Source organism: Rattus norvegicus, chromosome Y (assembly GCF_036323735.1).
Source record: "Rattus norvegicus strain BN/NHsdMcwi chromosome Y, GRCr8, whole genome shotgun sequence".
NCBI classification, from domain to species: domain Eukaryota; kingdom Metazoa; phylum Chordata; class Mammalia; order Rodentia; family Muridae; genus Rattus; species Rattus norvegicus.
In genome coordinates, this window is record NC_086040.1 from 47,879,323 (window position 1) to 47,951,411 (window position 72,089).

Here is a 72,089-nt window from a genome sequence, read left to right on the forward strand (position 1 = left end):
GCCACCTCTCCAGTCACACACAATCATTATTTATACAACCCCCCAAACACAGCACCACTTGATGTGTGTAAACATGCATACTAGAGGTGAGGTGTGATTTATTTGTGTGAATGTTCAGTCAGTGTGATACAAACACTCTTGTATTCATAAATTTTGGCATAGCTGTTTTCACTTGGAGGTTCTCTTCATTCTCAGCTTTGGTGTTTAGATACATCTTCAAGAAAGGAACCCGCCTGAGAGCCTACCCCGCCTACTCCCCATTTGCAGCTATGCCTGCCTTTCTTCACTAAGTTAAAGACCAACTCAGACTCTACTCTTTCATTTTGTTCAGTGTAGTAGACTCTCCAAAACCATAAAATGGAATCCCAGATGCAGACGGAATAAGTTTTGCTGTTTGTTTCTTTCTTTGCTTTCAGTTGCTTTTTCCCACTTCCACTGGTTTGAACTTGTGTCCCATTCAGTGGCAGGTCTTAATTCAGCCAGCATTTTGAGAAGGGCTGTGGGTGGAGTGTGATAAAAGGAAAATTACTGGAGAGAACTCACTGGGATTTTGACGATTAATACAAAGTGTTTATTGACTTGATTTTTCAGTTACACAAACCCCTGTACAGCACTGACTCCAAATAAAACTTACAATAAGTAACTTACAAATAAATCTGACAATTTGCTCGAAGGAAAAAAAAAGCCTTAAAGACAAAATTGATCCATCGAAACAAGCCTAAGTTGTAATGATTGGCCCTCTACAAAGAGAAACATTAAACTTATTTAAAAAAAAAAGATGAATTTGATGTTTTGTTTAACAATTAAATATACTTACACAATAAGTTTTAGTCATTTACTCTCTGTATTTCCCTTCCCAATTCCCCTCCCTCATCCCCGTCCCTCATTCTCCCATCCCATTCTTCAGTTCCCCCTTGCTTCCTCCCTAATCATCCTCCGTCATCCCCTCGGTCAACCCCTTCTCTCACGCCATTCCCTCTCTAATTGGCACCGATATTCTGAATAAGTCCCCCCTCCTATTTCATGTCTCCTTTCTGCGTGTAATCCGTAAGTTTAATTAATACATGAGTACAGAGGTAATCTACAGAACAACTTATCTATGGGTACAGGAGTGAAGAAGGTAGTGAATCAGAAATTTCTGGTTTCTTTGGAGACTCTACTGTGTCATGGATGTTGTTCTGGAAACTGTCTTAGGAGAGGATGTTTTGCTGAGAACAAACACATGGTATTCCAGGTAGCTACCTGGGAAAAGAGCATGTGATGTATAGAAAGGGTACGAGTATAACCCTGGACAACAATGGGCAACACCACGGCATTGGCTTGCCTTGACACACTTCGCTGATGCTCAATGGACTTTGATGACACTGGAATTCATTGACCATGCTGTGGCATTGGTTCTCCTTTCCTTCTTCACTGACGACTGTTTGTCATGACTTTGAAGAGAAAATAGCTCCAGAGAACTGCTTGTGGTGACATTGCGGTGGCTTCTTGCTGCCTCCTCAAAACCAGGCCAATTGGAAGAGCTCAGGAATTTCTTTTGGGTTGAACTCTCCTTGGTGATTCGTGAATGGTGTTTGCAAGTAGATCGACCTACCTCAGCTGACTCATGTCAACTTAACTGATATCCTGATGATGAAGATTGAAATCCCCCCAGAGAACTATTTCTAAGCAGGTCCACATCGTCCTTTGTTTGCCCTATTGTCCTTTCCTTTCCACTACCTCTGGTGGGTGGTGGGCTAGAGGAAGGTTAAAGGGTTTAAAAACTCTTACTAAAGTAGGTCTTGAAAAATCTAAGCATGCGGATAGAACCCTCCTCCAAAAAATGTTGATTGCCAAGGGAGGGGAGGGTCTTCATGGCCTCTCCCATCTGTAACGAAGTGTTGAGGGTCCAGTCTTGTGCCCGTGACCATAGCCACCATCAGTTTAAGAGTTCAATGACTAGGTCCAATCTAAAAGATATCCTTTTGCTGTCCACTTCCCCATCTTCTGGTTCTTATATTCCTTCCACCCACCCTTTCATGATGTTCTCTGAGCTGTGGAGGAGACGACTTAGCTGTCCTATTTCCACCTGAACAGTCCAACACCACTGATTCCCAGCACTTTGTCCAGCTGTACGTCTCTGCTCATGGTAGTTAGAGGCTTCTTGTCTGATGAGAGCTGAGTGCAACGCTGATCTGTAGATACAAATATGGATGTTTGGAAGGAAGTTCGACAATGTATTTAGCATTAGGTTCTATCATAGGGCCTACATCACCCTAACCATAGGTTCTTGACCAGTTTACAGAACCTTGTCTGTATTCTCTCGTGTGGAATATGACTTGTATCCAATTGGAAATCCACAGGTTACTCCCATGACTCGATGCCACTAACATATTAGGGGCACATCTTGCCTGACATTTTAGCTTGAATGGTTCACCCCCGAGTAAGTTTGTAAATGATTTTCTCCCCTGGAAGCCTACATAGCACTTTCTTGAACCATGAAGGCTTGCCATTATAGAAGATGCTTCCACCTCAACTTGAGATTGACCCTTCTGTGACCTGTGACCCAAATGATTCAGTGTCCTCAGCAATAGGGTCTTACTATCAAGTTCTGGAGGTCTACAAAGATCAATTGCAACAACCTGTAAAGTGAGGGCTTTTGGGATCTCGCTGGTCAGCAACTTTCAGGAAGACATCCCACATCTGGCACTGGGATTTTTGCTTAATTTTGGTTTTCTGTTGCTCTGATGAATACACTCACCAAAGCCAGCTTGGGAAGGGAAATCTTTATTTCATCTTATCTGTTCCAGCCCATCATCAAGGAAAACCAAGACAGGATTGTGAAACAGGAACTACAGAGACTGCCCACTGGCTTGCTTCTAAGCTCACATTCAACTACCTTTACAGAGTCCAGACCCACCCGCATAGGGCGGTGCTGCCCACAGTAGACCAGGCCCTCCAACATCAGTGAACAATCAAGGAAATGCCACCTGGACATAGTCAAGGCCAATCTGATGGAGGAGGCTCCTCGATGGAAATTCTTTCCTCCAAGACTAGCCGTCACAAGAAATCAATGAAAATAAAAAAAGAAATCAATAGCTTCAGGGGAAGCATGGCTTATCCATGGAGGCTGCCTCCATTTGGACTCAACAGTTGATCTTGTAGATATATTCTGTAACATATTTTATAACCCCTCTCACCAAACCCTGTTCTAACCTAATCACCTAAGGGGAGATGGAGTGGATAGTAAGTTTAAAAAAATAATTGGAGCAGAAAGAAATGGTTCTTGGAAATAAAGCAAAAAAGGAAGCATTTCTACATCCTAGATGCTTTCCTCTCATCATCTGTGCAAAGATAATGAAAACCGTTACATTCCAGGTACAATAATTTCCAATGCTACAAATCATATAAGTAATACTGCGTATCATTCATAAAACACATTGGCACTAATCGTTTTGATGTGTTTTTCTAACTCACTCCTAATGTAGATCTGAAGAACTGTAATTGTTCGCCTGCTCGTTTATACATGAGGGAAGTGAGGTTTAAATTTCGAGCCAATTTCCCAATACTCTAAGCTAATAAATGTCAGAGTAAGACAGCCGCACTTTCTCTGGCTTCATGGCATGGCCTCGTGAGAAATGCAAGTCAGGGTACCTTGGCAGGGAATTCCAAGGATCAGTACATGGTAGCTGAAAGTTGTCTTGGATGCAAGACTGGGAGTGAGGCTCAAGTCATCCGAGCCCCAGCTCAGGATTCCTGAAACAGAACACCAGAATATGTTAGAGAGCGAGGAGACTAAACTAAACATCTGGGAGTCCTCAGCAGATTGTACAGATCCAGGGCTGACGGTTCATAAGTATGTTGGTCTTTGTGGGGGTGGAAAGGAACACTTATTTAGATCCCCACCTCCTATTATGTGCTACTACAGTGGAGGCAATGCCTTAAGTCCAAGGTTTTTGTTTTGTTCCTGTGTGTGTGTGTATGTGTGTGTGTGTGCGTGTGTGTGTGTGTGTGTGTGTGTGTGTGTGTGTGTGTACATACATACATGTGCAGTGTATAATGTAGGGAATATTCCATTTTCTCTTCTACCTTATTCATATAAGCAGCATTTCTCAGTCAAACACAGAGTTCACCAATATGACTAGTCTTGACAGCTTTCTTGTCCTGGGGATCTGCCCTTTCTCTACCTCCCTGGACTGGGATTCTATGTGGGCCACAAAGCCTACCCATCATTTACCTGAGACCTGTGAGCCATCTCCTCAACTGCTAAGGTTCAAGTCCCGGTGTTGGACCCATCTCCTTTACTTTTGTTTTCTTATTCTTTTTTTTTTTTTTTCCGTCTCGGTCATAATATCAGAACCAGGTTAAGGTATGACTGTCTCACTCAAACAATCACTCAAATCCCTCCACACAAATGTGTTCTAATAAGGAGGAGGACCCTGCTGACACTCTGTTCTGTAAAGTCTGACCTTAACAGATGAGTTAAAGGATGGGATTATCCTAGTGGGTGATTGTGGATGCTGTTGTTGAGGTTGAGGGAGGATGGCAAATGAGGGGCCACAGCTGAGTCACTAATAATAACAGATACAAAGCTGAGTGTGGTAGTGCATACCTATATTCTCAATACTCGCGAAGATCACAAGTTCAAATCCAGCCTGGGCTACATAGTAAGTCCAAAGACAGCCTGGGCTATATCGTAAATCAAGGCCAGCCAGGGCCACAGAGTAAGTCCATGGTCAGCCTGGGCTACATAGTAAGTCCAAGGCCAACCTGGGCTACATGGAAAGTCCAAGGTCAGCTTGGCCTACTTACATGACTTTTCTCCAAACAACAACAGTTTTTTTTTTTTTTCCTTTTTGGTTTCTATCTCTCCTATTTCCTCTACACTGATACCAGTGCTGTGGGCTGGGGGTGTGGGGGAGAAGTTTCATCATGTTTGATGGTCCAGGATCTCCCAAGCAGCACAGCAAACCAAACAGTGCAGCAAACAAGTCTGTTTCGATAGCTGAAGAAAAATATGACACATGGGAAGTGCTGTCTGAGGAAATGGCTCTAAGATGGGACAACGCCTCGGGAGACTGGGCTTGGATCTTGTGCTAGTTTCCTCGTGATAAAAACAATGATGTTCTCAACCAGAGTCTGTGTTGGGAATACAATGCTGTGCTTCCATTTCAACACTGCACAATCTCCATATGGCAACCCTGGATATCTTGTCTGATATTAAACAGATTATAGGAGAGGTAAAGTGAGTATAAACACTGTCATTAAAAAGTGTTTAAACGATGAATATTTTTTTTTTAAATTTTTGTCTGCGGTACCAGGTTCAGTGTTCTGCATAAACTCTAAAACACGACAATTTCTTTCTTTTTTTTTTTAAATTGCCAAACAGAATGGATCTTATATTTTTCTACCTAGGTCTAATCGAGACGTAAAAATAAAATTCTTTGCTTTAAAAAAAAACTAATTGTCTTTCATTGGCTTTTTTTTTTGTTAATTTCTTATTTTTAGTGTTTTGTGCTTTGGGGTTCATTTTAACAATTATTTTTTCATTGAATTAATTATTTTCTTATTTTCTAGTGTAGATAAAAATTTAGGTTTTTGGTTTTGTTTCTAATCTAAGAATTAGTGTTGTAAATAAAGTTTCCTCTTAGCACTGTCATAGTTATATCTCACACATTTTGGTAGTATGTTTCCTATCTTCTTTTTTTTCTTACTGTTACATAGTGTCATTATTTCTTGACATATGTATTACTTGTGAATGTGTGATTTAATGTGTCTGGACTGCGAGACTCCCGTTGTCTCTCATTGAAGACGTCTATTTTAGTTTTGTTGTATTAGCAGAACACATCCCGAGGGGCTGGAGATGCAGCTCAGTGGGCAGAGTGCTCACTTGGCTCTCACACAGCTCTGGGCTCCACCTACAGAACCATATCAGCCTGGTGTGGTGGTCCATGCCCAGAGTCCCATTACCAGGACGAGAACCAGGAGTTCAAAATCATCCTCGGGTGCATAGTGTGTTTGAGGCCAGCCTGGGCTACATGAAACCTGTATACACAAATATTTCCCACAGGACATCCTTTCTTAGGCATTTGCCACCCTTTGTTCTGTGGTTTCTGAGTGTCTGAAAAGTCCAGGGTACTTGAAGGAAAAGAACATCCTGGTGCTACTAGGGACTGTCAGTCAGAGATATTGGCTGGTGACGCCATCTCATCCCAGCTGGTTTTCCGCCTGCTTCTGTTGCTGATGGGCTGATGCGTGTCCACAGCTTTACTCATGATCGTCCTGCTTCCTTGTAGCTGTACCCATTCTTGCTTCCTGCTGAGGCTGTGATGCAGTTAGTGACACAAAGAATTGGGATCTCCTTCCATCCCACTGATTCTCTCAACAATAAGTTCTTTCTCTGTAGAAATAGTTTCTCTGTTGCCTACATTATCAGAAATAAATATAACATTATTTTCTGTTATATTTTGACACTGCATTTCATTATGTAGTTAGGGCTGGCCTGAAACTCACTGTATAAATCAGGTAGGCATTGAACTCACAGAGATCAGCTTGCTTCTGAGTGCTGGGATTAAAGGGGCATACCTGGCTCCTTCTTTTTTTAATTTTTTTTAAGTTTATCTCTATGGGGTTTGTGTGTGTGTGTGTGTGTGTGTGTGTGTGTGTGTGTGTTTGTGTGTGTGTGTGTATGTGTGTGTTTACCAAAGAGTCCATCAGATCCTCTGAACCCTGATCCTCTGCAAGAACAACTAGAGTTCCTAAGCAGTGAGCAACCTCCCCAACCCCTTCTGCCTGTTCTAAACTCCACTTCATTGTTCATCTTGCCCAGACATGCCTTTAATTCCTACTCTTAATGTTTGTTTTAATTCAGTGAGTTCCTATTTGATTTTCTCTTGTTTCTTCTATTTCCTCACCAAGATTATGTGTATACTTTTGTTTTGGAAGTTTCTCTTTGACAACGCTTGAATCCTGGCTTTAAAATCCTTACTGACAATTGTGACAATGGTTTTCTCTTGGTGCCACCAACAAGGAACTGGTTTTTCTCCTCTGCTTTTCATTTAGGGGGATGGTCATGTTATGTAGTGATTTCCATTTTGACATCATTTGTCTAAGATGTCAGCAGTCCTGACACTGTGGGTGCAGTGGCTGTTTATCCTTCATAAACTTTTGGTGGTGTTTTGGTTTTTCTGGATTTGCCTGATTGAATAAAATGGATTATACCTCTAGTACATACTGACAGGCATATTTTAGAGGTGTCTGGAAGAGAGGTTCTCAATCTTCCTAACGTAACCTTTTAATGCAGCTCCACCAATTGTAAATTTATTTCATTGCTTCTTCATAACTATAATTTTGCTATCGTTATGAATTGTAATGTCTGATATACAGGATATATGACATGTGACTCCTGTGCAAGGGCCATTTGTGCTTCCAAAGTGTCTCAAATCAAGGGTTAAGAACCACTGATCTTGACTTAGTGGGATGCCCTTACTGACATTGATGGCTTGCCCAGTGTTGCCGGGGTGAACTCTCCATCTCTTCAAGGCAAAGGATCTTCCAAGAACAGGCTTTTTCCTGGGTCCATCTGTAATAGTGGACACACTCTTGATGGTTACTTATGTATCAACTGACTGCAGGCAGTTTTCTTTTACATCCTCATAGATAAGGATTCTAAAAAAGTTTCTGCTAGCCAAAAGCAGTGGCTTAAGATATCCCTAGTTATCTTTCCCCTTCCCTAATGGCTCCTTGTCCCAACAAGGCCAACAGTAGATGTCTGACTCCCTTCCAAGCTACACCTTTCCAACCTACACTCTTCCTCTGTGCTGTTTCTTTAACAAAGAGCACACACACTAACCCTGAACCCATCTTGTCTTCAGTCAGCACTAACAACCTAGTCCTCTCTGCCAGCTTCGCTTTCCCATATGACCCAACTGCTCACAATTCTGAGACATGTTCTCGATTTTATGGACACACAGAATGGCACCGATTGGCTAGTCTGTAATGACGCTGATTCTGTTTGACTCTGATACAGAAGCCAGCAAATACAAGATGAAGAGACCATCAACAGAGGAAGGAGTTCTTATGGAGTGTTGTCACTGCAGAAGAGATCAAATGGGCTAAAAATAAAAGAGAGGGAGCCAAACTCCCTTTCATAATTCAACGTTTTTCCACAGTAGCATCTTTAATGGATCTTTATTTGTAGGTTGCAACCCTCTTGACCAGGTAATCAGTTGCATCCCTCTTAATCAGTTATTCACAACTACATTCCCACTGGGGATTAATCTTCAGAACATTACTTTTGGGTGAACACATTCACACCAGAGATGAGGGTGAATATTTGGATATCTTTAGTGGGTGTCGGGATTATTCTTCCCACGTCGTGTACCCTTAAGATCTCTAACTACCTCCTTCCCCATAGTATCCTCACTGAAAGACGTGAATTCCGGGTGACTAATGCGGTACAGACACCAAAGCTCATTGCCATAACCTGTCATCAGTATCAAGCTCGAAACAGCAAGAGCCACCTGTGGGAAGGAAAAGATGAATAAACTTTACAGTATCTCTAAACTATAAACCCCAATTTAATCAAAACATTGTTTTAGACTCAGTTTTCTTATATTGATGTGTTTTAAATGTACAAGTCAGTGGGCTTGCTTCTGACTCCTTGTACAGGTTTGTACTGTACATTAGCCATCTTCATCCTCACAACTACACCTCTATTTCCACCTACACACACACACACACACACACACACACACACACACACACACACTGCTGCTCCCCTTCCCCTTCCTAAATGCCCCCTTTCACTTAATATCCCTTATTAAATTCTAAATTTTGCAGTCGTCTTTTTGAGTCTGGCTTATTTCACTTAACATATTGTATTGTACAATTCCATCCGTTTATCTGAGAACAAAACCCTTTGCTCTTACACATAGATGAAAATCACATCAATGTTTATCACATTTTTAAACCATTCTTCCAGTGATCAATAGCTAAGGTTATTCCAATGGCTTGTCTATTGAACACATTGTGGCAATCAGAATGGAAGTGCAGGGTACTGGTTAGTTTTTATTGTCAGTTTGACTCAACCTTGGAAGAAGGAGCCTCAGCTGAAGAATTGACTCTATCAAATTTGCCTTTGGCCACTTCTGTATGGAATTTTTTTTGATGGTTGAGGTGGAAGGGTGTAGCCCACTTTGCGTAGTGTCATCCCCTATGAAGGTGGCCCTGGGTTGTATGAGAAGGAAAGAAAGCTGAGTAGGTCATGGATAGCAATCCAGTACTCAGCATTTCTATGTTTTCTCTGCTTCATTTCCTGCCTCTAGAGTCCTGCCTGAAATCCTGCCCCAAGTTCACTCAGTAAAGACTAGTATCTAGAAGCCTAGAGTGAGACAAACACTTTCCTCCTCAAGTTGATGGCTATGATGAGGTTATTCTTCTTGTTGCCTACTTGTTCTTCATTTTTTGAAATGTGTCTCTGTTTATTGTTCTTAGAAAGATGATATTAAATGTTTTCTCATGGGCCCTCTGTCTCTCTCTGTGTCTTTCTGTCTCTGTCTCTCTCTCTGTATTTGTGTGTTTGTGTTTGTATATGTGTATGTTTGTGTGTGTTTGTGAGTGCATGTGTGTGTATGTATGTGTGTGTTTGTGTGTTTGTGTATGTATGAGTGTCTGTGTGTATGTCCATGTGTGTGTGTTTGTGTATGTGTATCTATGTATGTGTGTTTGTGTGTTTGGGTATGTATGAGTGTTTCTGTGTATGTGTGTGTGTGTGTGTGTGTGTATGTGTGTGTGTGTGTGTGTGTGTGTGTGTGTGTGCTTTCCAGGCTTGAAAAAAATCCCCAAGGCTGTAAATCTCAGCAGGTGCCTAGAGAAGGAAGATGAAGGGGAGAAAAGGGGGAAAAATCATGTCATGTGAGTTAACCCCACATTGAGGTCAGCCACATAGTGGACAACAGTCACATAATGGCAGAGGAGTCATGAGAGCAGACAGAGAGGAAAACTCAAAGTGTGAAGGAAAATGTGCTTAAAACTATGATAGAAGGGAGAAAAAGAAGACGGTGCACTTAGAAAAGTGGACAGATTTTAAAAAGCTGCCATATGTTGTTAAGCTCTAAGTACATTTAAAAAAATTATAATGTTAATGAGGAAGGGAATTACTGGGGAGAGGGAAGGGAGGGTCAGAGTGTGGTGGGAACAGGGGAGGGTTCTGAAAAGAATCCTTTTGAAGATCTGAAGTACTATGTGACACAAACAATTAAAGTGCCCTGTAATTTACAGGTAAATTCCACACTTACCTGCATCCAGTATTCTGTCTAGCCATATTTAAAAATAAAATTACCTCATCTATTTCATCCTGTTTTGCTGTATTTGATCTAATAAATTCCTTGTAACAAGAAGTGCTGGTAAATTTTAAAGACATTTAAAATATGACTGGTCGATATCGGGTTTGTCATAAGTTTATCCCGACTTTGGAAGCTGGTCCAGGTCTAATTTTTCCTTGCTCTTTGCAAAGAATCTATAATTCATGATTGCCATTGACTTCAATACAAGGTATTTAATCCTGGCAAATTCCAGCTTTGTGTGAATAAAAATGTCCGTCCTCTAATTGTGGGTTTTGATAAAGCTAATTTTGGTGTGCTATCCAGTGGTCTGCCTCGGAGAGAGAGGCTGCCAATATTTCTGATACGGAGAATGACTTAAAGATAACCAAAGGAAAGATAGGAGCTGGGAAAATAACCAACAAGGATGTTGGTGACTCGGAAACCAAAGACTTTTTCAGAAAAATAAATGCATGAAAAGAGCTACTTGGGCAGACTGTGACTCAAGTCATCAGAATATCTGGGTGGGGACTTTATTTTGGGTCTCCAGGAGGCTACAGGAGAAGCTAAAACCTAGATGCTGGAAGTTTCTAAGTAAGCGTAACTAGGGAAGGAACTGGCCTGAGAGGGCTTCTATGACGTAAGCAGAGCCTGGATGATGTCACAGAGCACTGGGCGGAGGTTGCGCTTCTCTTCCATTTGGGGGCGCTAGACTCCCCTGAAGGTGGGTTCACTATCTTCCCAGCGGGGTGTGAAAGCCAGTTCAGCTCCTGAACCCCACAATTGTTCAACAGCCTTTTGGTGCATGACCGGTTTCCGAAGACAGAATCTGCATGACGAGGACATTTTCTCTCGGTAAATACGTTTATGAAGATAACGGGGACCCTTGTAGCCCAGAAAGCTAAAAGTTTTCCCTCGTACAGCGAGTAACCGTATGTTCTGATGTCTTCCACATTTGAGAGCTTGGCGGATGGTCTAGGCTAGTCAGTCTAAGAGTTTATTATCCTTTGCTAACAATATCTAATTCATAATCCTACTAAAATGCCAAAGCTCCTCTCTGTGCCTGTGCATTTTAGGAGATAATATTTATTTTTGATGTTGTTGTTGTTGTTGTTGTTTTTGTTTTTTCTCTCGGAGCTGAGGACCGGACCCAGGGCCTTGTGCTTGCTAGGCAACTGCTCTACCACTGAGTTAAATCCCAACCCCAGGAGATATTATTTCTAAATGGCTGTTGTTGCCTACACAAAAGACTCTTGTTGTGGTCGAAGATGCAACAGCGTCGCGGAACAAACCTGGGGCTGGGTCAGGATGCACAGTACAGAAAGCCAGTGGACTGGTGTGCTGTGTCTCTGGGCAGACACTTGTGGATGTTGCCACATAGTTCATAGTTAGAGGGTAGAAGAGGGGTGTGGCCACCCTCCTGGCTCCTTGCTATCCTTTCTCTGTTCTGCTTGCTTAAAGTAGGGACAGGGATACTTAATCCCACACTGACCTAGACATTCAAGGAGAGGTTCCTCAGCAGAGACAAAGTGCCTCGGGCTGAAGAAATGTGTCTGAATATGTTATTCTGAGCTGTAGAGAACCATTTGTTCATTTCCCTTTGAACTTTAGATTTTGATTTTTGAGACAGGGTTTTTCTGTGGGTAGCCAAACTAACTCTGTAGACCAGGCTGGCCTTGATATCATAGAGGTCGGCCTCCCTCTGCCTCTTGGATGCTGGAATTAAAGGTGTGCTCCACCATTGTTCAGCCCTCCTATGAACTTCTGATTACGACAGATTTAGATTCAGATGCTCAAACCTGTTTACCATCCCCTTCCTCACCTGCTCCAAAGTTCTCTTAGACAAGAGCCTTGGTCCAGAGCCCTCCCCCCCCACCGCCATTGTTCTTGCAGGCACTCGTATGACAGAGGGAACAGCATTGTGTCTGGTGTAAGCAGGTGAGCTCTTCAAACCCAGGCCACGGGCAAGTATGAAGCCTGAACACAGAACGATAGCCACAAGACAGTGGACCAGGAGTGCCGTGGCCTACCACACTAGGTCTACAGCCAAGAAGAAGATGATGTCTCTGAGGAGGATGAGCACACCATCCTTCCAGAAGCGGAGGAGGAGGAGGCCTTCTCTCCAGGCCCTGGGGAACATTGTGGGCTGCAGAATTTCTCACGGATGGAAGGAAGGTGAAGAGCCCGTCACCCAATGGAAGGCCATCGTTCTAGATCATCTGCCAACAAATCCCTCCCTCTATCTGGTCAAGTATGATGGAATTGAATGTGTCTACGGACTGGCACTTCACAGCGATGAGAGGATTTTAAAGCTTAAGGTCTTGCCTCACAATGTAGTGTTTCCTCAAGTGAAAGACGCCCATCTCGCGAGTGCCATGGTTGGCCGAGCTGTGGAGCATAAATTTGAGGGCAAACATGGCTCTAAGGACAACTGGAGGGGGGTGGTCCTAGCCCAGGTGCCGATCATGAAGAACTGGTTTTACATCACCTACGAGAAAGATCCAGTCCTATACATCTACCAGCTCCTGGATGATTACACAGAAGGTAACCTCCGTATCATTCCAGAGACTCCTCCAGCAGAGGTGAAGTCAGACATTGACAGCAACATCTTAACAGGTCAATGTGTGCAGTTCACCAGAAGCGACATGTCCAAAAAGATTGCCAAAGTCATTTACCAAATTCTACCCAAGCCTTCCTTGTACTACATCAAGTGTGATGGCAACGTCCACATTTATGTCTATAATCTGGTGGAAAAGATCCGTTAAGGTGAAATTCACAAAGTGAGGGGGACATAGATGGGGAATTTATAGGATTGGGGGAAAATGTTTGTTTTTCTGTGTTTCAGATACACAAGGGTCTTTGACAACCCCAGTAACTTTTCCAGTCGAATTTGTTTTTGCTCTAAAAATTAAAATGTGCGATGTGACGTGTTGTGTTTGAACACTTTGGTATAGGAGACGGGCTGTGGTGGATGGAACATCGAGAGGAAGCCGGAAAGGTCAAGGCTGTGAACAGTAAGTCTGATGTCACATAGACTAAAACAAACAGGACTGAGCTGATCTGGTCTTTAGGGAGAGAAAAGAACTGGAGATGAGGCTTAGAGGAGCAGGGATGGCACGGGGGAAAAAAGATAGATGTTTAGGAAGCCGTGGAGAGGGGCCAGACATAGATAGACTCTCTGAGGTGATGTTTGAGGGAGAAACAGACTGTTGGGGAAAGAGTCGCAGGGAACAGGGAGGTGGTCTTGGAACTCAAGGGGAAACCCAATAAACTGATCCAAGCAGACTCAGAATCAGAGAAGGTCGGGGATTGTTTGACTAAGGAAACCAAATGAAACCTGTTTCTCATCTGTAGATGTATTATTTTTAATTATGTGGGTGGGGGCAGGGCATGAACACAGGAGACCACAGAGAAAAGAATAGTTAGGTCCCCTGGAGCTGGAATTAAAGGTGGGTGGGAGCCATTGGACATGAGCTCAAAGAACAAATCCAGGTCCTCTTTCAAAGCAGACGAGCTCTTTATCTATTGGTCATCTCTCCAGGCCCCTAAAATCATCTTTTTAAATAAATCCCACCTTCACATGCAGAGAAGAGACCAGGATGAGGGGAAGAAAGAATAAATTGATGGGGATGTGGAAGAAAGACTAAAGAACACATGAGGGAGTAGAGCACACTGAGGGACGCAGGAATTCCAAGATGGAGTTCTCAAAAAGTGAAGCAGGAGACCAGGAAGAAAAGAAAGGGTATAGAATGAGTTGAACTTCGGCTGCATCCATATTTGTCTCTTTGTTTCCTTAAAGAACAGCCAACCATCACTACAGAAGGTGGATGTGAGGTGGAGGCTGCCCCGGAGGACATTTTGACGAGGATAACTCAAGAGTAGTGAATGCCAAATTAAGTTTATATCTATCGATTCCTGAAAGTATCATAAAGCCCATTATTTTGTATTATCAGTAAAAGTAATTTAAAAGGGAAGATGAGGAGGCTGTGAGCTTCGGTCAGGTGATACGTGGATCGAGTGTTTACCTTCCCTGAGCACTGTTTTTTCTCTGTTGCATCCTGTAATATTTTTTGAGGTCTCTGCTCAATGCCCCTAGATGACCACAAAGTGCTCCTGCACTGGCTTGTCTTGCCTGGCTCTCCTTCACCTGGATGGCTTCCTACACACCTGTGGGCCCTGTTATGTTATCTAGCCCCTGGAAGTTCCCATCTTTTACTCACATGTGAGGTTATCCTCAGAAAACTCTTGATGGTGCCTCCAATGCAGAGGTGCTGAGTTCTTCCCTATGCCATTTGCCGTGACTTTAAAATGCTTTGCGGTTCCTGACCATGTAGCTCTCTCCTCCTGAGAAGCCCCTGTGCAGTCCATGGGGTGTCCTTGAGCCACATCTACACTCCAAGGGTTACTTTGGAGACAACCTTATCTTGGACACATTCATTGCTGTTTCTTCTCTCAAGAATAAGTTTCTCACTGCAGCACTTGGAAATTCTATCGTTCATTAATTCTGCTATTTGGTGGTTTTTATACTGGCTGGTTGTCTGACGGTTTCATTGCTGTGAAAAGACACCATGACCAAGGCAACTTATAAGGGACAACATTTTTTTTTGGGATCCTTTTTTTTCGGAGCTGGGGAATGAACTCAGGGCCTTGCGTTTCCTAGGCCAGCGCTCTACCACTGAGCTAAATCTCCAACCCCAAGGGACAACATTTAATTGGTGCAGGCTTTCAGGTTCAGAAGTTCAGTCTATTTTCATCAAGGCAGGAATCATGGCAGACATGGTGTTGGAGAAGAAGCATATCATCCCCATAGTGCTTCCCTCAACAAGGCCACACCTACTCTTACAAGGCCACAACTCCTACTTGTGAAAGAGTGAGGACAAAACAGCTCCCTTTGGTGACCATCTCTCCTAAGGAAGTTCCCCATCAGGGCCAGAGGTTTTTCACTGCTGCTTCAGGGCCTGATCATGGCTGTGATGGCTGTCTGTGGTGCTGACCTTTTCCTCATAAAGTTCTTTCTAAAGAGTAATTTGTCTCCTCTTCCTCCCCATGGAACCCACCATGTCATTGACATCACAGATGTCAGCGTATCTTTTTAAAGAGAACACAACTCAATCCATGTCTACCCTCTGGCATCCAAAACGCTTGTCATTTTCATAGCCAAGTACTTCAGAGTGCAGACTCACTCGTGAATCAAAAATCTCATCTAAATCAGTTCCTGGTGAGACTCGTGAATGATTCCCCGTGGGGCACATCTCTGCACCGTTTATGAGTCTACAGAATCAAGAAAGCAAGATGCATGCTGCAGCCAGCATGAACTAGTTAACTATAACCTCTGATCAACTCAGCATAACTTGAAGAGAGAGAAAGACAGACAGACAGACACACACGTGAGGGGGGGGCTTAGCAAATGTCTTATTGTATTATTGTGTTGGTCTGTGGGCAGGCCTATGAGGAACTGCCTTGATTGTTGACTGACTTAGGAGGGCCAAGCCCACCGTGGGCAGCACCATTCCCTAGGCAGGTCGTTCTGAGATGTATAAGAAAGCTAGTTGAGCTGGAGCAAGCCAACAAGCAGAGTCGCTTGGTGGCATCAGCCTCAAGACCTTGTTGTGGTTCCTACTCTGACTCCCCTCCATGACCTGAAAGTTGAAGTCAAAACATTTTTCTCCCCTACACTACTTTCCATCCAAGCGTTTTATCAGAGCCACAGAAAGGAAACTGGAACAGACTCCATGGGAGAGCAGGGAGGACTGAGGCCTGACAGATTCCCAGGAGCCTGTGCTTGCAGCTTCTAGCTCTTCTATCACTGTAAGCCATAGTGATCTGGGCAGGCTCAAGAGAAGGAAGGACAGTCGGCATTACCGAGGAGATGACACAGTCACTTCTGTCCTTATTCCACGGACAAGAATGAGTGCTAATGACCCAGCGGGTATAACGTTTAGCAGTGGGAACAGAAAGAGAGGAGGAACTTAACGCTTCCCACAGGGCCAACAAGAGGACCAGAGGCAGAGGTGAAGCTGGACTCTGTAGTACATTTCCTGTGTGGGCTCCCTTCCCCCACCCAGTAACCAAACAGAAGGTTCTAAGTCAAGAAAGAAAGAAGACAGCCACAAGACGAAAGAAACACAAGTATCTCAATAATGCCCCTGCCTCAGCAGCACTGACCAGAGGTTTGTGAGTCTGTGGACATGTCTGTGAGGAACTGCTTTGATTGTTCACTAATTAGGAGGGTCAAGCCTATTGTGGGCGGAACCATTCCCTAGGCAGGTGGGTTCTGAGATGTATAAAAAGACCCAGTCTTGGAGCTTGTCTGCTGCTCACGAGGTGTTTTGTTTCGTTTATTGTTTTCTAACTGACAGAGAGGGCTACAGTATTGCCTACAGTGAAGCAGTGAGCCTGCTGCACAAAACTCAGCATCTTGCTGGAAAAGAACTCAAGGAAAATTCCAGATCTCTTGAAACAGATAGTGGCCACCTTCCCTCTTTCTCCAATTTCTAGTCATTAACAAATTTTTAAGTTCCTGTTATCCCACCTTAACCACAGCACACGCTGATCTTCATAAGGCTGATGGCACTCAAGCAGTGCAAGCCACCAGACAGAGGACAGAAGTAACAAACCCAAACATCCACTGCAGTTCCCAACTCAAATGCTTACAGAAGCCGTGTCAACCTTCAGTCAAAACAGGCATCACATTTCTCTCATTACCTACCCGTTAATTGTCAAAACATTTGCACGTCTAAGTTCTTTCTGTTAAAGGGGTGGGGGGACATAATTCTACTTTATGACCCTTTTACTTTAGTGTTTTTAAGCAGAGAAGAGGACAATCCAGTCGAACTTTACTCTAATAGGTGACTTATGTATGCATGAGGCTGTCCCTGTTTCTCCAGTAACTATAAACCTAGACGCCTTTTCCTTGCAGGATGTAGGAAATGAGCCTTCTACCCCATCCTTCCTTTCTTATTCAGGAGTTCTCATGATCACTCTGGCATCCACCTCCTACCAGATCAGAAAGAGAGAACACGATCCCTTCTGCCGTTAAGGATGAGACCCCACTGTGGGCTGGAGAGATGGCTCAGCAGCCAAAAGCACTGGCTGCTCTTACAGGGGACTCAGGTTTGATGTCTTGCACCCACATGGCAGCCCCCACACATCTGTAACTCCAGTTTCAGGGAAGACCTTCTGCTGGCTTCCCTGAGCTCCAGGCATGCCCAAGGTACATATACATGCATGCAAATAAAACACCCCTACACATTAGAAGACAAGGAGGAAAAGGAAAAGAAGAAGAAAGAGGAGGCAGCCCTATGAAAGCCACCAAAACACTGCATTCAATTTATTTATTTATTTATTTATTTATTTATTTATTTATTTATTTAATTTATTTATGAGTACACTGTAGCCATCTTCAGACACACCAAAAGAGGGCATCAGATCCCTTTACAGATGGTTGTGAGCCTCAATGTGGATTCTGGGATTTGAACTCAGGACGTCTAGGAAGAGCAGTCAGTGCTCTTAACCGCTGAGCTATCTCTCCAGCCCCTTGATTATTTTAACTCTGTAGTCCATAAGTCCGAGTTCTTAGTTTGAAGGAAATACTGGGAGTGTGTGTGCACACTCTATATTATTAATCTGGTGCTGATGTGTAGAGACAGGTGGATCCTGGGGCTTGGGGGACCAGCCTATCTAGCCTAACTGTTGAGATCCAAGACAATGGGAGACCTCGTTTCAGATGATGTGGGTGGTGTTCCCGAGACTGACACCAGTGTTTCAGCCTCCACAAACATGTGCACAGGACCGTGAGTACACGTGATGCATACATTACAAAAATGAAAAATGAAATGTGGAAATTCAATAAAGAAAGGTCCTTTCCAGGTGGTGGCGTATAGAGAGGATTGCTTCTCCGAGTATAGTTATCTCTGAAGGGCAAGTCAATAAATGACTCAGACAAGAGCCTTTGAGATATCAGCTGCCAACCCAGGGCCCAGACCTCCTCTCTGGCTGCATTTACCTTCTTAACATGACTCCACATTGTCTCCTGGGACCCAGGTTTCCCCTTCCCCATAGGTCTGCCCTACTTTGAGCCAAAGAACCCAAAGAGCTAGCCAAGAAAGGAGGGGAGAAAGGATACGAGGGGCTGGAGAGGAGGCTGCCAGTAATCCAGTCATATACACAGACCATTCCATTGGCACTCAGTCCACGGATGCCAGGCAATATCACTGAGCTGGATGCCCAGGAGGAAAGGCAGGGTTAATAATCAAATAGGTGGCGGACTTTACTGTGGTAAAGTTCAGCCAGCTGTGAACACAGTCAGAACACAGAAGAAGATGACACCTGTCTGTGAAATGTAAACTCCTGAGTGCGAGTGCATGCTTGTGTAGAAGGACTGTATGTCTGTGTGTGCGCGTGTGCATTGTTATTTAAGCTGGGTTTCTTTCTTTTATTTTCATATATTATTAGTCCCGGGACTACTTCATGACTTAATAAATCTTACCAATATTTCTTCTGCTGTGCCTGTTAGCTCTGAAAACCCCTGCTGGTCACCCAACGATGTGCTTTACATTGTCAACCATTTCAGGGGAATTGGGGGGGGGGGCTTTCCGTGAAGCCCAAGAGACAAGAAGAGAAGAGAAGCCCCGCCTGGGAAAAGAAAGTGGGTATAACATTGTCTGAAATGATTCGGGGTGAGTGAGCACGCGGATAAGAGAACGTGATGTGAGAACTGAGCTCAAGCTGGACACACAAATGGGGACATTGAACTCCACACAACCCCCCACACTCACAAAACGGTGCCTGCGGGTTTAGGCTTAAAAGCACCTTCCACGGAGGGCCCAAAGGAATCAGTACTGAGTCTGTGGGGACATTGGGGAGAATAGAAAGCCTTTGCCTCCGCTCTCAGTAGAAGAGACGGCAGTAAAATGTGTTACGGGTGTGTAGGGCTATTGGCAGAAGCAGATTTAAAAAAAGAACTTGACTCATCGGCTTTGATTTAAAATAAATCTTTATTATGGGAAATGGTAGTTATTAGATAAAGATGCCTCACACATCCTCCGTTCAGTCACAGGCACTTTCAGCCCATTTCAGCTGGTTATGTGTTCATGGATTAAAAGCCTTTTAATAATATCTACTAAAATTTTTTTTTTTGCTCTCTCCCAGGGTAAGGTAGAAGCAAAACTCGCTGTATGGCCATTTCTCAAGCCTGGACCAGAAAGATAATGGCCAAGGTTTACAAGGCAAGTGGGAAAGATCAATTATACCCCCACGACTACTGCACAGCTCTGTTACATGATCAGCAGGAGTGCTGGAGTTAACCTGGATTTCGGGAGCAGCAGATACCCGCTGTCCCCACTTGGGCTTCTCAGGATGCAGGTCTGTCTCTTATGGCAACAGGCAGGGAGAATCCTACCAGCAACTCTGAGGAGCAGCAGGAGGACACGTGATGGAAACCAGGGCAGGAGAGAAGAGAGGAAAGGTGTCCTTCTCTGGGTCATAGACAAGAGTCAGAGACCTGAGTACCTGCTTCTAACTGAGTACAGAGCCACTCTCACCATGTGTGTATGAACTGTGCTGGGGTCTCCAGTCTATGATCCTACCCACTTTCCTTCCATCATTTCCTACCGGAAGGAGAAGACACCCAGCTCCATCTAAAGTGACACTGAGAAGCAGCCCAGTTACGGCGTGGAGGTGGAGGACAAGACAAGGTGGAATCAAAACAGACATACACTTACATGCACACAGACATGCATGACACATATCTCTGCATGCATATGCATACCAAGAACATGAGCACACATGCATGCATGCACACATAAACATACATACATGGAACACACTGATAATTTTATAAATACACATATACATATTAGCATGTGTGCACTTAGTTTCACACATGTGATAACTTTATACTGTATATATATAATATACTATATATATACAATACATACACACACATATATATATATAAAACACACATACATACATACATACATATATATATATGCACATATATATATGCATATATATATATATGCATATATATATATATATATAAATCCTAATTTTGTGGTATCTGATTTCTGTGTTCACCCTAGAAAGAGTCAGCCATTTGGTGCCCATTTCTATAGCTTTTTCTTTTAAAATGCATGACTGCAAATAAGCAGGTCACTAGGTCAATAAAGTGTCTGCCTCACATATTAGGCTTCCTCTCTACAGCTGTGATCAAACATTCTACCCAAAAACAACTTGTAGAAGGAAAGCATTTCTTTGGCTTGCACCTTGGCTCACCACCTTTTGTGGGCAGTCAGACAGGAACTCGAGGAGAGAATTACAAAGGAATACTGCTCACGGCCTTACTCACTAGTCCATGCTTAGTTCACGTTCTCATGAAGCCCTTACACCCTGGCCTAGGAATGATGACACCCACAGTGGGTGGGCCCAGCGTCATCACCTGTCAATCGAGACAGTCTCTCACCCATTAGGCCACAAGCCAATCCGATGGAAGGAGCACTTCAGTTGAGGTTCTCTCTTCCCAGGAGACCCTATGTCAAGTCTCTTCTTAGTTATGTCAAGATGTCAGTGAAAGCTAACCAGGACACCTCATAAGCATGAAGACCTGGGTTTGATTCCCAGAACCCACATCAAAATGTGAGTGGAGAAAGCTTTTAATGCCAGTTGGGGAAACAAGGACAGGATCTGCAGGATCTGCTGACCACCACAGGTGGCATGATGGGTAAGCCCCTGGCCAATTAGAGACCCCGTCTCGAAAACACAGACCATGCCTGAGGATGAGGCCTGTGGTTGTTCTCTGACTCTACCTGAGTGTGGAGACATGTACACACATCTGCACACATATGCATCTACACACACCCATGTACACACCTTAGATAAATAGATGATAGATATCAGACAAACAAATGGTAGATAGATAGTAAATAGGCAAATTATAGATAGACAGATAGACAAATGATAAATAATAGACAGATAGATAGATAGATAGTAATTAGATGGATGGATGGATAAATAGATGATAGATGATAGACAAATGATAGATTAGATAAGATAGACAGCCAGGCAGACAGACAGATAAGATAAATAGACAGCATTGTATCTGAATGCAACTACTACAGAGCAGATTGGAGCCCCCTCCTTCCCTTTCAGAACATAAGCTGTATCACAGGGGAACTCACAACTTCCCCGCAAGAAACAAGCATCCTATTCCCGCAGAGAGGTAGAAACAGATGTTAATGTTTCCCTGTGCCTTCGTGGGTCAGCACTGTGTATCACAAGATAAAAAACATGCCACCGTAATTAAGTGTTAATATCGTTGTGGCAGAAAATAAAAGAACGGCACCTCAGTTATCAAGGAAGGCAGCTCCGACCAATGACTACATTTGACCCGAGCTTTGCTGAGCTCTGAAGTAAGAACTGTGGATCCCAGGAGGCCCGAGCTCTCACGCAAGGCTCCTGGAGAGTGAAAAGGTCCTCTCCCTACACGAGTGATAGTTCTCCTTTAACTTTAAGCAACTTCTGTACTGGCTGTGTCCTCCCTGCAGCCCGTGAGGTCATTGTAGTGCTGTAGGTTCCTGAAGTTTTGGATCTGGGAGGTAAACCAGCGTAGATGTGGATTGTAGGATGGCGTCCTGCCTGGTGGTATCTGGACCAGCACAGAGGTGCAGGGATGAGGGTTGAGGATGAGGAACATCCTTCCTCCCCTGGGTCCTCTAGAACCTGTGCCCAATACCCTGCATTAGCTTTGCTCCCTTAGCTACCTAGTTCTGGTTAAGTTAACATAGGGTGAATTCTGCACTTTTTAACCTACATGAATGTCTAGCAGCTTATGTTATGTGACCTTTCCTAGGTAGACCTGAACAATGTGTGTAAAACTCATGTAGGCCTCTAACTACAAAAAATTCCAGCCAGATGTACCTTATCATGGCTATTCAGGAGCAGACGGGTGGCTCAGACAACTCTATCAGTGGACAACCCACTCCAGCATGGATGACACTCAAAATAGCTACATCCTGTAGATATCAGCCCAACTACCAGGCAGCTCCACCCAAGAAGCCCCCTTCATCATGGCTGTCCCCGATCCCAGGGGCAATTGTTCTCATCTGATTGCTCTTTGGAACAGGACCTGATCGTCATAACCTTCGAGATTCCTAAGCCTTAAAGGTTTCTTAAGCTTCCTGAATCTTCTGAGCTTCCTTCTTCCCTCCAGAAGGGAATGTTTCAATTCCAATGGATTCCCAACACAACTCATGAGTAAATAAACCAGAGGTCCCGAAACGACATTCATTCAATCAATGCAACTAAAGCCAGAGCAAAGAACGTTCTTGCTGAGTGCTGTCCTTTGGATACCAAACGTCTCCCAAGGTCCCGTGCTAAGGGAGGGAGTGCTGTAAAGAATGGCTGTTGTTTCCACAGCAGCACATCCTAAGACCTAAGGTGTGCAGTGTGAAACAGCCAGGATCCCTGCCCAACTCCCTGGCCTCAAAGAAGATGATACAAGAAACCCAGAGAGGAAAATAGTTAACTTGCAACAACCTCGCCCGCTGCTTACAAAGTTGTGATTTAGTTGAACAGAAGATGTCCCGCGCGACTTCTCGCCAGCAAGAATACGCGGGAACACACGAATCCTTCTGGAGCCAAAATGCTCATTCTTTATTAATAATAGAGAGGGCACCTGGGACGCCAGCATGGCGCGGCTTATATACACCCTAGCGCGGTCCATCCACACCTGATTGGTTGCTTACCCATGATCTCATTAGGCACGCCCTGGAATGGGCACAGACCTGGCAGGAAGGCACTCTTGCACATGGGCACACAGTTAACTTCCTTAAAGGAAGTCGGGTGGCGCGGTGGAGCCAGCGCCATCTTGTAATGGCAAAACTATCTCGGCCTTCCACGTGGGGCACAGTGGAAGCCAGTGCCATCTTGTGGTGGCGAATGTTATTGCGGCCCTCTACAAGAAGAAACTACATCTCGCAGCTCCACCCCTTTCCAGAGGTTACTTTAGCATTAGCTCAAAATTTCAAACCACAAGTAAAGGGGCCCAGAGTGATGCTAACGAAAACTGAGTTGAGCTAACAACACGGTGCAATGAGGATGCACAGGAAACACAATGGAGCGCGCAGCAGGCTGGGCTCAGTTCTACCCCTCAGGCTGTCACCCCTTCCCTTCTCCACAGAGTGGACCTGCCTTTGCAGGCAGAAATCCACAGGTTCTGCCCCTCTAAGCATCTCGGACAACCTCCCAGGGGAGTTAAGAAGGACTTCCTACACCATCAGCCGTGTCTCCTCTATGCTGACATGAATGAGACATGAAGCTTGGGGAAGTGGAGAGAAGAGAGGCTTGCCTGGCAGAGAACAGTCCTCAGAGCTCTGCACATAGAGACCCATCCTGAATTCTCAGATGGTGATAAACAGAAGGGGAGGAAGGAGACCCACACTGAGCAGTCCTGGGGCTGAGCGGATTTACCTGGTGTCTAGCACCAAGAGAGGAATAGTCCCACACATGCAGTGCCACTGTCCCAGGAGAAGCTCCAGCAGTGGCTCCAGCAGCGGACATCCCACTAAGAGTTGGCTGCTCATCCTATCAAGAATAGCACTTGCTTAGGAACAGGGTCCTGACTACAAATGGGCCCTGGGATATACAACCACTCAACCCAGAGAGCTGAGAGCTATAACAGGATCTACAGGGGTTATCTCAGGGCAAGCATCTCCCCATCTGTGTGCCCATTTCATCCCCACTGGGCTTGGGCCAAGTTGAGAACAGCAAGGGATTCAGTGTGATGCCCTAAAGTGGCTACAACACATGCCCATACATGGGGGATATCACAACAGATGCTCCTTCTCTCAGCATTCTGGAAGGTGAGTGTCTAGAGCCTTTAGTGTCAATAGGGCGCGCGCAAAAACACACACACACACACACACACACACACACTGAGAGAGAGAGAGAGAGAGAGAGAGAGAGAGAGAGAGAGAGAGCTCCTTGTCACTCCCCTTGTTTCTGCAGGATACCACCACCCTTTGCTTGTGGACATATCGTCCATCCCTGCCTCTTTTGTCACATAGTGACCTCCTCTGCTTCCCATTCTTCTCATGGTCTCAGAAGACCACAGCGATGGAGCGGGAGCCAACTCCAGTCCATATGGGATCAGCTCACTCGGCTACAATGGGTAAGGCCCTGCTGGCCAATCAATGACACACACAGACATTTGCATGTAAAGATGTCAACTCATCATTCTGGAAGGAGACAACAGCATCTTCGCCAACTCCTCACCCAGCGCATAGCCAGAACGGTACCCTTGGCTCCCAAGACTGCTTCTAGTTAGTTGAACTGCTATTAATTGCGCTAATCAGTTCCCTTACTGTCGTAAAAAAGTATCTGACAGAAGAAAAAGGAGGCTGCCACTGTACACCGAGCTCCCACCATATAGAGAAGCAGGCTGGAGTCAGGGACAGGCAGGCCTCTGTGGCTCTACGGTTGCCAGCTTGTCCCCGTGTCAAAGATGTTCCTCAATCCCTTCACACAATGGTGCCAGCACCTGAGGTCGGACTGTTTAAACATGTGTGCCCTTTAAATGAGAATTTCTAGGAAGACGCTGTCTGCGAAAGCTGACTGGCTGGTTAGAGCTGCAGTGGTGAGGAGATGTTGGGATGTCGTTGATCCAGAGACTAGTTACCTGATAGTTTTAGCCCCCAGAATTCTTTGCCTACCTCTTTGTCAAAACTAATCTATGTCATAGATTAAAAAAATCCTTTTTGGGATCTATTAACTTAATGAACTCCTAGAAACCACCAATCCAAAATCTAAGAATGTCATCCGATAGCATCATGGGGACATAGAAAAGATCCCCTCAATTTGCTTTAACTGCCTTGCGTGTGTGCCCACCAACGTGTTTTGCATTTGCCTTGCATTATAACTTTCTTTGTCCTGTAAAACTATGAAATCTCATGATACTGCGTCCACACTGGGATAAGGGGTGACCTAAATTTGTGTTCCTGGACCAAGATCATTCTACATGGCTCCAAAATAAATCATCCTTAGTCCCTTAAGGTGAGAGCTGTGTTTCTGCTTTTACAGTCTCTGAGGAGCATTTCACATTCAAACTATCCGAGAAAGGGAGGGGTGCACCCGAGGGAAGCAGGGACCAACCTCTTCAGCCTTGGAATGTTGAGTATCTTTGTCTCCTGTGTGAAGTCATGTGACTACAAGGTCCAATGTCTTTGCCTCTCTTGTGTCTAATAATAAGATGTTATGAAGCAATGGTCTTCACCATGGAAAAGAAGTGGGGAAGGATGGAGGACAGGAAGGGAGGGCAAAGAAAGGAAGTAGCAGGGATGAGGGGAGGGTAAAATCTCAGGGAGGGCAAATCCAGACATCAAACATCAGACAAAGCTGCAGTTGTCCCAAGTTCACACTCTCCCTCGACTCAGAAGCTCAGCATCTTTTCTGCTAAGACCTCCCCTATGCTCCCTCCCTGAAGTAAAGACAAAGAGTCTGAAGGTCAAACCATGGAGGCCAGACTCCAGTGAGAGCGTAATGAGCCAGAGTAGTAATCAGCCCCTAATGGGAACGCCAGTAGCAGTACCGACACCCTGTCAAACAAGACTGCCGAAGGACTGGAGTTCTCTCATGGAAATCCAGAGAAGCCAGGAGCCCTGTGCTGTCTGAGTCACACCAACACCCAGAGTCCTCGAGCAAATGCAGATATCCCAGAGCACACCAGGACAATCCTCACCAAACACAAGAGCCATCTAGGTTTGGCAAGGGCTGGGGACAGGTGTCAAGATGACTGAAGGCTTTTCTGAAGTGATAAGTATCTGCCTCCCACCGGGCCTAGTTAGACATTTAAAATGGAAATAATGGGGCATTTCCCACCCACTTACTGGCTAATGGTCCCACTAATCACCAGGTCTCCCTGAAGGGCCCATGTGATCAGCTCAGACCTGACCCAGGGCTTCAAAAAATCCACACATCTCTAGACACTTCCTGTAAAAAAGACTTTGCAACAAGTGGATTGGGAAGGGAGGGAATGAAGGGATGGATTTGAACAAATATGCCTTACATGCATCTATATAAATTCTCAAACAATAATAAAAGATATTAAAAAGAAAACACCTGTGGTTGGTTATTTGGCTCAGTGGTAGAGCGCTTGCCTAGCAAGCACAAGGCCTGGGTTCAATCCCCAGCTCAGAAAGAAAAGAAAAGAAAAAGAAAACACTTCATTCAAGGCCCACTATCTCCTTTGGTCAGCATTTTGCTCCAGGCTGGTGAGATGCTCAACAGGTCAAGGCCCTTGCTGCCAGGCCTGAGGACCTGAGGTCCACACATGTGCAGTGGCAAGCTCACACACACTTATTAATTAGTAAACTAATGAATGAACTAATTAATTAAAGTAAATTATCATTTCTTAATAAATAAAACGTTATAAAGCTGCCGCTTGCATGAAAAGGTCTGCATTATTAGCTGACCCCTGACCCGTTCTCTCTCAGGCTCACCAAAGAGAGGACCATGTGGGACTATCACCAACCTGTGCTTAGCACCTGACAGAATCCTGAGTGTATCTGTCTGAGGAATGAAGGGCACCCTGGGCATGCAAAACACCACACAAGTGCAAGACAGAAGAGTGCCTCAGTGCACGTATGCAAAACCAAAGTTCAGATGAGTTCACGAGAAACTATGAAATAACACACAGCCCGCATGGTCAAACCTGAGCTTTCCCAGAATTAAAATTTGCCTGATTCTACCTAGCGTTTCCCCAGAAAATCAGCAACCGCTTCTTGTCTCGTTCTCGTCCTTTCTCCTCTATCTCTACTTTGTTTAATAATAATTTTAAGAAATCCTAACTATTGGAGAAACACCCGTTTATCAAACATGAATAAACAGGTGTCTCTTGTTAAACAAGATGGTTTTAATCTTTCTTGGTACATTTAGACCTATTTGGGTGAGTTTTGTTGTTTTGTTTTTGTTTTTGTTTTCAACTTAATGCACACTGTGGCATCATGGAACAAAGGATTGGGGGGAAACACTGCAGGTTTGGGGTTTGCCCTTGAGAAGCCCCTACAGAGTCAGGCAGAGCACACTCTGGCTGTCGTCTCCTTTGTTCTGAGAGGAAAGAAGGGAGCTCTCTGTGGTGATCACAAATACCTGTTTCTCTTTTATCTACTTGTCCCCAGATCCACTCTCCATGCCTTCCATGCCAATATCCTGCTCTGGAATTAAATAAATAAATACATACGTGTGTGTGGTTGCATAAGCATGGGAGGTCAGAGGTCAACCTTAGCTGTCCTCCTCAGTCACTGGCTCAACTTTCTTCAGTGGTTGAGTCTACACACCTGGGAAGAGGAGACTGTAGCTGCTTGTTTTCTAATACTAATTGGGTTCCCCAAATTAGTTTGCAGGAGAAAGTCTGCATGTAGCTTATGGGAACCTGCCTGCAGTTAATTCTGATTGGTGAATAAAGATGCTAGCTGCCCGATAGCTGGGAAGGAGAGAGAGAGAGAGAGAGAGAGAGAGAGAGAGAGAGAGGGAGGGAGAGACAGAGAGACAGAGAGACAGAGAGACAGAGAGACAGAGAGAGAGAGGGAGGGAGAGAGAGAGAGACAGGGACAGAGAGAGAGAGAGGGAGGGAGGGAGAGAGAGAGACAAAGAGAGAGAGAGAGAGAGGGAGAGAGAGACAGAGAGAGAGAGAGGGAGGGAGAGAGGGAGAGACAGAGAGAGAGAGGGAGGGAGAGAGAGGGAGGGAGGAAGAGAGAGAGAGACAAAGAGGGAGAGAGAGAGACAAAGAGAGAGAGAGAGAGAGAGAGACAGAGACAGAGACAGAGACAGAGACAGAGACAGGATTCCCGGGCTTGGGTCCTCGAGCAAGCAGGACAGAGAGGTCACCATGCCTTAGGGGAGTGTGGAGGAGGGGAGACAGAGGCTGCCATGGAAGGGAAATAACATGCAGAAGGGCAGAGCTGCCGTATAAAAGGGCTAATAGATCATGGCCCAGAGGGCTGCACCTTGGATTCAAGAAGAGCCAAGATGAAGCATAGAAATTAGTAAATAGTAACTTGGAGTTATTGCTGGGAGGTGGATTCTAACAGCATGGACGGTAGGCAGCTGCCCAGCTATGGGCTGCTGTAGATATAGAGGTTGGACGTGTTTCTTTCATTCGGGAACAGAAACCATTGAGGTGAGTAACCCCGCGTCGGGATTTATTATTATTATTATTATTATTATTATTATTATTATTATTATTATTATTATTATTTTACTACAGGGGACCTCAGCTGAGGATTTTCCTCCATTGCATTTGCCTGTGGACAGATCTGTGAGGCAACTTTTGGAATAATGATTGGCTTGTGGAGGTCCACTGTGGATGGCGCCACCTCTGGGTGGGCGGTCCTGGTTACAGAAGAAAGCACGTTGACCCAGCAATGAGGAACATGCCAGTAAGCGGTTGTTCCTCCACGGCCTCTGCTTCAGCTGCTGCCTTCAAGTCTCTGCGTTGAGTTCCTGCCCTGACTTTCTTCCTGATGGGCACTGATCAAGCTGAAGTCAACCCTTTCCTCCCTGAGATAGTTCACACAGTATTTCCTCAGAGCAAAGAGAAGGAACTGAGACAGGTCCACCCTGTCTTGCTTTGTTTTCTTGCAACAAAGTTTCACACTTACACCCCAAACATACCAGTCGAGCTGGTGGACTAGAGAGTATCGGGGATGCATCTGTCCACCTCTCTGGTACCAGGATTCCAGGCCACCATGTCTGACTTTTATTTTTTAACTTGGGTACTAGGGACTGAACTCAGACCCTCATACTTTCATGGCAAACACTTTACTGGCTAAGCCAGCGCCTTAGCCCAAGAACCCCACCTCAGGACCTTTGAAAGCCATTCCTGTGTCAGACCACAGTCTCTCTGTAAGGCACACGTTCCTTCCAGGAAAATTCGATGTGGGTTCAATTTCTAATCAGAAGACAGGAAGCCACGTGAGCTATGAAGGATTTTGTATTGTTCAATAGGGCGGCATTTTGCATTTGTAAAATGTGAAGTTTCTGGAAGAAACCTTATCTACCGTATGCTCCACAAAAAAAGGAAATACGTGTAGTCCATGAAGTATAACTTAACATCCACAGTAATCGTGAAGTAGGCAGGTACGGATATCATCTGTGTTGTGTGGTCCTGAGAAAGGTCAGATATTTGGCAGAAAATTATCAAACATTTAACGGTGAGAGACAGAGATAAAAGAATGTAACTTTAAAATTATATTGACTTCACTATTCTTTGGGCAGAAATATTATAAATAATATTCCATTGTCCTTCCTGGTGAGTGTGTTTTAATTGTTGTATCACATCCACCTCCTGGGACATTGGCCCTTATTTGAGTGTGTGTTTGCTAATTGCTAAGGAGGGCCTGGGGAGGGGCTGGCAAAGTGGGGTTCCGATAGGACAGAAGATGAGTTCAAATGAGGCTCGCAATAATTCTGGCCTGAGAAGGGCAAACACAATAAATATATCTGCTGGGAATGTGTCTGGTCACAGTATTATAAAACCCATCAGTATACCTTAATCCCAAGGGTGTGATTTACTTGGGAAGATACACCAAAGCACACACAGCATCAGTTCACCAGCCCAGCCGTCCCACAGTACTCTTGGCTCATCCATCTTTCTCATCTTTCTGCCCTCAGTGATTGGCTATAATGTAGTCTCAAGATGGCGGCTACATCCCCAGAGAACACATCACACTCCTCCACAGCAGAACTCCAACCCTGGATGGGAGGAAGAGGAATAGAGATGAAACTGCCTTGGATCACTCCCTATTTGTGACAGGCAGAAATACATCTTTCCTCAGAAGATTTTTGGTGTGTCTCAGTGAGTCTTCTGATGCACCTCAACACCAGTGACATGCACAGAACAAAGCTAGCATGACTGATTCAAGCTAATCAGGATGCCCTCCGTGGATTAAAGGATAGAAAGTCAGTTATACTAATATCCAAATGAAACTGGCTATTTGAAGTGAAAATTTTGGTGTATTTAAAAACATAGAAATATTATAAGAGTATGTTTTTGTTTTAATCCAGGCTGTGGGTATGGGAATGCTTCCGATTGTCAACAATGGCTGACTATGATTTGCCTCGTGCTCTGGCAGGGGCGTGACTTTGCCAGCAGCAGATAGATTTTGCACGTGTGTAACATTTGGGATGCTGGAGACTTTTCAGAGAACATATAAATGCTAGAGCCCCAGAGGTGGGCTGCTGTTGGTTGCAGTTTGTTAAATAGTCACGCCCAAAGAAGAAACTAAACATCCTGACAATGAAGATCAAACTTGCCCCGCAAGGAACTCGATGCCCCTAATCAACAGGAGGTCGTCTAATGGTGATAGAACCCCTTTCCCTCTCTCCTCTTTTCTCTCCTGTCTAGTGTTAGGGGGTTGAATGTGAAAGAAAGGAGAACCTACAAAGTAGCCAAAGGACAGCTACAGCTATTGAATGAAGGTCCATCATCAGCCACAAAGTATAAGGCGTGTGTATCACGTAACAACAGAGATAATTTTAGGAAACCGGCCAGTTGGTTGCCACTGTGATTTAAATGGAATTTAGCAGCTTGGCAAAGAGGTATCTTCCCTTCCCAGTCATTTGGGGACATGCTACAATTCAAGGGGATATCCTTGTTTGTTCCATATGTCTCAGTCTCTCTCTCATTCCTCACACTCTGGTGTCTGAAGTGGAAATTTTTGGTTGTCCTGTGACGCAGACTCATGTGGGGTTTGGTTAAAGCGAGTCACGTGATATTGGGAGAGATTATGAGTATGACTCAGTAGACACTGATGAGGTGCTTGCATTGTCTGCCCTGCAATCCCTCCTTGGTCTTGATTCTCACTGACCTTCACTTTATTGAGGTGTGGAAAGAGCTCCTGGTGTTCCAGCTGGTTCTGGTCACTCCTGCTGACTAGTGCCAGTTTGGTGGAGGCCTGACTGTTTCTGCTAGATTGTGCTACCAGTGCTGACTTGTGTTTGGTGACATTTTTTTTTCAACTGGTCTATTGGTATCCTGACATTACTGGATTGGACTGCCCGTGTCCTGACAGCTCAGATGGGATTTGCCCCAAAGAACTACTTCTAAACAGGTCCACATCCACTTGCCCTACTCATCATCTTTTGCCCCTACCTTTGGTCAGTGCTAGAAGGGGGCTCTAAGCATTTGAGAACTCTTGTTAAAATAGGTTAGAAAAAAATCTTAGTCTACATGTATCCCCATATAATGAAGGGGTGTCAGACTCGTTTCCATTACAACTTCTTTTCCCTTGCATCTGTTTCTGCAGCTATCTCCTCTTTAAAGAAAGTGCTCTGGGTGTTTTCTGAGGAAAATTCATTATATGCATGGATGTTTAATAACATGTTTTCCCATTTGTGTGTATACATATATGTATATATGCTATGCGTGTATGTTTTCAATGTGTGCAGCATGCAGGCCAGAGGATCAATTTACCTTGGTTTGACCCATGGTCTCTCTGTGGCCTGAATCTCAGCAGTACAGGCCAGAGGGCTGGCAATAAATCCCAGGAATTCTCCAACTCCTGGTACAAGAACTTATACCCTTGCTTAGATTTTTACCTTGTGTCCAGTCCCTCAGGTTTCACCCCAAACTGACTCCCTCATCCCAAGCAGTGTGTTTGAAAAGGAAACATTAAGGAACTATTAGGACTAATGGACCGAGTGATTTAAGGACCATAAGGGCATTACACTCAAAGAGTGGGAATTCAGAGCATTGAGATGAGAATTTTAAAAGGAAACATGTGACAGCTTTTAAAACCTTCAGGACAACCCAGAGCCTATTAGGGAAAGCTGAAAACTGTGTCTTCACTCACTCAAGACAAGAATCAACAGAAACCCAAGCTTGTTTCAGCTTATTTCCTATGAAACTGCATAAGCTTGTTTCTTATTTAAGAGGCATAAGGCCTTTTCCCTCTGATGCTGTCCCTACTACACCAAATGAAGCAGGGACCGGCCCCTACAGCTGTGGGTTTGTGTGTGGACCAGTACCAGATTGTCTCTCATCCCTGTCCACCCAAATGTCATATTTGCACTTCCAATTTACCAAGTGACAGGAATGGCTGGCTATCACTTCTGAAGATAACTAGGAACGTGCAAGGTCAAGAGAAGAATGCATTGATTTTCATCCTGAAATTGATTAAAATAACATTCTCATTTCCTATTTCGTTAGATGGGAAAGCCTTGTGCAGACCGGGCCCTATTGGACAATAGAACAAGAATTGCACTAAGACCAGTATTATCTTGAAAAACATCTACATGAGATTGGTCTCCAAGACAAGTGGTGTGTGTGTGTGTGTGTGTGTGTGTGTGTGTGTGTGTGTGTGTGTGTGTGTACATAAACTCATGTTTCTGTATGTGCATGCATGTAGAGCTCAGAGTACAATTTTGGGTGCCATTCATCTTTGATATAGTTTTATTTAGTCAGGAAGACACATACATTCTACAACACATATGTAGAGACCAAGGGACATGTTGTAGGATTCAGTCCCATCTTCAACCTGGTAAGTCTTGGGGATTGAACTCAGATCCTCAGGCTTGGTGGTAAGTGCCCTTGCATGCTGATCTATCTTTCCAGTGCCTGTCTTGGTTTTTGAGGTAGGCTTTTCTCACTGGGATCTGGGAACTGCTACCTGTGATGGTTTGGGCGAGTGTGTGCCTGTATGCCTGCGTGTGTGTGTATGCATGTATGTTCAGCTCAGAGAGTGGCAGCTTTATAGGGTATGGCCCTGTTGGAATGGATGTGGCCTTGTTGGAGTTAGTGTGTTACTGTGGGTGTGTCCTTTAAGACCCTCATCCTAGCTACCTGAAATCCAGTATTCTCCTAGCAGCCCTCAGATGAAGATGTAGAACTCTCAGCTCCTTCTGAACTATGCCTGCCTGGATGCTGCCATGTTCCCACCTTGATGGTAATGGACTGAACCTCTGAACCTGTAAGCCAAGCCCAATTAAATGTTGTTTTTATAAGAGTCACCTTGGTTATGGTGTCCGTTCATAGCAGTATAACCCTAAGTAAAACATTGACTATGGGGTGGCCAGTGAACTTCAGAGGTCCCCAGGTCTCTGTCTCCCTGAATCTGGGGTCAGAGTGAATGCTACCACTTTAGACTTGTAAGTTGGCTCTGGGGATCCAAGCTCAGGTCTCCATGCATGTACTGCAAGCAGTTTACCTACTGACCTATATCCTTTAGCTAACAAATGGGTTTAAAAGGAGATAAAGGTAGATCCCAGGTGCCTGACATCAGGGAAGCTGAGCTCAGGTGCACACTAGGGCAGCTGTTGCAGGGTGAGTGACATGGTACAGGGGACATTAGGGCCAAGGAGACATAACAGGGGCATTCTTGGGACTTACATTGCCTGTGCTGCCTCCACACAGAAGCCTGATGATGTCGGTGCAAGCTGGAGGAGAGCCTTCTCCATCGGTAGAGGTTGCTGTGATCTAAATGTCTCTCCTATCCCAACCCTAGGAAGATGTCACCTAAGATGACATCATTGGGAAGCAGCACTTTGGAGGGTGTGACTTCAGTCACAAAGATGGACTCCTCCTCTGTGTTATTGGTGCACCTATGTTTAAAAAGAACCCCCAGAGAGCTTGCTGGACCTTCTCAGCCCAGGAAGATATAGGCAGAACGCACCATCTATAAGCCAGGTAGCAGGCTTCAGTAAATTTGCCAAGGCTCTGATCTTGGACTTGAATCCTCATTATCAGCCATCTAGTCTCTGAGTCTGTAGTGACAGCAACCTGGATAGTTCCTGGGTGAGGCAGGGATCAGCCAGTAGAGGGGTGAACATACAATGTGCTTCTTGACTTCTAATGAGAACAGAATGCAGATGAATGCTTCAAGGCTAAGCAATAGGAGTGGCACGGCTTGGTTAATCTTGGGCCCAAAATATAAAGCAAACAAGAAAAATAAATTGTATGAGGGAATTGGCAGACATGATCACTAATCTTGTTTGCTGACTTGAGTGGCTCTGAATTCAATGAAAATGCACGCATCTTGGCACTCTTGTGAGGGATTTTCTGATCAGGTTATTTGAATCAGGAAAATTTGCCATAAGAGTGGGTGGGATCTTATGGTTGCAACCCAGATTTAAGAATGTGAAAGAAGGAGGCTTTGATTTTTGTCTGCCTGCCTTCACAGTCACTGGTAAGTTCATCTTTCGTGTGGCTGGTGTATTCCCTTGCTAATATATGAACCACCTTTTCTGATATCTCATTGTATACTGAAGACCAACGCCTACAGAAAACTCACGTGCCTTCAGCACCAGGTGAAGATACCTGAGACATCAAGCATCATAGATTTAGCAACCAAAGGGCTTCTCAGTACCCTTGCATGAGACAGCCATCGTTAGATTATCCAGACAGTGTCCTGTAAGCCAAATTACCTTCTAATGTGTTTGGTGGTTTGAATAGGAGTTTGCCACCATAGACTCATGTGTTTGAATGCTTCACCCATGAGGAGTGATACTATTAGGAGATGTGGCCTTGTTGGAGTAGTTGTGACTTTGTTGGAGTGGGTGTGGCCTTGTTGGAGTGGGTGTTTCCTTGTTGGAGTAGGTGTGGCATTGTTGGAGTGAGTGTGGCCTTGTTGGTTTAGTTGTGGCACTGTTTGAGAGGGTGTGGCCTTTTTGGAGTGAGTGTGGTCATGTTGGAGTGGGTGTGGCCTTGTTGGAGAGGGTGTGGCCTTGTTGGAGTGGGGGTGGCCTTGTTGGAGTAGGTGTGACTTTGTTGGAAGAAATGTGTCACTGTGGTGGCTTTGCTTTGAGATTTGTATATACTCAAACTATGCTCAGTGGTACAGACAATCACTTTCTGTGGTCTATGCATCAAGAACTTTGGGCTCCTCAAGCACCAAGTCTGCCTGGATGCTCCCATGATTCCTGCCATGATGATAATGGACTGAACCTCTGAAATTTTAAGCTAGCTGCAATGGAATCTTGTAATTTATAAGAGTTACCTTGGCTGCTGTGCCTGCAGCCATGAGCATGCTCAGGCTACAGAAGAGGTTTGCATCTAATGTCCTCCACTGTGCTAAAAAGAAGGTCCAGTTGGACACCAATGAGACCAATAAAATGCCAACTCCCGTCAGCTGATCAGGAAGCTGATTGAAATTGGCCTGATCATCTGGAAGCCTGTAACTGTCCATTCTCAGGCTCGCTGCCAGAAAAACACTTTGAAGGGCAGGCACATGGTCATAGGGAAGAGAAAGGGTACTGCTAACACTTGGGTGCCTGAGAGGGTGACCTGGATGAGAAGGGTGAGGATCCTGCACCAGCTTCTCAAGAGATCCTGGGAATCTAAGAATATTGGCCACCACATGTATCACAGCCTGTACCTGAAGGTCAAAAGGAATTTATTCAAAAACCAATGGATTCTTATGGAGCAGATCCACAAACTGAAGGCAGAGGAGGCCCGCAAGAAGCTACTGGCTGACCAGGCTGAGACACACAGGTCTAAGAACAAGGAAGCACAAAAACGCATGCGAGGAGCACCTCCAGGCCAAGAAGGAGGAGATCATCAAGACGGTATCCAAGGAGGAAGAGACCAAGAAATAAAGTTTCCTTCACGTCTGTGCATAGTGACCTCACTGTGGCACCACATGATCATTCATTAAAATAAAACAAGCCTTAAAATAAAAAGGGTTACCTTGTCTGTGGAATCTGTTCACAGCTATGGAAATCTAACTAAGACAATGGGTAATCATTCTGCCATTTCTGTTTCTCTGGAAACCCTAATACAACAGCGCTCTAGAGAGAGGTACAAGTATCAACCAAACAGCATAAATTCCAGTTTACTTTTCTGGTGAATATGAAGTTGTTGTGTTTTTTCTTTTTTTTAAAAAAAACAAATTTGTTGATTTTTTGGTTTTTTTGGGGGATGTTGTTTCTGCTGCTGTTGTTGTTGTTGTTGTTGTTAAAGAAGAAACACATCAAACCTCTTCATCCCTTACTAGCTGGCAAAGCCCACATCAGCTAAAGTGATTAAGGCATTAGGAATGTGTGTACACAAAAACAGAAAGTTATTCCTGTCAAGTTCAGATGAGAGACAACATCGGCCATGTGGGCTAGCCTAGAGCCTCAAACATTTAACACAGACAAATCAAGACACATTGTCAGCAGCCTGTCGGCCCATCAGAGACTAGGGCCTGCGTGTTGTGTTGTTATTTTCTTTTATGAATTTTTGCAGCCACCCTGCTCATTAATCGTATTTATAATGTTAACTTTGGAACTTTTTTTTTTTGCTCATCAAATATTTCATTAATGAACTGTCAGCTCACCACCACCCCCCATCTCCATTGTAATGACTTTCAAATTAAGTTCATCTGGACCACGGGGGTTTTTAGAACCCTATGATTACAGAAAACACGGGGAAAAGAACCCCTTTCATTGTATTTGAAGAAAGACATATTCATTCACCTGTCGCCTTCCCCCAGTGCTGACTTTTCGCATGCTCAATGCTGAGACCTCTGCTTCATGGGCACCATCAGAGCCATGAGATGAACACTTCCAAATCAGGAGGCATTATACTGACATGACCATACGGTTCTCCCTCACCTACAGCCACTGATTCCAAATTCCTGGTGTCATTCCTCCCCTTAAAAGAGAGCTGTTGGGATCCACGCTCTGCATCACCCATGCCCATAATCCAGAGCTCATACCTTTTAAAAATCAGATGTGTTTATATTATCAAATGTGTGAATGTTATGGCTAAAAGGAACTGTGTGCACCACGTGCCTGCCTGATGTCTTAAGAGGCCAAGAGAGGGCATTAGATCTCCTGAAACTGGCTAACAGTTCAACTGTGAGCCATCATATGGATGCTGGGAATAGAACCTGGGTCCTCTGCAAGAGTAACACGTGTTCTTCGTGGCTGAGCCATCTCTCTAAACCCCAGAATCTGTGCCCTGTCCCTTGAGATGCTTTGCTACTCTACAAAACCACATGGAAGACTTGGTGTCCGTCCTCGAGAATAGACTTCACCCTATCAATGAAGAGGATGCCATGGCTGGTGGTATTGTAGACACTAGGAGACTCTGAGGGAAAGTGACTTGTATAGGGGAGTCCTGTGAGAACCAAGACTGGAGGAGCACCCTGGACTGGATAGAGTTTGGGTTGGGCCATAGCAGAAGGTAAAAGAGTGATGGTGCCAAGGACATTAGAGCAGTCCCATGAAGTATCCAGTCTGGGGTCTTAGTTAGGTTTCCACTGTTGAGAAGAGACACCATGACCAAGGACAACATGTAATCGGGGCTGGCTTACAGGTTTAGAGGGTCAGTCCATTATCATCAAGGCAGAGGGCTTGGCAGTGTGCAGACAGACATGGTGCTGGAGAAGGAGCTGAGAGTTCTACATCTTCATCTAAAAAAATCCAGGAGCAGACTGTCTCCCTCATGGCTGGGAGAAGGATTTCAAGAACTCACCCCCACAGGGACACACCTCCTCCAAGATGCCAACCTCCTAATAGTGCCATTTCTTGGGCAGTGTATATTCAAACCACCACAGGGTCTCTTCACATATATGATAATTACACCATTGTTTTAAAGTCTTGCTTAAAGACTCATGATGTTTGTGTTAAGAATATTCGTTGGGTCTGGGTGGCTCCAAAACCTCAAGAACATGAAGTCCTGTGTCTCCCTGAAGTATGAAATTGGCATGTGTGCATATCCCCTCCCATCCTCTGCAATATCATGTTAAGTGTATGCAGCTCCAATGTGCAGCCTGTAGGTGCCGGTATGTGTGAGTTCTTGAGTCGCACACTCAACAGAATCAGGCTTGAGCCTTCTGTAGTTTTATTTATGGCTGGAACTCTGGCCTAGAAGGATGGGCAAGTAAATAAGAAATACCCAATTTAATAAAGATGGAATAAAAAAGACACTCCTTCTGGAAGAGGAGAATGTATGATTTCTTTTCAGGATCTGTGGGAGGACTTTGGACACCTGGGCAAATGTGGAATGACCTATAGATCCTTGGAAATATTTGCATAGTTACAGAAACTCCTGGAAAAGTGGAAGATCCAAGATCTCTATGGCAAGAGAGGAAGGATTATGTGAACCTGGAATGTGTGGGGGAATTACCTGTCCAAGTTTGTCAGTAGAAGAGTCAGCAGAAGGAGGCCCAGGCACAGTGTGATCTTCTTTGAATCTTTCCCTGTTCTCTCCAGTACTGTGTTTTGTAGATGTTGCAGTCACTCTGGCTACCAACTCGTCAAAGTCCACATGTTCTTCAAACCCAGTAGACATAACCCGTTTTTTTTTTTTGTTGTTGTTGTTTTTTGATCTTTTTTCTTGTTTTTTTTTTTGTTTTGTTTTTTTGTTTTTTTTTTTTTTTTTGTTTTTCACCTTCCCAAGAATAGGCACTAAAGATGAGGCCACTCTTTTTCTAGTAGCAGGATGTAAAGAGATACTCTGATATCCCTGGTCCTTAGCATCGAGATGTATTAAAAAAAATTAAAACACTTGTTTTATGTGTTCCCACCAGACCTGGTATTTACAATATGTGTCAAAGAATCCAGATTCACCCCTAGTTAAATACTTCTTTAGTTGTATTAATACGTAGCCCGTGGAATCTTATATTTCCAATTACTCCTTCCCATCCGCTCTATTTTTCTGTCTATTTTATATTTACTTCAGATGTGAACATATATTGCTATTGTTTCATGTTACAGAGCAATTATGACTGAAAATGTTAATTTTAGTCTTGTTTTAATTACTCTGTTCCTCATGCACTGATTTCTGTGTATGGATATGAATTTCTCACACATTATTTAATCTCCTTAAATGATACTTCTGTAACATTCTTTTTCAAAGTCTACTTTTTAATTTTTAATTATCTCTGTGTGTCTCGGTGTGTGTGTGTGTCTGTGTATGTGTGTGTATGTGTGAGTGTGTGTGTGTGTGTGTGTGTGTGTGTGTGAGTACACATATGAGCACGATGTCCAAGAAAGCCAGTAGGGGGAAGTAGATACCCTGGAGCTGAAATAATAAAGTGGTTGTGGGTCATGAGACATGGGAGCCTGAATCAAAACTCAGTTCTTCTGTAAAAGCAGTTTGCATTCTTAATTAATATGTAGTGACTGTGGCACTCTTTTAACATCTCTTCAATTAGTCCAGTTGGTTAGCAATTCCATGAGATGTTGTCTGGTAAAAAAAAAAAAAAAAAAAAAAAAAAAAAAAACTTTTTAAAATTTTTATCTTTAATAGGCACTTTTTTTTCTTCTGAGCACAGAATTGGACCTTTAGAGTTACTTATTTCGAAAGTGAACTTGTGACACCCTGCCTGTTTTGCAGTGGGAGTGATTTCCAGTGTACACACAACTGTACCTTCTGTTTTGATTCTCTGTCCTTTTCCTTGTTTTTTTTTCTCTCAAGCTTTTCCACTATCAAGTTCTTTATTATATAAATATATGATCATATTACTTATGTATCCCTCCAAGCTCAGCTTTTAACTCTCATGAACACTAAAGTCTGTGTCTGGCTATATTCTGAGTTCAGCACCTAGGACAGCTTCCGGGTCTCAGCAACATTAACTGTTTGTTAAACAAAGGGGCTTTTTATTCTTATTTTACAGATGAGATGCCTCAGGCAGAGAAAGCTTATTGTAACGGAACACACTGGGATTCCTAACATGGTTTCTGAGAGACTTAATGAGTTGAATACAGAACAGGAGAGCCTAAGGTTTCTTAGGGTTGTTTCTTAGGGTCTCAGCCACAGAGGATGAAAGGTAACACGTTCAGTATGGTGAGAACAGCTCAGATTTAGGTTACTACAACTCAGTCTGGATCCACTCACATCAGCCCCTCCCCGGATGTGTGGCTTGCCTGGAAGAGTGTTAAGACAATTGTACATTGAATCCTGTTCTGACATGCAAGCATAAAAGTTGAGGACAAATAATCTTTCTATTATTATAGCTATAATATTTTATTTTTCTTGTGTTTATTATATTTTATTGTATTTATTGTATTTTGTTGCACTTTATGTCTGAGACAATATTTTACAATGTAGCTTTTGCTGGCCTGGAAGTTGTTTTGTAGACCAAGCTGATTAGAAGAGAATCTTTAAAAAAAAGTCTGATTGATCTAATATATATGGTTTAAACCTCTATTGAGATTATTTAGAAAATATCAGGTATCCATTCTCTGTAATTAATTGCTTATCTCATATGATAAAGAAACAATAAAATTTTATTCTAGTCAAAATAATTCTCTATAATTTTAATATCTAAAGATACAGAAGAACATTAACTTAATGTGGAATATTAGATCAGCTGAATTACAAGTTCATTTATTTAAGAATAACCAGAATCATTGAGATGTTTCTGGAACATAATATAGGAACAAAAAACAAAGCATTGAATAAATAGTGGCAGAAGAAGAGGGTCATTTTGTTAAATGTAGCTTACCTTCAGATCCACTTTTTTTTTTCTTTTATTTGGTAAAAATTCAATTTAAATACTCCTCTTCAGTGTTTTTCATCCTGTCATTGACTCTATTTTCAAAACTCTATCCCATAACTAGCATGATTATTAAGTTTAAAACAAAGAATTTGGCGTGTGTCAATCACTTTCTGCGTTTCCTAATTTTTGGTTTATTCTGTACCCAATGACCATTTTGTTTTGAAGTCAGGAAGAATTTCTGGCTCATCTGATGAAAATTTTCTGAAAGCATATATCATTCATAGTTGTAAAATGTAGTGCATATGTTTAATAGTACTAGATATTATAGTTAAAAATCATCTGAATAAGGAATTTTTCCATGAATATCAAAGCACGCTAAACTACTAAAGAGAAAACATAGAAGAGCTGGATTTTATTAAATTTTTTTACTCTTCTAGAGTTTGTAACTTTACAAAATATGAGCAAATCACTTATTTCTGTGAAATTCACATTCATGAGCTATTTTATTCTAGTCAAATTGCTGTGCCAGCTCCCAAAAAGTTGGATTAAATGCTAATTGCAATCCAAAATGTTTGCAGTAAGTGGGCAAATTATTTGTCCGCATGTACTAAGCAAGCATGTAATGTAAGCATAGGTTTGCTCATATTGACATAAGAACTACCAGATATAATGTGAAAAAATACATCTATTAAGGTAAATTTTTTGTTATATAACAGCTATTAATTCATGGTCTAAGTAATGTCTTAAATCACCAAACCTTGATCAGTAAATAGGAATTTCTAGTGAGTTAGAGGTTCTCTCAAGCATCTTCAAGTAAATTGATCTAAAATATATTCCTTTAAAATTCTCCTAAATACACTTATCATGAAATATTCCACATCACAGTAAACAACTCCAACATATTTTATTTGCTCAAAACAAGACATTTTCTTTCTTCGGGCCCTCTCCATAATAAGTCTACTACCAAACACATAAATTTCCAACATAGCTGTCTGATATGAATCTTTTTCTTTATCACTGACACTACTTCCAGATTGACTTCAAAAACATCCTTCAAATCATTCTGTGTATCATTCCATAATACATAAGTAACCAGAGTCCATTAGTATGTACATAGAGAGTTAAACAAACTTATTCAAAACTATTCAATGATTTCTTAAACATTTTCCATAAATAAAAATGTACATCTCTCATATTGTTTCTGTAAGCCCATATGTGATATCTAAGCTTCAGCTTTATTTGGTCCTCTCTTCCATTACTTAATCTATACAAACTACTTTTCACATATTCTTTTTCAATATGCAAGCTCTTTTCCTTTTATTGACCTTATATTTATAGTAATATTGCCCAAAATATAGCTCAATTATTTTTCATCTAATTTAACTTAGCTGTTACTTCCTTAGGACAATCTCCATGACCTTATTTCTAAGATAGATTCTTCAATTATTTCCATACAATCAATTCAAACACACTGATTTATGCATTCATCTTTCTTTTTTCTTATATCATAATGTAAATTTTATAAGAGGAAGATCACAATACCTTTCATTATTTCGGAATCTATACCACTATTATGGAGCCTGGTACATTAATGGAGACTTATCGTTTATTACATGATTCAGTAAGCTGTAAAAATAAACTTTATACTGTTCTTCGTTTTAATGAATATGCATTCCATGCATTGGTTAAACCATCAGTAAGCATTTATGTGAGTTCTTCAATATATTACAATTCAATGACCTAGATGACATTGTGTAAATATTTGTATTTGTCAATGATAGTCTATTTCATATTCAACAAAAATGCTTAGTTGAGTGAGCAATTATCTCAGTTAAGAATAAATTTGACATGAAAGAAAAAGATGCCTAATTTTAATTGATAACACTCATGTAAAAATGCCAGGTGCCAATCATTTGTGGTCCCATCTCTGAAAATACAAAGAGATGATCATTCCTAGGGGCTTACTGGTCACGGAGTCAAATTTCATTTGTGAGCTCTTTCAGTGAAAGATTAAAAAGCAAGAGGACCCAATGCTGTGTTTACAGAGCTGAACCTTTACCTCATCTCTCTCTCCCCATATCCCACCAGGAAATGGCTGGACTTCCAGGAGTGATGACACACCCAAATTCACAAGAGACACTACCAATTTTCAGGGGGAACTGCCTGGAGCCCTCAGAACCCAGGAACAGTCTGTTACAGGACACTTCTTGTTTCTTTCTATTCCTTGTCACTGACCTGATCCACAGCTCTTGGTACACAAGATCCTTCAGGAGAGAGCTAGTGTCCCTGGAGTCCTGACACATAGGCTTACAGAAGGATCAATCCATAATCAGAGTCAGTAAAACCAGCCAACCCGAGAGATAACGAGATGGTGAGAGGGACGTATAATAGCCTAAGCCATATAAACCAAGGTTACATGACATCATCAGAACGCAGTTCTCACACAAGGCTAGGATACCTTCAACACAACAGAAAAGAAAAAGAAATGTTTGTACTTCAAATCACTTAACATGATGATGTTAAAGGATTTTAAGAAAGACATAAATAATTCCATCAAAGAAATAGAGGACAACAGATGTAAAGAGATAGAAGGGGAAAGAAAATTATCATTGGAGGCAGATGGAGGAAGGATGCTATGTGGGAGAGGGGAGTTAAATGGAAAAACAGGAGAGGAGGATAAGATGAGGGAATAGACAGGAGAGAAGCAAAGAGGACCAGGAGAATGAGTATAGAAAGAAAGAACTTTGGAGGATGGGGGTAATCTCAAGAAAGTCCCAGATACTAAGGATGCAACAGATTCTCTGGACCCAACAGTGATGACATTAGCCAACATCAATAACAACAGTGAAACTGAACCTGAAGATACCACCTGGAGTAGATAGACATGACTACAATGTAAGGATGGGACCACTCACCCATCTCTTATTAAATCAGAGATATCCCTGCCTAGTTGAAATGCAGAGGTAAATATGGAGCAGAGGCTGTAAGAAAGGTCATCCAGAGATCTGCAGACATCAAAATGGACACTGTTGCTGATGCTGAGATGTGCTTGCAAACAGGAGTCTGGTATGGCTGTCCTCTGAGAGTTTCTGCCAGCACCTGACTGATACAGATGCAGATATTCACAGCCAACCATTGATATGAGCCTACATATCCAAATGGAAGATGTAGGGGAAGGGATGATGGAGCCAAGGGAGACTGTAATTAACAACAATATCAATTAACCAGACCCCCTCAGTGCTCCCATGGCCCTAACCACCAACCATAGATTATACATGGTCTGGTACCCTAAATATGTAGCAGAGGACTTCCTCATCTCACATCAGTGGAAGGGGAAGCACTTGCTCCTTTGCATGCTTGATGTCCAAGAGAAGAGTGATTCTAGAGGGGTGAGGAAAGAATGAATGGGGCTTGGAGAGTCACGACCTTAGAGACAAAGAGGAGGAATATGTGGAGGTGGGGTTTATGGAAAGGGGGTAATATTCGAAATATAAACAAATACAAGGGTTAATAATACTACTAATATAGGAGTGGTATTTTCCAAACATTACTTACTGCACAGGTAAACGTGGAACATATATTTTTGCCTAGATGCATATTTCTTCCTAACGTACCTGATATCTTGTTCCTCTGAGGAGTGTAGCCTTAGTTCTTCCTCTTCATTCAAAAAACGCATAACACTTAACTCATTTCTCCGAGCAAAGGTGATTGTAGATATGTCTGTAAAAGGCAGGAGGCATTTGTACAACCTAATTGGGGGTCACCAAAAGAATTATTCACAAGGAAAGCTTGTAACACAAAGAGTTTGTGTTAAATAAACTTACCAGTATTGAAAGCATCGCAGAACTTCTGGCCAGGCAACTGCATACATGTGTATTCATCAAGACAAGACACAGGAGCAGGCCACAGAACTGAAAAAGAGTAATCAATGCTTGTGAGCCACCATGTTGGTGCCAGGGTCTGAACTCAGGTCCTCTGCAAGAGCAGTAATGGTTCTCAACTACCAAGACACATCTCCAGTCACATACAATCATTGTTTATACAACCTCCCAAACACAGCACCACTTGATGTGTGTAAACAGGCATACTAGAATTGCTGTGTGATTTATTTGAGTTAATGTTCAGTCAGGATAATACAAATGCTCTTGTATTCATAAATTTTGTCATAGCCGTTTACCTTAGGAGGTTCTCTTCATTCTCAGCTTTGGTGTTTACTTACATCTTCAAGAGAGGAACTGCCCTGACAGCCTACACCTGACTCCCTCCCCCTTTGCAGCTATGTCTGCCTTTCTTCACTAAGTTAAACACCACCTCAGACTCTACTCTTTCATTTTGTTCAGTGTAGTAGACTCTCCAAAACCATAAAATGGAATTCCAGATGCCATTTCTGTTTGTTTTTCTGTGTTTTACTTTGTTTGCTTTTAGTTGCTTTTTCCCACTTCCACTGGTTTGAACTTGTGTCCCATTCAGTGGCAAGTACTTAATTCAGCCACCATTTTGAGAGGGCTTTGGGTGGAGTGTGATAAAAGGAAAATTACTGGAGAGAACTCACTGGGATTTTGACAATAAATACAAAGTGTTTATTGACTTGGTTTTTGAGTTACACAGAACACTGGACGGCACTGATTCGAACTAAAACTTCACATCTGACAATTTGCTCAGAGGAAAAAAAAGCCTTAAAACAAAACTGATCCAACAAAATAACCCCTAAGTTGTAATGATTGACCCTCTATAAAGAGAAACTTTAATTTTTTTTAAAAGATGATTTTGATGATTTGTTTAAAATTTTCATTTACTTATATAATGAGTTTAGTCATTTCCTTTCTGTATTTCCATTCCCAACTCCCCTCCCTCAATCCCCTCCCTCATTCTCCCATCCCGTCCTTCAGTTCTCCCTTGCTTCCTCCATCCTCCTCCTCCGTAAACGCCTTGGTCAACCCCTTCTATCACACCATTCCCTCTCCAATTGTCACCTATATTCTGAATAAGTCCCCCCTCCTATTTCATGTCTACTTTCTGCGTGTAATCCCTAAGTTTAATTAATTACATGATTACGGAGGAATTTGACAGAACAACTTATCTATGGGTATAGGAATGAAGAAGGTAGTGAAGCAAAATTTTCAGGTTTCTTTGGAGACTCAACTGTGTCATGGATATTGATCTGGAAACTGTCTTAGGAGAGGATATTTTGCTGAGAAAAAATACATGGTGTTTCTGGTAGCTGCCCGGGAAAAGGGCATGTGATGTTTAGAAAGGGTACGAATATAATCCTGGACAACAGTGGGCAACACCGTGGCATTGGCTTGCCTTGCTACTCTTCGCTGATGCTCAAAGGACTTTGATGACTCTGGTCTTCATTGACCATGCTGTGGCATTGGTTCACTTTTCCTTCTTCACTGACCATTGTTTGTCATGAATTTGTAGAGAGAAAAGCACCAGAGAACTTCTTGTGGTGACATTGCGGTGGCTTCTTGTTGCCTCCTGGAACCCAGGCCAATTGGAAGAGCTCAGCAATTTCTTCTGGGTTGAACTGTCCTTGGTGATTCGTGAATGGTGTTTGCAAGTAGATCGACCTACCTCTGCTGATTCATGTCAACTGAACTGATATCCTGTGATGAAGATTGAAATCACCCCAGAGAACTATTTCGAAGCAGGTCCACATCGTCCTTTGTTTGCCCTATTGTCCTTTCCTTTCCACTACCTCTGGTGGGTGGTGGGCTAGAGGAAGGTTAAAGGTTTTAAAAACTCTTACTAAAGTAGGTCTTGAAAAATCTAAGCCTGCAGGATAGAACACCTCCTCCAGTAAATGTTGATTGCCAAGGGAAGGGAGGGTCTTCATGGCCTCTCCCATCTGTGATGAAGTGTTGAGGGGCCCAGTCTTGTGCCCGTGACCATAGCCGCCATCAGTTTAAGAGTTCAATGACTAGGTCCAATCTAAAAGATATCCTTTTGCTGTCCCCTTCCCCATCTTCTGGTTCTTATATTCCTTCCACCCACTCTTTCATGATGTTCTCTGAGCTGTGGAGGAGAAGACTTAGCTGTCCTACTTCCACTTGAACAGTCCAACACCACTGATTCCCAGCACTTTGTCCAGCTGTCCGTCTCTGCCCATGGTAGTCAGAGGCTTCTTGTCTGATGAGAGCTGAGTGCAATGCTGATCTGTAGATACAAATATGGACGTTTGGAAGGAAGTTCGATAATGTATTTAGCATTCAGTTCTTTCATAGGGCCTATATTACCCTAACCATAGGTTCTTGACGACATTAAAGAACCTGGTGTGTATTCTCTCGTGTGGAATATGCCTTATATGCGATTGGAAATCCACAGGTTACTCCCATGATTGCGATGCCACTAACAAATTGGGGGCACATCTTGCCTGGCATTTTAGCTTGAATGGTTCACCCCCGAGTAAGGTTGTAGATGATTTTCTCCCCTGGAAGCCTACAAAGCACTTTTTTGAACCATGAAGGCTAGCCATTATAGAAGATGCTTCAACCTCAACTTCATATTGACCCTTCTGTGACCTGTGACCAAAAGGATTCAGTGTTCTCAGCAATAGGGTCTTACCGTCAAGTTCTGGAGGGCTACTAAGAACAATGTCAACAACCTGTAAAGTTGTGAGGGCTTTTGGGATCTCGCTGGTAGAGCAACTTTCAGGAAGACATCACACATCTGACACTGGGATTTTTGCTTAATTTTGGTTTTCTGTTGCTCTGATGAATACACTCACCAGAGCCAGCTTGGGAAGGGAAAACATTTCATCTTATCTGTTCCAGCCCGTCATCAAGGAAAACCAAGACAGGATTGTGAAACAGGAACTACAGAGACTGCTCACTGGCTTGCGTCTAAGCTCACCTTCAACTACCTTTACAGAGTCCAGACCCACCCGCATAGGGGGATGCTGCCCACAGTAGACCAGGCTCTCCAACATCAGTGAACAGTCAAGGAAATGCCACCTGGACATAGTCAAGGCCAATCTGATGGAGGAAGCTCCTCGAGGGAGGTTCTTTCCTCCAAGACTAGCCATCAAAGAAATCAATGTAAATAAAAAAAGAAAAGAAATCAATAACTTCAGGGGGAGCATGGCTTATCCATGGAGGGTGCCTCCATTGGAACTCAACAGTTGATCTTGTAGATATATTCTGTAACATGGTTTATAACCCCTCTCACCAAACCCCGTTCTAACCTAATCACCTAAGGGGAGATGGAGTGGAAAGTAAGTTTTAAAAAAATAATTGCAGCAAAAGGAGATGCTTCTTGGAAATAAAGCAAAAAAGGAAGCATTTCTGCATCCTAGATGCTTTCCTCGCATCATCTGTGCAAAGATAATGAAAACCGTTACGTTCCAGGTACAATAATTTCCAATGTTACAAATCATATAAATAATACTGCTTATCATTCATAAAACACATTGGCACTAATCGTTTTGATGTGTTTTTCTAACTCACTCATAATGTAGATCTGATGAACTGGAATTGTTCGCCTGCTCATTTATACATGCGGGAAGTGAGGTTTAAACGTCGAGCCAATTTCCCAATACTCTAAGCTAATAAATGGCAGAGTAAGACAGTTGCACTTTCTCTGGCTTCATGGCGTGGCCTCGTGAGAAATGCAAGTCAGGGTACCTTGGCAGGGAATTCCAAGGATCAGTACATGGCAGCTGAAAGTTGTCTTGGATGCAAGACTGGGAGTGAGGCTCAAGTCAGCCGAGTCCCAGCTCAGGATTCCTGAAACAGAACACCAGAACATGTTAGAGAGCGAGGAGACTAAACTAAACATCTGGGAGTCCTCAGCAGATTGTACAGATCCAGGGCTGAGGGTTCATAAGTATGTTGGTCTTTTTGGGGGTGGAAAGGAACACTTATTTAGATACCCACCTCCTACTATGTGGTACTACAGTGGAGGCAATGCCTTAAGTCCAAGGTTTTGTGTTTTCTTCGTGTGTGTGTGTGTGTGTGTACATACATGCACGTGCAGTGTATAATGTAGGGACTAATCCATTTCTCTTCTACCTTATTCATTGAAGCAGCATTTCTCAGTCAAATCCAGAGTTCACCAATATGACTAGTCTTGACAGCTATCTTGCCCTGGGGATCTGCCCTATCTCTACCTCCCTGGACTGGGATTCTCTGTGGGCCACAAAGCCTACCCATCATTTACCTGATATATGTGAGCCATCTCCTCACCTGCTAAGGTTCAAGTCCCAGTGTTGGACCCATCTCTTTTACTATTGTTTTCTTATTTTTTTTTTTTCCATCTTGGTCATAATATCAGAACCAGGTTAAGGTATGACTGGCTCACTGAAACAATCACTCAAATCCCTCCACACAAATGTGTTCTAATAAGGAAAAGGATACTGCTGACTCTCTATTCTGTAAAGTCTTACCTTGACGGATGAGTTAAAGGATGGGATTATCCTATTGGGTGATTGTGGATGCTATTGTTGATGTTGAGGGAGGCTGGCAAATGAGGGGCCACAGCTGAGTCACTCATAATAATAGATACAAAGATGAGTGTGGTAGTGCATACCTATATTCTCAATAATCGCAAAGATCTCAATTTCAAATCCAGCCCGGACGACATGGTAAGTCCAAAGACAGCCTGGGGTACATGGTAAATCCAAGGCCATCCTGGGCTACATAGTAAATCCAAGGCCAATATGGGATACATAGAATGTCCAAGGTCAGTTTGTCCTACTTACATGACTCTTCTCCAAACAACAACAGTTTTTTTTTTTTCCTTTTTGGTTTCTGTCTCTCCTATTTCCTGTACACTGATACCTGTGCTATACTTTGGGGGTGTGGGGGACAAGTTTTTTCATGTCTGATGGTCTAGGATCTCCCAAGCAGCACAGCAAACCAAACAGTGCAGAAACAAGTCTATTTTGATTTTTGCAGAAAAATATGACACATCTGCAGTGCTGTCTGAAGAAATGGCTGTAAGATGAAACAACGCCTCGGGAGACTAGGCTTGGATCTTGTGCTAGTTTCGTCGTGATAAAAACAGTGATGTTCTCCACCAGAGTCTGTATTCGGAATACAATGCTGTTCTTCCATTTCAACACTGCATAATCTCCATATGGCAACCCTGGAAATATTGTCTGATATTAAACAGATTATAGGAGAGACAAGTTGAGTATAAACACTGTCATTAAAAAGGGTTTAAATGATGAATATTTTTTTTTCTAATTTTTGACTGTGGTACCAGGTTCAGTTTTCTGCATAAATTCTAAAACACTGCAATTTTTTTTTAAATCGCCAAAGAATATGGACATTATATTTTTCTATCTAGGTCTATTCAAGATGAAAAAATACCATTCTTTCCTTTAAAAAAGAAAACTAATTCTGTTTCTTTGGCTTTTTTTGTTAATTTCTTATTTTTAGTGTTTTGTGGTTCATTTTAACAATTATTTTTTCATTGAATTAATTATATTCTTATTTTCTAGTGTAGATCAAAATTTAGTTTACTGGTTTTTGTTTCTAATCTAAGAATTAGTGCTTTAAATAAAATTTCCTCTTAGCACCTTCACACTTATGTCTCACACATTTTGATAGTATGTTTCCTATCTTCTTCTTTTTTTCTTACTGTTACATAGTTTCATTATTTCTTGACATATGTATTACATGAGAATGTGTAATTTAATATTTCTGGACTGGGAGACTCATGTTGTCTCTCATTGAAGACTTCAATTTCAGTTTTGTTGTATTAGCAGAACACATCCCGAGTGGACAGAGTGCTCACTTGGCTCTCACACAGCTCTGGGCTCCACCTACAGCACCTCATCAGCCTGGTGTGGTGATCCATGCCCAGAGACCCATTACCAGGAGGAGAACCAGGAGTTCAAAATCATCCTCGGGTGCATAGTGTGTTTGAGGCCAGCCTGGGCTACATGAAACCTGTATAAACAAATATGTCCCACAGGACATCCTTTCTTAGGCATTTGCCACACTTTGTTCCGTGGTTTCTGAGTGTCTGAAAAGTCCAGGGTACTTGAAGGAAAAGAACATCCTGGTGCTACTAGGGACTGTCAGTCAGAGACATTGGCTGGTGACGCCATCTCAACCCAGCTGGTTTTCCGCCTGCTTCTGTTGCTGATGGGCTGATGCGTGTCCAAAGCTTTACTCATGATTGTCCTGCTTCCTGTTAGCTGTACCCATTCTTGCTTCCTGCAGAGGCCGTGATGGAGTTAGTGACACAAAGAATTGAGGTCTCCTTCCAGCCCACTGATTCTCTCAACAATAAGTTCTTTCTCTGTAGAAATAGTTTCTCTGTTGCCTACATTATCAGAAATAAATAGAACACTCTTCTCTGTTTTATTTTGACACTGGGTTTCATTATGTAGGTAGGGCTGGCCTGAAACTCACTGTATAAACCAGGTCGGCCTTGAACTCACAGAGATCAGCTTGCTTCTGAGTGCTGGGATTAAAGGGGCATACCTGGCTCCTTCTTTTTTTAATTTGTTTTTTAAATTTATCTCTATGGTGTGTGTGTGTGTGAGAGTGTGTGTGTGTGTTTGTGTGTATTTGTGTGTGTGTATGTGTGTGTGTTTATGTGAGTGGGTGTGTGTGTGTGTGTTTGTGTTTGTGTGTATGTCTGTGTGTATGTGAGTGTGTGTGTGTGTTTGTGTGTGTATGTGTGTGTGTGTGTATGTGAGTGTGTGTCTGTGTTTATGTGTGTGTGTGTGTGTTTTGACCAAAGAGTCCATCAGATCCTCTGAACCCTGATCCTCTGCAAGAGCATCCATTATTCCTAAGCAGTGAGCCGTCTCCCCAGCCCCTTCTGCCTGCTCTAAACTCTACTTCATTGTTCATCGTGCCCAGACATGCCTTTAATTCCTACTCTTAGTGTTTGTTTTAATTCACTGAGTTCCTATTCGATTTTCTCTTGTTTCTTGTATTACCTCACCAAGATGATGTGTATCCTTTTGTTTTGGAAGTTTCTCATTGACGACGCTTGAATCCTGGCTTTACAATCCTTGCTGACGATTCTGACAAGGGTTTTCTCTTGGTGCCACCACCAGGGAACTGGTTTTTCTCCTCTGCTTTTCATTTAGGGGGATGGTCATGGTGTGACGTGATTTCCATTTTGACATCATTTGTCTAAGGTGTCAGCAGTCCTGACACTGTGGGTGCAGTGGCTGTTTATCCTTCATAACCTTATGGTGGTGTTTTGGTTTTTCTGGATTTGCCTGATTGAATAAAAGGGATTATACCTCCAGTCCACACCAACAGCCATATCTTAGAGGGGTCAGGGAGAGTGGTTCTCAACCTTCCTAACGTAACCTTTTCATACAGCTCCACCAACTGTAAAATTATTTCATTGCAACTTCATAACTATAATTTTGCTATAGTTATGAATTGTAATGTAAATGTCTGGAATACAGGATATATGATATGTGACTCCTGTGCAAGGGCCATTTGAGCTCCCAAAGGGGTCTCAATCCAAGGGTTAAGGACCACTGATCTGGACTTAGTGGGAGGCCCTTACCTACGTAGATGGGTTGCCCAGTGTTGCCGGGGAGGAGTCTCCATCTCTGGAAGGCAAAGGATCTTCCACGATCAGGCTTTTTCCTGGGTCCCTCTGGAATAGTGGACACACTCTTGATGGTTACTGATGAATCAACTGACTCCAGGCAGTTTTCTTTACATCCTCGAAGATGAGGATTCTAAAATGGGTTCTGCTAGACAAAAGCAGTGGCTGATACTATCCCTCGCGATCTTTCCCTTACCTAATGGCTTCTTGTCCCCACAAGGCCAACAGTAGATGTCCGAGTGCCTCCCAAGCTGCACCTTTCCAACCTACACTCTTCCTCTGTGCTGTTTCCTTCACGAAGAGCACACACGCCGACCCTGAACCCATCTTGTCTTCAATTAGCACTAACACCTAGTCCACTCTGCCAGCTTCACTTTCCCATATGACCCGGCTGCTCACAATTCTGACTCATGTTCACACTTCTATGGACAAACAGAATGGCACCGATTGGCTAGTCTTATCATGATGCAGATTCTGTATGATTCTGATTCAGAAGCATGTAAATCGGAGATGAAGAGACCATCGGCCGAGAAAGGAGTTCTTGTGGGATGTTGTCACCACAGAAGGGATCCAATGGGCTCGGAAGACAAGAGAGGGAGACAAACTCCCTTTCATAATTTAACCTTTGTCCACAATAGCATCATTAATGGATCTTTATTTGTAGGTCGCATCCCTCTTGACCTAATCAATTCTTCAGAACTTCATTCCCACTGGGGATTAATCTTCAGAAAATTACTTTTGGGCGATCACATTCAAACCAGAGATGAGGGTGAATATTTGGATATCTATAGTGTGGGTAGGCTTTATTCTTCCCACGTGGTGTACCCGTAAGATCTCTAACTTCCTCCTTCCCCATGGTAGCCTCACTGAATGATGTGAATTCAGGGTGATTAATGAGGTACAGACACCAAAGCTCATTGCCATATCCTGTAACCAGTATCAAGCTCGAAACAGCAAGAGCCACCTGTGGGAAGGAAAATATGAATAAACTTTACGGTATCTCTAAACTATAAACCTCCAATTTAATCAAAACATTGTTTTAGACTCAGTTCTCTTATATCGATGTTCTTTAAATGTAGAAGTCAGTGGGCTTGCTGGTGACTCCTTGTACAGGTTTATACTGTACATTAGCCATCTTCATCCTTACAACCTCCATTTCCACCTGCACACACACACACACACACACACACACACACACATACACACTCACACACACACACACCCTGCTGCTCCCCTTCCTCTTCCTAAATGCCCCCTTTCACTTAATATCCCTTATTAAAATCTAAATTCCGCAATCGTCTGTTTGAGTCTGGCTTGTTTCACTTAACATATTGTATTTTACACTCACTTTCGTTTTTCTGAGAACGAAACCCTTTCCTCTTACACATAGATGAGAATCACATCAATGTATATCACATTTTTTAAGCCATTCATCCAGTGATCAACAGCTAAGGTTATTCCAATGGCTTGTCTACTGCACACAGTGTGGCAATCAGAATGGATGTGCCGGGTTGTGGATAGTTTTTATCGTCAGTTTGACTCAACATGGGAAGAAGGAGCCTCAGCTGAAGAATTGACTCTATCAAATTTGCCTTTGGCCACATCTGTAAGGAATTTTTTTTTTTGATGGTTGATGTGGAAGGGTGTAGCCCACTATGGGGAGTGTCATCCCCTATGAAGGTGACCCTGGGTTGTAGGAGAAGGAGAGAAAGCTGAGTAGGTCATGGATAGCAATCCAGTACCCAGCATTTCTAAGTTGTCTCTGCTTCCTTTCCTGCCTCTAGAGTCCTGCCTGAATTCCTGCCCCAACGTCGCTCAGTAACAGACGGGAACCTAGAAGATAGAGTGAGACAAACTCTTTCCTCCTCAAGTTGATGGCTATGATGAGATTGTTCTTCTTGTTGCCTACTTGTTCTTCCCTTTTTTGAAAGTTGTCTCTGTTTATTGTTCTTAGAAAGATGATATTACATGTTTTATCATGGGCTCTCTGTCTCTCACCATGTCTCTCTCTGTCTCTGTCTCTGTCTCTTTTTGTATTTGTGTGTTTGAGTTTGTATATGTATTTGTATGTTTGTGTGTGTGTGTTTGTGTGTACATGTGTGTGTGTTTGTGTGTGTATGTATGTGTGTGTGTTTGTGTGTTTGTGTATGTATGAGTGTTTCTGTGTGTATGTGTGTATGTGTGAGTGTGCTTGTGTGTGTGTGTGTGTGTGTGTGTGTGTGTGTGTGTGTGTGTGTGCGTTCCAGGCTTAAAAAAATGCCCAAGGCTGTAAATCTCAGCAGGTGCCTAGAGAAGGAAGATGAAGGGGAGAAAAGGGGGAAAAATCACGTCCTTTGAGTTAACCCCACATTGAGGTCAGCCACATAGTGGACAACAGTCACATAATGGCAGAGGAGTCATGAGAGCAGACAGAGAGGAAAACTCAAAGTGTGAAGGAAAATGTGCTTAAAACTAGTATAGAAGGGAGAAAAAGAAGACGGTGCACTTAGAAAAGTGGACAGATTTTAAAAAGCTGCCATAAGTTGTTAAGCTCTAAGTACATTTAAAAAAATTGTAATGTTATAGTGGAAGGGAATTACTGGGGAGAGGGAAGGGAGGGTCAGAGTGTGGTGGGGACAGGGGAGGGTTCTGAAAAGAATCCTTTTGAAGATCTGAAGAACTATGTGACACAAACAATTAAAGTGCCCTGTAATTTACAGGTAAATTCCACACTTACCTGCATCCAGGATTCTGTCTACCCATATTTCAAAAACAAAATTACGTCATCTATTTCATCCTGTTTTGCTGCATTTGATCTAATGAATTCCTTGTAACCAGAAGTGCTGGTGAATTTTAAGACATTTATAATACGACTGGTCGATATCGGGTTTGTCATCAGTTTATCCCGACATTGGAAGCAGGTCCAGGAGCTAATTTTTCCTCCCTCTTTGCAAAGAATCCATAATTCATGATTCCCATTGACTTCAATACAAGGTATTTAATCCTGTCAAATTCCAGCTCTGTGTGAATAAAAATGGTCCTCCTCTAATTGTGGGTTTTGATAAAGCTAATTTTGGGGTGCTATCCAGTGGGCTGCCTTGGAGAGAGAGACTAGCAATATTTCTGATATGGAGAATGTCTTAAAGATAACCAAAGGAAAGATAGGAGCTGGGAAAATAACCACCAAGGATGTTGGTGACTCAGAAACCAAAGACTTTTTCAGAAAAAAAAATGCATGAAAAGAGCTACGTAGTCAGACTGTGACTCGAGTCATCAGAATGTTTGGGTGGGGACTTTACTTTGGGTCTCCAGGAGGCTATATGAGAAGCTAAAACCTAGATGCTGGACGTTTCTAAGCGTTACTAGGGAAGGAACTGGGCTGAGTGGGCTTCTATGACGTAAGCAGAGCCTGGATGATGTCACAGAGCACTGGGGGGAGGTTGTGCATCTCTTCCACTTGGGGGCGCTAGACTCCTCTGAAGGTGGGTTCACTATCTTCCCAGCGGGGTGTGAAAGCCAGTTCAGCTCCTGAACCCCACAATTGTTCAACAGCCTTTTGGAGCCTGACCGGTTTCAGAAGACAGAATCTGGACGACATGGACATTTTCTTTCGGTAAATACGTTTATGAAGATAACGGGGACCCTTGTAGCCCAGAAAGCTAAAAGTTTTCACTCGTACAGCGAGTACCCGTATGTTCTGATGTCTTCCACGTTTGAGAGCTCAGCGGATGGTCTAGGCTAGTCAGTCTAAGAGTTTATTATAATTTGCTAACAATATCTAATTCATAATCCTACTAAAATGCCAAAGCTCCTCTCTGTGCCTGTGCATTTTAGGAGATAAATTTCTTTGTTTTTTGTTTGGTTTGTTTTTGTTTTTGTTTTTGTTTTTTTTTTTTCGGAGCTGAGGACCGAACCCAGGGCCTTGTGCTTGCTAGACAACTGCTCTACCACTGAGCTAAATCCCAAACCCAGGAGATATTATTTCTAAATGGCTGTTGCCTACACAAAAGGCTCTTGTTGCGGTCAAAGATGCAACAGCTTCGCGGAATAAACCTGGGGCTGGGTCAGGATGCACAGTACAGAAAGCCAGTGGACTGGTGTGCTGTGTCTCTGGGCAGACACTTGTGGATGTTGCCACGTAGCTCATAGTTAGAGGGTAGAAGAGGGGTGTGGTCACCCTTCTGGCTCCTTTGCTATCCTTTCTCTGTTCTGCTTGCTTAAAGTGGGGGACTGGGATACTTAATCCCACACTGACCTAGACATTCAAGGAGAGGTTCCTCAGCAGAGGCAAAGTGCCTCGGGCTGAAGAAATGTGTCTGAATATGTTATTCTGAGCTGTAGAGAACCATTTGTTCATTTCCCTTTGAACTTTAGATTTTGATTTTTGAGACAGGGTTTTTCTGTGTGTAGCTTTGGCTATCCTGGAACTAACTCTGTAGACCAGGCTGGCCTTGATCTCACAGAGGTCGGCCTCCCTCTGCCTCTGAGTGCTGGAATTAAAGGTGTGCTCCACCATTGCACAGCCCTCCTATGAACTTCTGATTACGAAAGAATTAGATTCCGATGCTCAACCCTGTTTACCATCACCTTCCTCACCTGCTCCAAAGTTCTCTTAGACAAGAGCCTTGGTCCAGCGCCCTCCCCACCCCACCCCATTGTTCTTGCAGGCAGTCACATGACAGAGGCACCAGCATTGTGTCTGGTTTAAGCAGGCGAGCTCTTCAAACCCAGGCCATGACCAAGTATGAAGCCTGAACACAGAACGATAGCCACAAGACAGTGAACCAGGATGCCGTGGCCTACCACACGAGATCTACAGCCAAGAAGAAGAGGATGTCTCTGAGGAGGATGAGCACACCATCCTCCCAGAAGTGGAGGAGGAGGAGGCCTTCTCCCCAGGCCCTGGGGAACATTGTGGGCTGCAGAGTTCCCCACGGATTGAAGGAAGGTGATGAGCCTGTCACCCAATGGAAAGCCATCGTTCTAGATCAACGGTCAACAAATCCCTCTCTCCATCTGTCAAGTATGATGGAATTGATTGTGTCTCCGGACTGGAACTTCACAGCAATGAGAGGATTTTAAAGCTTAAGATCTTGCCTCACAAAGTAGTATTTCCTCAAGTGAAAGACGCCCATCTCGCAAGTGCCATGGTTGGCCGAGCTGTGGAGCATAAATTTGCGGGCAAGCATGGCTCTAAGGACAACTGGAGGGGGGTGGTCCTAGCCCAGGTGCCGATCATGAAGGACTGGTTTACATCACCTACGAGAAAGATCCATCCTATACATCTACCAGCTCCTGGATGATTACACAGAAGGCAATCTCCGTATCATTCCAGAGACTCCTCCAGCAGAGGTGAAGTCAGACGTTGACAGCGACATCTTAACAGTTCAATGTGTGCAGCTCACCAGAAGCGACAGGTCCAAAAAGATCGGCAAAGTCATTTACCAAGTTCCAGCCAAGACTTCCATGTACTTCATCAAGTTCGATGTCAACGTCCACATCTACGTCTATAATCTGGTGGAAAAGATCCGTTGAGGTGAAATTCACAAAGTGTGGGGGACATAGATGGGGAATTTATAGGATTGGGGGGAAAATGTATGTTTTTCTGTGGTTCAGATACCCACGTGCCTTTGACAACCCCAGTATCTTTTCCAGTGGAATTTGTTTTTGCTCTAAAAATTAAAATGTGCGAAGTGACGTGTTGTGTGTGAACACTTTGGTGGAGGAGACAGGCTGTGGTGCATGGAACATGGAGAGGAATCCGGAAAGGTCAAGGTTGTGAACAGTAGTCAAATGTCACATAAACTAAAACAAAGAGGACTGAGCTGGTCTGGTCTTTAGGGAGAGAAAAGAACTGGAGATGAGGCTTAGAGGAGCAGGGATGGCACGGGGGAAGCAGTGGAGAGGGGCCAGACATAGATAGACTCTCTGAGGTGAAGTTTGAGGGAGAAACAGACAGTTGGGGAAAGAGGGGCAGGGAACAAGGAGGTGGTCTTGGAACTCAATGGGAAACCCAATAAACTAATCCAAGCAGACTGAGAATCAGAGAAGGTCGGGGATTGTTTGACTAACGAAACCTAATGAAACCTGTTTTTTATCTGTAGATGTATTATTTTTAATTATGTGGGTGGGGGCAGCGCATGAACACAGGAGATCACAGACACAAGAATAGTCAGGTCCCCTGGAGCTGGAATTAAAGGTGGTTGGGAGCCATTGGACATGAGCTCAAAGAACAATTCCAGGTCCTCTTTCAAAGCAGACGAGGTCTTGATCCATTGGTCATCTCTCCAGGCCCCTAAAGTCATCTTTTAAAATAAATCCAACCTTCACATGCAGAGAAGAGACCAGGATGAGGGTAAAAAGATTAAATTGATGGTGATTTGGAAGAAAGACTAAAGAACACATGAGGGAGTAGAGCACACTGAGGGACGCAGGAATTCCAAATGGAGTTCTCAAAAAGTGAAGCAGGAGACCAGGAAGAACAGAAAGGGTCTAGAATGAGTTGAACTTGGGCCACATCCATATTGGTCTCTTTTGTTCCTTAAAGTACAGCCAACAATCACTACAGAAGGTGGATGTGAGGTGGAGGCTTGCCCGGAGGACATTTTGTCTAGGATAACTCAAGAGTAGTGATTGCCAAACTCAGTTTAAATCTATCGATTCCTGAAAGTATCATAAAGCCCATTATTTTGTATATTAAAAGTAATTTAAAAGGGAAGATGAGGATGCCGTGAGCTTCTGTCATGTGTTACGTGTATCCTGTGTTTAGCGTCCATGAGCACGTTAGACTCTGTTGCATCCTGTAATATTTTTTGAGGTCTCTGCTCAATGCCCCAAGATGACCACAAAGAGCTCCTGCACTGGCTTGTCTTGCCTGGCTCTCCTTCGACTGGATGGCTTCCTACACACCTGTGGTCCCTGTTACCGTATCTAGCCCCAGGAAGTTCCTTTCTTTGACTCAAATATAAGCTTATCCTCAGAAAACTCTTGATGGTGACTCCAAAGCAGAGGTGCTGCATTGAGCTCTTTCCTATGCCATTTGCCATTACTTCAAAATGCTTTGCGGTTCCTGACCATGTAGCTCTCTACTCCTGTGAAGCCCCTGCACACTCCATGGGGTCTCTCTGAGCCACATCTACACTCCAAGAATGTCTTTGGAGGGAACCTTCTCATGGACACATTCATTGCTGTTTCTTTTCTCAAGAATAAGTTTCTCACTGCTGGACTTGAAAATACTTTCTATAGTTGATAAATTCTGTTATTTGGGGGTTTTTATACTGGCTGTTTGTCTGATGTTTTCATTTCTGCAAAAAGACATCATGACCAAGGCAACTTATAAGGGACAACATTTAAGTAGGGCTGGCTTACAGGTTCAGAAGTTCAGTCTATTTTCATCAAGGCAGGAATCATGGAAGCGTCTAGGCAGACATGGTGTTGGAGAAGAAGCATATCTCCCCCACAGTGATATGCTGCCTCTAACAAGGCCACACCTACTCCCCCAAGGCACACCTCCTACTTGTGCCACACTTCCCATGGAACAACCACATTCTAAGCACCGACCTGATTTTATGCCAACTGGACACAAGCTAGAGTCATCAGAGAAGAGGTCGCCTCAGTTGAGAACATGTGTCCATAAGATCCAGCTGTAGGGCATTTTCTTAGTGATTGGTGGGGACGGCCCGGCCCACTGTGAGCAGCACCATTCCTAGGCTGGTGGTCCTGGGTTCTATAAGAAAGCAAGCTCAGCAAGACATGAGGAGCAAGACAGTAAGCAGTGCCCCTCCATAGCCTAAGAATGTGCGATTCAGACTGCGAAAGGCATGTTTTGTCTATATAGAAAAGTATGCTTTTTACCGTCTAGAACCACGTAAAACTAAGCTTATTGGCCAAGTAACAGCCATTCACTTTGCAAAACACTAGCTGTGTGTTTATCTTCAAAGTCAACTTCCTATAAGCTTTTCCCGCTTGGAAAGAACAGAATTCACCTAAGAATGTCTGATTCAGACTGGGATATGCAAGTTTTGTCTACATAGAAAAGTCTGCTTTTTACTGTCTAGGACCACTTAAAACTAAGCTTATTGGCCAAGTAAGAGCAATTCATTTTGCAGTTCATTAGCTCTGTGTTTATCTTCAAAGTCAACTTCCTACAAGCCTTTCCCCCTTGGAACGAACCGAATTTGTCAAATAATGTTCGATTCAGACTGGGAACGGTAACCCATTTTTTGTCCATACAGAAAAGAATGCTTTTTACATCTAGAACCACTTAAAACTACGCACATTGGCCAAGTAATAGCAATTCACTTTACAAAACACTTGCTGTGTGTTTATCTTCAATGTCAATTTCCTCCAAACTTTTCCCGATTGGAACGAACACGATTCCTCCAACAATGTGTGATTCAGACTGGGAAAAACACGTTTTGTGTATATATAAAATTCTGCTTTTTCTCCTCTTGAACCACTGAAAACTAAGCTTATTTTTCAAGTAACAGCACTTCACTTTGCAAAACACTAGCTGTGCGTTTATCTTGAAAGTCAACTTCCTACAAGTTTTACCCCCTTGGAAAGAACAGAGTTCGCCAAAGAATGAGAGATTCAGACTGGGAAACCCATGTTTGACTATATTGAAAAGTCTGCTTTTTAGCCTCTAGAACCACTTAAAAATAAGCTTATTCGCCTAATAACAGAAATTCTCTTTGCAAAACACAAGCTGTGTGTTTATCTTGAAAGTCAACTTCCTACAAGCTTTTCCCGCTAGGAACGAACAGAATTCGCCAAAGAATGTTTGATTCAGACAGGGAAAACCTTGTTTTGTCTATCTTGAAAAGTCTGCTTTTTACTCTCTAGAACCACTTAATACTAATCTTATTCACCAAGTAACACCTTTCACTTTGCAAATCACTAGCTGTGTGTTTATCTTCAAAGTCAGGTTCCTACAAGCTTTTCCCGCTTGGAACGAACAGAATTCACCTGAGAATGTGTGAGTGAGACAGGGAAACGCACTTTTTTTCTATATAGAAAAGTCTGCTTTTTATCTTCTAGGACCATTTAAAACAAAGCTTATAGGCCAAGTAACAGCAATTCACTTTGTAAAACACTAGCTGTGTGTTTATCTTCAAAGTCAACTTCCTACAAGCTTTTCCTGCTTGGATGAACAGAATTTGCCAAAGAATGAGAGATTCAGACTGGGAAAACCATGTTTTGTCTAAAATGAAAAGTCTGCTTTTTACCCTCTAGAGCCACTTAAAACTAAGCTTATTCGCCAAGTAACAGCAATTCACTTTGCAAATCACTAATTGTGTGTTTATCTTCAAAGTCAAGTTCCTACTAGCTTTTCCTGCTTGGTTGGAACAGAATTCACCAAAGAATTAGAGATTGAGACTGGGAAAACCTTTTTTAGTCTATATAGAATAGAATGCTTTTTACCATCTAGAACTACTTAAAACTAAGCTTAATCGCCCAGTAAGAACAATTCACTTTGCAAAACACTCGCTGTGTGTTTATCTTCAAAGTCAACTTCCTACAAGCTTTTCCTGCTGGAAGGAACAGAATTCTCCAAAGAATGTTCGATTCAGACTGGGAAACCCATGTTTTGTCAATATTGAAAAGTGTCCTTTTTACCCTCTAGAACCACTTAAAACTAAGCTTATTCCCCAAGTAACAGCCATTCACTTTGCAAATCACTAGCTTTGTGTTCAGCTTCAAAGTCAAGTTCCTACAAGCTTTTCCCGCTTGGAAAGAACAGAATTCGCCAAAGAATAAGATATTGAGACTGGGAAAAGCTTTTTTACTCTATATAAAAAAGTACGCTTTTTATCATCTAGAATTACTTAAAACTAAGCTTAATCGTCAAGTAAGAACAATTCACTTTTTAAAACATTAGATGTGTTTTTATGTTCAAAGCCAACTTCCTACAAACTTTTTCTGCTTGAAACAAGCACGATTCGCCTAAGAATGTGTGATTCAGATTGGGAAACGCATGTTTTGTCTATATAGAAAAGTATGCTTTTTACCGTCTGGAACCACTTAAAATTAAGCTTATTGGCCAAGTAACAGCAATTCACTTTGCAAAACACTAGCTGTGTGTTTATCTTCGAAGTCAACTTCCTACAAGCTTTACCCAATTGGAAGGAACAGAATTCGCCAAAGAATGAGAGATTAAGACTGGTATGCTTTTTACCCTCTAGAACCACTTAAAACTAACCTTATTCACCTAGTAACAGCAATTCACTTTGCAAAACACTAGCTGTGTGTTTTTCTTCAATGTCAAGTTCCTACAAGCTTTTCCCGCTTTGAAGAAACAGAATTCACCAAAGAATGAGAGACTGAGACTGGGAAAAATTTTTATAGTCTGTATAGAAAAGTATGCTTTTTACCATGTAGAACTACTTAAAACTAAGCTTAATTGCCAAGAAAGAACAATTCACTTTGTAAAACAGTAGCTGTGTGTTTATCTTCAGAGTCACCTTTATACTAACTTTTCCCGCTTGATATGAACACGATTCGCCTAAGAATGTGTGATTCAGACTGGGAAATGCATGTTTTGTCTATACATAAATGTCTGCTTTTTCTCCTCGAGAACCACTGAAAACTAAGCTTTTTGGACAAGTAACAGCAATTTACCTTGTAAAACAACAGCTCTGTGTTTATCCTCAAAGTCCACTTCCTACAAGGTTTTCCCGCTTGAAACGAACAGATTCACCAAAGAATGTTCGATTCAGACTGGGAAACCCATGTTTTCTCTATATTGAAAAGTCTGCTTTTTACCCTCTAGAACCACTGAAAACTAAGCTTATTGGCCAAGTAACAGCAATTCACATTGCAAAAAAATAGATATGTGTTTATCTTCAAAGTCAACTTCCTACCAGCTTTTCCTGCTCGAAAGGAACAGAATTCTCCAAAGAGTGACAGATTGAGACAGGGAAAAGCTTTTTTAGTCTACATATATAAGTATGCTTTTTACCATCTAGAACTACTTAAAAGTAAGCTTAATCGCCAAGTAAGAACAATTCACTTTGTAAAACACTACCTGTGTGTTTACCTTCAAAGTCACCTTCTTACAAACTTTTCCAGGTGGGAACGAACACTATTCGCCTAAGAATGTGTGATTAAAACTGGGTAATGCATGTTTTGTGTATATATAAAAGTCTGATTTTTACTCTCTAGAACCAGTTAAAACTAAGCTTATTGGCCAAGCAACAGCAATTCACTTTGCAAATAACTAGTTGTGTCTTTATCTTGAAATTCAAATTCCTACAAGCTTTTCCCCCTTGGAAAGAACAGAATTTGCCAAAGAATGAGAGATTCAGACTGGGAAACCCATGTTTGTCTATATTGAAAAGTCTGCTTTTTAACATCTAGAACTACTTAAACCTAATCTTGTACGCCAAGTAACAACCATTCACTTTACAAATCACTAGCTGTGTGTTTCTCTTCAAAGTCAACTTCCTACAAGCTTTTCCCTCTTGGAATGAACAGAATTCGCCAAAGAATGAGAGACTGAGACTGGGGAAAGCTTTTTCATTCTATAAAAGTAAGTCTGCTTTTTACCGTCTAGAACCACTTAAAACTAAGCTTATTGGCCAAGTAACAGCAATTCACTTTGCAAAACACTAGCTCTGTGTTTATCTCCAAAGTCGACTTCCTCTACGCTTTTCCCACTTGGAAAGAACAGAATTCGCCTAAGAATGTGTGATTCAGACGGGGAAACGCACGTTTTGTCTACATAGAAAAGTATATATTATATAGATATAATATATATATTATGTATATATAGAGAAAAGTCTATACTGAAAAGTCTGCTTTTTACCCGCTAGAACCACATAAATCTAAGCTTATTCGCCTAGTAACAGCAATTCAATTTTAATATCACTAGATGTATGTTTCTCTTGAAAGTCAACTTCCTACAAGCTTTTCCTGCTTGGAAAGAACAGAATTCGCCAAAGAATGAGAGATTGAGACAGGGAAAAGCTTCTTTAGTCTATATAGAAAAGTATGCTTTTTACCGTCTAGAATCACGTAAAATTAAGCTTATTGGCCAAGTAACAGCAATTCACTTTGCAAAACACTAGCTGTGTGTTTATCTTCAAAGTCAACTTCCTACAAGATTTACCCAATTGGAAGGAACAGAATTCGCCAAAGAATGAGAGATTGAGACTGGGAAAAGCTTTTTTAGTCTATATAGAAAAGTATGCTTTTTACCGTCTACAACCACTTAAAACTAAGCTTAATCGCCAAGTAAGAACAATTCACTTTGTAAAGCACTGGCATGTTTTTATATTCAAAGTCAACTTCCTACAAATTTTGCCGCTTGGAACGAACACGATTCGTCTAAGAATGTGTGATTCAGATTTGGAAATGCAAGTTTTGTCAATATAGTAAAGTATGCTTTTTACCTTCTCAGACCACTTAAAACTAAGCTCATTGGCCAAGTAACAACAATTCACTTTGAAAAACAGTAGCTGTGTGTTTCTCTTCAAAGTCAAGTTCCTCCAAGCTTCTCCCGCTTGGAACAAACAGAATTTGCCAAAGAATGAGAGATTGAGATTGGGAAAAGCTTTTTTAGTCTATATAGAAAAGTATGCTTTTTAACGTCTAGAACTCATTAAAACTAAGCTTAATTGCCAAGTAAGAACCATTCACTTTGTAAAACACTAGCTGTGTTTTTTATCTTCAAAGTCAACTTTCCACAAACTTTTCCTGTTTGGAACCAACACAATTCACCTAAGAATGTGTGATTAAGACTGGGAAACAGAGGTTTTATCTATATAGAAAATTATGCTTTTTACCTTCTAGGACCACTTAAAACTATGCCTATTGGCCAAGTAACAGCAATTCACTTTGAAAATCACTGGCTGTGCATTTATCTTCAAAGTCAAATTCCTACAAGCTTTTCCCTCTTGGAACGGACAGAAATCACCAAAGAATGAGAGACTGAGACTGGGAAATGCTTTTTTAGTCTATATAGATAATTCTGCTTTTTACCATCTACACCTACTTAAAACTCAGCTTAATTGCCAAGCTAGAACCACATAAAACTAAGCTTATTCTGCTAGTAACAGCAATTCACTTTGCAAAACACTAGCTGTGTGTTTATCTTCAAAGTCAACTTCCTACAAGCTTTTCCCACATGGAATGAACAGAATTCATGTAAGAATATGTGATTCAGACTGGGAAAGGCATGTTTTGTATATATAGAAAAGTATGCTTTTTACTGTCTAGAACCACTTAAAACTAAGCTTATTGGAAAAGTCACAGCAATTCACTTTGCAAATCACTAGCTGTGTGTTTATTTTCAAAGTTAACTTCCAACAAGCTTTTCCCACTTGGAAAGAACTGAATTAACCTAAGAATGTGTGAGTCAGACTGGGAAAGGCAAGTTTTGTCTATACAAAAAGGACTGCTTTTGACCGTCTAGAACCTCTTAAAATTAAGTTTATTGGCCAAGTAACAGCAATTATCTATGCAAAACGCTAGCTGTGTGTTTATCTTCAAAGTCAACTTCCTATATGCCTTTCCCCCTAGGAAGGAACAGAATTTGTCAAAGAATGAGAGATTCCGACTGGGAAAACCTGGTTTTGTCAATATTGAAAAGTGTGCTTTTTACCCTCTAGAACCACTTAAAACTAAGCTTATTCACCAAGTAACAGCCATTCACTTTGCAAATCACTAGCTGTTTGTTTATCTTCAAAGTCAAGTTCTGCACCTTTTCCCGCTTTGAACGAAAAGAATTCGCAAAAGAATGAGAGATTGAGACTCAGAAAAGCTTTTTTAGTCTATATAGAAAGGTTTCCCTTTTACCGTCCAGGACTACTTAAAACTAAACTTAGTCGCCAAGTAAGAACAATTCACTCTGTAAAGAGTAGCTGTGTTTTTATCTTCAATGTCAACATCCTACAAATTTTACCCACTTGGAACGAACACAATTTGCCTAAGAATGTGTGATTCAGACTGCGAAACGCTTGTTTTGTCTCTATAGAAAAGTATGCTTTTTGTCTTCTAGGACCACTTAAAACTATGCTTATAGGCCAAGAAACAGCAATTCACTTTGCAAAACACTAGCTGTGTGTTTATCCTCAAAGTCAACTTCGAAAAGCTTTTCCCAATTGGAACGAACAGAAATCCCCAAAGAATGAGTGATTCAGACTGGGAAACTATGTTTTGTCTATATTGAAAAGTCTTCTTTTTACCCGCTAGAACCACTTAAACCTAAGCTTATTCGCCTAGTAACCGCAGTTCACTTTACAAAACACTAGCTGTGTGTTTATCTTGAACGTCATCTTCCTACAAGGATTTCCCTCTTGGAAAGAACAGAATTCGCCTAAGAATGTGTGATTCAGACTGGGAAACAGAGGTTTTGTGTATATAGAAGAGTATGCTTCTTACCCTCTAGAAACACTTAAAATTAAACTTATTGGCCAAGTAACAGCATTTCACTTTGCAAATTACTAGGCATATTGTGTCTATGTAGAAAATTATGCTTTTTACCGTCTAGAAACACTTAAACTAAGCTTATTACTCAAGTAACAGCCATTCACTTTAGAAATCACGAGGTGTGTGTTTATCTTCAAAGTCAAGTTCCTGAAGGCTTTTCCTGCTTTGAATGAACAGAATTCACAAAAGATTGAGAGATGGAGCCTGGGAAAAACTTTTTTAGTCTATATAGAAAAGTATTCTTTTTACCATCCAGAACTACTTAAAACTAAGCTTAATCGCCAAGTAAGAACAATTCACTCTGTAATACACTAGCTGTGTTTTTATCTTCAAAGTCAACATCCTACAAATTTTACCCGCTTGGAACGAACACGATTTGACTAAGAATGTGTGATTCAGACTGGGAAACGCATGTTTTGTCTCTATAGAAAAGTATGCTTTTTAGCTTCTAGGACCACTTAAAACTATGCTCATTGGCCAAGTAACAGCAATTCACTTTGCAAAACACTACCTGTGTGTTTATCCTGAAAGTCAACTTCCTATAAGCTTTTCTGGCTTGGAACGAATAGAATTCACTTAAAAATGTGTGATTCTGACTGGCAAACGCATGTTTTATCTATATAGAAAAGTATGCTTTTTACCGAATAGAACCACTTAAAATTAAGCTTATTGGCCAAGTAACAGCAATTCACTTTGCAAAACACTAGCTGTGTGTTGATCTTCAAAGACAACTTCCTACAATCTTTTCCCTCTTGGTACGAACACGATTCAGAGAAGAATGTGTGACTCAGACTGGGAAACTCATGTTTTGTCTGTAATGAAAAGTCTGCTTTTTACATTCTAGTACCACTTAAAACTAAGCTTATTGGACAAGTAACAGGAATTCACTTTGCAAAACACTAGCTGTGTGTTTATCTTCAAAGTCAACTTCTTACAAGCTTTTCCCACTTGGAAAGCAGAGAATTCGCCTAAGAATGTGTGATTCAGACTGGGAAACGCATGTTTTGTCTATATAGAAAAGTATGCTTTTTACCGTCTAGAACCACTTAAAATTAAGCTTTTTGGACAAGTAACAGCAATTCATTTGCAAATCACTATCTGTGTGTTTATCTTGAAAGTGAAATACTACAAGCTTTTCCCGCTTGGAATGAACAGAATTCGCCAAAGAATGTTCGATTCAGACTGGCAAACACATGTTTTGTGTGAAAGTCAATTTCCTACAAGATTTTCCCGCTTGGAAGGATCAGAATTCGCCAAAGAATGAGAGAATGAGACTGGGAAAAGTTTTTAGACTATATTGAACAGTCTGCTTTTTACATTCTAGGACCACTTAAAACTAAGTTTATTGGCCAAGTAACAGCAATTCACTTTGCAAAACACTGGCTGTGTGTTTATCTTCAAAGTCAACTTCCTACAAGCCTTTCCCGCTTCGAACGAACAGATTTCACCAAAGAATGAGAGATTCAGACTGGGAAAACCATGTTTTGTCTATATTGAAAAGTCTGCATTTTACCCTCTAGAGCCACTTAAAACTAAGCTTATTCATCAAGTAACAGCCATTCACTTTGCAAAACACTAGCTGTGTGTTTATCTTCAAAGTCAACTTCCTATAAGCTTTTCCCACTTTGAAGGAACGGAATTCGCCAAAGAATGAGAGACTGAGACTGGGAAAAGCTTATTCAGTCTATATAAAAAAGTCTGCTTTTTACCATCTAGATCCACTTAAAATAAGCATATTCGCCAAGTAACAGCAATTCATTTTGCAAAACACTAGCTGTGTGTTTATTTCAAAGTCAGCTTCCTATAAGCTTTTCCCGCTTGGAGAGAACAGAATTCACGTAAGAATTTCTGATTCAGACTGGGAAATGCAAGTTTTGTCTACATAGAAAAGTCTGCTTATTACTGTCTAGGACCACTTAAAACTAAGCTTATTGGCCAAGTAAGGGCAATTCACTTTGCAGATCATTAGCTCTGTGTTTATCTTCAAAGTCAACCTCCTACAAGCTTTTCCGGCTTGGAACGAACAGAATTCGCCAAAGAATGTTTTTATTCAGACTGGGAAACCCACGTTTGGTCCATATAGAATAGTCTGCTTTTTACCGTCTAGAACCACTTAAAACTAGCTTATTGGCCAAGTAACACCATTCAATTTGCAAAACACTAGCTGTGTGTTTATCTTGAAAGTCAAATTCCTACAAGCTTTTCCCTCTTGGAACGAACAGAATTCGCTAAAGAGTGAGAGATTGAGACTGGGAAAAGCTTTTTTAGTCTACATAAATAAGTCTGCTTTTTAACGTCTAGAACCACGTAAAACTAAGCTTATTGGCCAAGTATCAGCCATTCACTTTGCAAAACACTAGCTGTGTGTTTATCTTCAAAGTCAACTTCCTATAAGCTTTTCCCACTTGGAACGAACGGAATTCGCCAAAGAATGAGAGACTGAGACTGGGAAAAGCTTTTTCAGTCTATATAAAAAAGTCTGCTTTTTACCGTCTAGATCCACTAAAAATAAGCATATTCGCCAAGTAACAGCAATTCATTTTGAAAAACACTAGCTGTGTGTTTATTTCAAAGTCAGCTTCCTATAAGCTTTTCCCGCTTGGAAAGAACAGAATTCACGTAAGAATTTCTGATTCAGACTGGGAAATGCAAGTTTTGTCTACATAGAAAAGTCTGCTTATTACTGTCTAGGACCACTTAAAACTAAGATTATTGGCTAAGTAAGGGCAATTCACTTTGCAGATCATTAGCTCTGTGTTTATATTCAAAGTCAACCTCCTACAAGCTTTTCCGGCTTGGAACGAACAGAATTCACCAAAGGATGTTTTTATTCAGACTGGGAAACCCATGTTTGGTCCATATAGAATAGTCTGCTTTTTACCGTCTAGAACCACTTAAAACTAAGCTTATTGGCCAAGTAACAGCAATTCATTTTGCAAAACACTAGCTGTGTGTTTATCTTCAAAGTCAACTTCCTACAAGCTTTTCCCGCTTGGAAAGAACAGAATTCACCTAAGAATGTCTGATTCAGACTGGGAAACGCAAGTTTTTGTCTACATAGAAAAGTCTGCTTTTTACTGTCTAGGACCACTTAAAACTAAGCTTATTGTCCAAGTAAGAACAATTCATTTTGCAGTTCATTAGCTCTCTATTTATCTTCAAAGTCAACTTACTACAAGCTTTTCCCGCTTGGAATGAACAGATTTCGCCACAGAATGAGAGACTTAGACTGGGAAAAGCTTTTCTGTCTATATAAATAATCTGCTTTTTACCCTCTAGAACCAGATAAAACTAAGCTTATTGGCCAAGTAACAGCAATTCACTTTGCAAAACATTAGCTGTGTGTTTATCTTGAAAGTCAACTTCCTACAGGCTTTACCCCCTTGGAAATAACTTCCTATAAGCTTTTCCCGCTTGGAAAGAATAGAATTCACCTTAGAATGTCTGATTAAGACGGGAAAATGCAAGTTTTGCCTATATACAAAAATATGCTTTTTCTGTCTAGAACCACTTAAAATTACGCCTATTCGCCAAGTAACAGCCTTTCACTTTGCAAATCACTAGCTTTGTGTTCAGCATCAAAGTCAAGTTCCTACAAGCTTTTCCCTCTTGGAAGTAACAGAATTCAACAAAGAATGAGAGATTGAGACTGGGAAAAGGATTTTTAGTCTGTATAGAAAAGTCTGCTTTTTACCATCTAGAACTACTTAAAACTAAGCTTAATCGCCAAGTAAGAACAATTCACTTTGTAAAACGAAAAAAAAAGGCTGTTTTTTTTTTTTTCAAAGTCAACTGCCTACAAGCTTTTCCCGCAAGGAATGAACAGAATTCACCAAAGAATGTTCGATTCAGACTGGGAAAACCATGTTTTGTCTATCTTGAAAAGTCTGCTTTTTAATCTCTAGAACCACTTAAAACTAATCTTATTCACCAAGTAACACCTTTCACTTTGCAAATCACTAGCTGTGTGTTTATCTTCAAAGTCAAGTTCCTACATGCTTTTCCCGCTTGGAACAAACAGAAATCGCCTGAGAATTTGTGATTCAGACAGGGAAACACACTCTGTTTCTATATAGAAAAGTATGCTTTTTATCTTCTAGGACCTTTTAAAACAAAGCTTATTGGCCAAGTAACAGCAATTCACTTTGTAAAACACTAGCTGTGTGTCTTTCTTCAAAGTCAACTTCCTAAAAGCTTTCCTGCTTGGATGAACAGAATTCGCCCAAGAATGTGAGATTCAGACTGGAAAAAGCATGTTTTTTCCATACTGAAAAGTCTGCTTTTTACCGTCTAGCACCACTGAAAACAAATGTATTGGCGAAGTAACAGCAATTCACTTTCCAAAACACCAGCTGTGTGTTTCTCTTCAACGTCAAGTTCCTACAAGCTTTTCTCGCTTGGATTGAACAAAACTCCCCAAAGAATGAGACCCAGACTGGGAAAACCATGTTTTGTCTATAACGAAAAGTCTGCTTTTTACCTACTAGAACCACTTAAAACTAAGAATATTCCCCTAGTTAGAACAATTCACTTTGCAAAACACTCACTGTGTTTTTATCTTCAAAGTCAACTTTCTACCAGCTTTTCCCGCTTGGAACGAACAGAATTCGGCAAAGAGTGAGAGATTGAGACTGGGAAAAGCTTTTTTAGACTATTTAGATAATTATGCTTTTTACCACCTAGAACTACTTAAAACTAAGCTTAGTCCCCAAGTAAGAACAATTCACTTTGTAAAACACTAGCTGTGTGTTTATATTCAAAGTCAACTTCCTACAAACTTTTTCCGCTTAGACCAAACACGATTCGCCTAAGAATGTGTGATTAAGTCCTGGAAACCCATGTTTTTCTATATAGAAAAGTATGCTTTTTGCCTTCTAGGACCACTCAATACTAAGCTTAATCGCCACGTAAGAACAATTCACTTTGTAAAACACTAGCTGCGTGTTTTTCTTCAAAGTCACCTTCCTAAAAACCTTTCCCGCTTGGAACGGACACGATTCGCCAAAGAATGTGTGGTTCAGACTGGGAAATGCATGTTTTCTCTTACATTAAAGTCTGCATTTTCGCCACTAGAACCACTGACAACTTAGCTTATTGGCCAAGTAACAGTGAGTCACTTTGCAAAACACTAGCTGTGTGTTTATATTCAAAGTCAACTTCCTATTTGTTTTTCCCGCTTTGAATGAACAGTTTTCGCCAAAGAATGAGAGATTCAGACTGGGAAAACCAGGTTCTGTCTATATTGAAAAGTCTGCTTTTTACCCTCTAGAGCCACTTCAAACTAAGCATATTCACCAAATAACACCATTCAATATGCAAATCACTAGCTCTGTGTTTATCTTCAAAGACAAATTCCTACAAGCTTTTCCCACTTGGATGGAACCCAACTCGCCAAAGAATGTGTGATTCAGACTGTGAAAGGCAT

General features: G+C 42.2%; 1 protein-coding gene and 1 pseudogene across 1 annotated transcript; both read left to right on the forward strand.

Moving 5' to 3' along the window:
• The first annotated feature begins 11,002 nt into the window (after window positions 1-11,002).
• Window positions 11,003-21,315, forward strand: LOC134484287 (Y-linked testis-specific protein 1-like). Its single transcript, XM_063280612.1, has 3 exons — window positions 11,003-11,156; window positions 12,195-13,315; window positions 19,452-21,315. The coding sequence occupies exon 2, from the start codon at window positions 12,272-12,274 to the stop codon at window positions 13,064-13,066; it is 795 nt and encodes a 264-aa protein (XP_063136682.1). The 5' UTR covers window positions 11,003-11,156; window positions 12,195-12,271; the 3' UTR covers window positions 13,067-13,315; window positions 19,452-21,315.
• Window positions 21,316-35,312: 13,997 nt separating this feature from the next.
• LOC134484253 (large ribosomal subunit protein eL19-like) lies at window positions 35,313-35,888 on the forward strand (annotated as a pseudogene).
• Window positions 35,889-72,089: the final 36,201 nt, after the last annotated feature.

What these genes read in the sequence shown, in the direction of transcription:
- LOC134484287 (XM_063280612.1), top strand. Translation starts at nt 12,272, where the DNA reads ATGAAGCCTGAACACAGAACGATAGCCACAAGACAGTGGACCAGGAGT.